Genomic DNA, 72,089 nt, shown 5'->3' with positions numbered 1-72,089 from the left:
TGATTTCCACAGTGTTTGTACTAATCTACTCTCTAACCAACAGTTGTAAAGGATTTCTTTTTTCCTACAGAACTAGGAGCATTTTTTATTGGTTGATATATTTTTTTAAAAAATTAAATGATTTTTTAATGAATAAGGGAGAGAATGAGATAAAAGGGGGCATAACAACATAACAATACAGGTTAAAGCATAACACTTTCAGCAACCTAGTGCTTCACCACCAAATAACCCAACTTAATAGTAGTTACCATAGTGTCTTTTTCTTTGAAATATTTGAATATAACTTCATATGCTATAGCATCAAATATATCAACACTGTGTAACACCATTCAAGTGGATGAAAGCATTGTAGAGTATTTAGAACCAGCTAACAGAAAAAAATGATCAATGGTTTCAATATTATCTCTTTGCCTATAACAATTTTTGTTTATACTACCACATATGATAAATTCCAGCAAGTTACAACATAATAAAATCAATGGAGACAGAAGAACCATAGTTTGGTACGGCTTTAAGACAAGATATTATTAAATCAGCACTAGCTGTTATTCTGTCTTGTTTTCTTCAAAGTGGCTGTTCATTGCATCACCGGCCATGATATCAAACAGCCCAGAATAAAGCCATTCCAAGTAATGAGTGACAATTTTATAAGGCTTCAGGGCCATATAATGGGGAATCATGGTTATCACATACTTTTATATATTTGATTCATTTCCTACACTAGGGAAACTATTCAGAGTTCACAGATGCGAGTTTGATTTAGTTCACTTATGGGTATGGTTTCAAGCTGTGCCCATTTATTGATAAATACCTCAATGAGATCCTTCTTTATAGCTGAGTAGTACTCCATTATATAGAAGTACCACAGCTTTTTTATTCATTCCTCGGTTGATGGACATTTGGGTTGTTTCCATGATCTAGCAATTACAAATTGTGCTGCTATAAACATAGGTGCACATATATCACTTTGGTATGATGCTTTCAGTTCTTCTGGGAAGATGCCTAGTAGTGGAATAGCTGGAAAAAATGGGACTTCCAATCCCAGCTTTTTGAGAAATCTCCAGACTGACCGCCACAAAGGTTGTACCAGTCTACACTCCCACCAACAGGGTAGGAGAGTTTCTTTTTCCCCCACAGTATCTCCAGCACTTGTTGTTGTTGTTCTTCTTGATCCTGGTCATCCTTTCAGGAGTGAGATGGTATCTCAGTGTGGTTTTAATTTGCATTTCCCTAATAACCAATGATGATGAACATTTTTTCATGTATTTATTTGCCATTTGTATTTCTTCCTCTGAGAAGTGTGTATTCATCTCAGATGCCCATTTTTGGATTGGGTCTTTGAATATTGGGGGTCTGATTTTTTAAAATTCTTTATATATTTTAGACAAAAGTCCTTTGTCTGAGGGGGAGTTCACTAAGATCTTTTCCCAGTTTGTGGGTTTTCTTTTCACTATGCTGGAGATTTTGTTTTGACTTACAAAACCTTTTTAATAAGAGGTAGTCCCAATTATGGATTCTGGGAAGTATTTCCCGTGCAGTTTGAGTCCTGTTCATGAATTTTCTACCTACCCCTATGTCTTCAAGGTTTCTACCTAATTTGTCTTCCAATAGATTTAGTGTTTCTGTTTTAATATTCAGATCTTTAATCCATTTAGATTTTAATTTAGTACATGGTGATAGGCTTGGGTCAAGTTTTAGTTTTTGGCAAATGTAGAGCCAGTTTTTCCAACACCATTTATTAAAAAGACTGTCATTCTTCCAGTGAACCTGCTTGGCTCCTTTATCAAAGATAAGGTGATTGAGTGTGTTTGTAGTTGTGGTTGTATCTTCTAATCTATTACATTGATCCTCTGCTCTGTTTTGATTCCAGTACCATGTTGATTTTACTACTGTTGCTTTGTAGTATAACTTCAAGTCAGGGATTATGATGCCTCCTGCCTTGCCTTTGTTGCTTAAAATTGCCTTTGATATTCTAGGTCTCTTCTGGTTCCAGATGAACTTTAGGAGTGATTTCTCTAGATCTATTTGGTATGTTGATGGTATTTTTATTGGGATTGCATTGAATCTGTATAAGAGTTTTGGGAGAATGGCCATTTTTACAATGTTTATTCTTCCTATCCATGAACATGGGGTGTCTTTCCATTTTCTGAGATCATCTTCAATTTCTTCCTTCAGTGTATTATAATTTTCCCTGTATAGGTCTTTCACTTCTTTCGTAAGAGTAATTCCTAAATATTTCATTTTTTTTGGTTGCCAGTGTGAAGAGTGTGGCTTCTCTTATTTCTCTCTCTGTGATTTTGTTGTTAGTATATAAGAATGCTATTGATTTCTGAGTATTGATTTTGTACCCAGCTACATTACTGAATTTATTTATTATATCTAAGAGTCTTTCAATGGAGTTTAGGGGGTCTTCCATGTAGAGTATCATGTCATCTGCAAATAATGACAATTTAACTTCTTCTTTTCCTATCTTTACCCCTTATTTTTCTCTCTTGTCTAATTGCTCTGGCTAGTACTTCCAGTACTATATTAAATAGGAGAGGTGATAAAGGACATCCTTGTCTTGTGCCTGATTTTAAAGTAAAGGCTTTCAGTTTTTGGCCATTTAGTATGATACTGGCTGTTGGTTTGTCATAGCTGGCCTTTATTATATTGAGGTAAAGACCATCTATTCCAATTTTCTGTAGAGTTCTTATCATGAAAGAATGTTGGACCTTATCGAAGGCTTTTTCTGCATCTATGGAAATGATCATGTGATTCTTACTTTTGGCTTTGTTGATATGATGGATTACATTTATCGATTTACATATGTTGAACCATCCCTGCATGCCTGGGGTGAATCCCACTTGGTCATGGTGTATAATCTTCTTGATGATTTGCTGCATCCTATTTGCCAATATTTTATTGAGGATTTTTGCATCTGTGTTCATTAGGGAGATTGGTCTGTAGTTCTCTTTTTCGGTTGGGTCTTTCCCGGGTTTTGGTACTAGAGTAATATTTGCTTCCAGGAATGACTTGGGAAGAATTGCTTCCCTTTAAATTTCATTGAAGAGTTTAAGGAGTGTTGGTATTAGGTCTTGTTTGTATTTCTTGTAGAATTCTGCAGTAAATCCGTCTGGGCCTGGGCTCTTCTTTGTAGGTAAGGAATTAATTACATGTTCAATTTCATTGATAGAGATTGGGTTATTCAGCAGTTTTACATCCTCTTGATCAAGCTTTGGTACTTCATATGTTTCTAAGAATCTGTCTGTTTCTTCTGTGTTATCTAACCTTTGAGACTAGAGGTTTTTGAAATAGGTGATGATCTTCTGTATTTCTATTGAGTCTGTAGTGACTTCACCTTTTTCATTTCTTATTGCATGGATTTGAGCTCTTTCTTCCCTTCTTTTAATAAGGTTGGCTAGAGGCTTATCGATTTTATTTATTCTTTCAAAGAACCAACTTTTTGATTCGTTGATTCTTTGGATTGTTTTCTTAGTCTCTATTGCATTGATTTCTGCTCTGACTTTTATAATTTCCTCTCTTCTTTTGGCTTTGGGTTTGAATTGCTCTTCTTTTTCTAGCTGTTTGAGGTGTAGCATTATGTTATTTATTTGTATTCATTCTGTTTTCCTGATGTGGGAGCTCAGTGCAATAAATTTTCCTCTAAGGACGGCTTTCTTTGCATCCCATAGATTCCAGTAAGTTGTATCTGTATTTTCATTTGTTTGTAGGTATTGCTAATTTCTTTTTTAATTTCCTCTGTGACCCACTGATTACTCAAGAGTGTGTTATTCAGTTTCCATGTGTTTGTGGGATTTTTGCAACATCTTTTATCGTTGATTACTAATTTCATCGCGCTATGGTCTGATAGCATGCAAGGGATAATTTCAACCCTTTTGCATTTATTTAAATATGTTCTGTGAATTAATATATGGTCTATTTTAGAGAATGACCCATGTACTGCTGAGAAGAATGTGTATTCTGTTGTTGTTGGGTGGAATACTCTGTATATATCTGTTGGGAGCCGCGTCTGTGATAGCTCGCCTTGCGCGGCGGACGTGCGGCCTGTGGTAAAGAGCAAAGCCTGAGGTAGGTTACCCCTCCCATCGAATATGTTAGTTTCCTGCTTACCGCGTAAACAACCCGCTCAACAATATAGTCTGCCTGGCAACTGATGATGTTAGCCAATCAGCTTGCCTTGCTTACTTTAACATGATTGGACACTGTACCCGTATATATACCGGTGCCACCCCTGGGCGGAAGTAGAAGCCAGATAGAAGCCCGGAAGTAGAAGCCCAAAAGGAGCCGCGGAGAGCGGACCGGTAGAGGCTTTGGGGCAGACTGAAGCACAAAAGGAGCCGCGGGGAGCGGACCAGAGGAGGCTTCAGCTGGGAGAACCCAGGGCAGGCTGTACGGAGAAGGAAAATAAAAAGAAAAGGTTGTCCACTACCAGACTTTGTCGTGTGTCCTTCCTGCCGGCCGGGAGCGGACATCGACATTTGGAGGCCCGCCCGGGGACTGATCACCCCCGAGACGTGGAAGTGGACAACGCTCCAGTACAGAGCTGCGAGACAGGTGAGTTGGGGATAAGCCTGGGCTCTGGGTGGCGCGCACCTACAGGGCTTTTAGACTCCCCTCAGGCTCACGCGTAAGTGGCGGATTCCTTGGGCCTCACGCGGTGAGTAACATATTAAAAGATGGGAAACATGTTAGGTAGCAACACTAAGAGCGAGGGTGGTTGTGGAGAAAGCTCTCAAGAGCTTACAAAAGTACGCAGGGTATCTGAGCAGGCCCAGTCAGGGAGCTCCCGAGAGGGGTCCGTTAAGGGGAACAAGGATGCTAAGGAGGAGGACGGGGCTCTAGCCTCGGAGTCGTCTGACTCCGAGGACGAGGGAAAGTTGAATGGCAAGGAGGCCAAAGAGACCAGCTGTCAGGAGCCTAAATCGCTCAATAAGGAGTCGCAGGGTTCTTTTCCAGCGTCACGCCGCGAATTGCGCTCTGCTCAACCTGGTCTGCGGAGGAGTAGAGAGCTCCTGAGTGCGCCCCGGCGCGAGAGGGAGGCGGTCCCTCGCCACGAGGCGGCCGCCTGGGAGCTCCCTCCCCTTTCGCCAGAACAGGAAGTGATGCACGGGCCCCCATTTTCCGCCCAATCACGGCCGCCGTCTTATGCTCCGCCGCCGGCGGGTCGGTATTTTTACAGGCGGCTTTGGCAGGGGGGACGCTTGTCTCATGAGGTACATCCACCTGGGATAGATAGTGGCCCCTACGGGATATTTCCTGTACAAGTAGCTATGGGCCAGGGACGCAATGTATGGGAGCCTTTTGAGATAAAGCAGATTAGAGAACTTAAAAATGCAGTTACAACCTTTGGGCCGACTGCGCCTTACACCATTGCCATGCTGGAGAATCTGTCTTCTGGGCCCCTCACCCCCGCGGACTGGATTCAGCTGGCAAAGGCGTGTCTGCCCTCGGGCAGTTACCTGGATTGGCGAGCCTGGTATGCAGAGTTCTCTGCCGAGCAGGCTGAGAAAAACGCCAATCGGGGAAACCGGGGGTGGAACAAAGAAATGCTTATGGGAGAAGGTCGGCACGCTGATGACCAGACCCAGTTCCCCGGCGCTGTCTATGAACAAATCAATGCCATAGGGCTCCGCGCCTGGAAACAGGTAAGTGGTGCCGGAACTGCCTCCTTGTGTCTTTCAAAAATAATTCAGGGTACCACAGAGCCATTTGTTGACTTTGTGGCCCGAATGCAAGATGCTGCCGATAAGATATTTCCTGATCCGGGAGTGGCTCAACCGCTGGTAAGACAGCTGATTTTTGAGCAATGTACAAAGGAGTGCAAGGCAGCGATAGCTCCTCATAAGAACAAGGACCTCAACGCCTGGATTAGGATATGCAGAGAGATAGGGGGGCCACTCTCCAACTCGGGAGTGGCTGCTCTCCTGGCCGCGGCTGTACAGCAGAGGGGACCTCGAGGGTTAGAAGGGGAATGTAAGGCTAAAGGGTGTTTTGCCTGCGGGGAGCCAGGACACATTAAACGTCATTGCCCAAACAATGCAGATGCTAGGCCTCGTCCTAGGAATGAAGAACCATATGTTTGTGGGCGATGCAAGAAGGGATCACACAAAGCTGAGGAGTGTAGGTCGGTCTTTGATGCTCAGGGCAACCGTATTTGTGGACAAGATGCTAGAGAGCCAAAAAACGGCCAGAGGGGGCCCCCTTCACAGGCAGGCCCCCGCCCCAGAGACAGGACAGCTCAGGGTGGCAGCCTTCAACAAGGGCCACCCCTGGGTCAGCAGGTGTGGACCTCAGTGTCGCCTCCAGACTTATACAGAAGATCACCATTAGGACGGATGGCGTTAGGACCCTAAATGACATGCAAAAGCTATTGGGAGACATTAATTGGATTAGGCCATATTTACATATACCAAATTCAGATCTCAAACCCCTGTTCGACCTTCTGAAGGGAGACCCAGATATAGCCTCCCACAGGAGGCTCACTCCTGAGGCAAGAGCTGCCTTACAGAGAGTGGAGGAAGCCTTAGGTGGGGCTACCTTACACAGAATTGAACCAGGGCGACCCTTTGATGTCTGTTTGCTACAGACTAGTCTACAGCCTACAGCGGTGATTTGGCAGAAAGGACCACTACTGTGGATACACCCTAAGGTCTCACCTGCAAAAGTCATAGAGCATTACCCGGAGGCAGTCGCTTCATTGGCCCTTGAAGCGCATGATAGAGCTGTCCAACATTTTAAACCAGATCAGCCTCAGGTGGTAGAACTGCAGATCGTTAAAATGATTCTTGAACGGTTCTCAGAAGCCATTAACATTGTCTCCGATTCTAGGTATGTGGTCAATGCTATGCAAGTGCTTGAGACTGCCAGTTTAATTAGATCCACTTCCACAGTGGCTGGACTGTTCCTGTCTATCCAGACATTGCTTCAGAACAGACACCATAAGGTCTTCACCACCCACATAAGAGCACATACATCCCTGCCAGGGCCTATGGCACAGGGGAATGCGGCTGCTGACACTGCCACTTGCCCGTTATGGATTTTTACCTTACTAACACCAATCGAGCGAGCCCGTGCCTTCCATGATAAATTTCATGTTAATGCCAGGACACTAGCAAACCATTTCCATGTTTCTAGAGCAGATGCACGAGATATCGTGCGACTATGTGACTCCTGTGCCACATACAAACCTGCCATACCGATGGGAGTAAACCCTCGAGGTTTGATCCCTGGTGATGTTTGGCAGATGGACATCACACATATACAGGAGTTTGGGACTCTTAAATATGTTCATGTTTCCACAGACACCTGTTCTCACGTCATATTCGCAACAGCAGAAACAGGTGAAAAAGTGTCTAATGTGATCAATCATTGCCTGGCAGCTTGGGCCGCATGGGGCAAACCAAAAATATTAAAAACTGATAATGGACCAGCCTATATAGGCAAAGCCTTCAATGAGTTCTGCAAAATGATGGAGGTTCAATTAAAACATGGTATCCCATACAATCCCCAAGGTCAAGGAATCATTGAGAGGGCTCATAGAAGCCTCAAAGAAATTTTACAAAAACAAAAAGGGGGAGTAGGCCAAGGCCTGGCCCCAAAGGCACGATTATCCATGGCACTATTCACACACAATTTTTTAAATTTAAATAATGATAATCGCTCCCCAGCTGTGGAGCACTGCAACCCTTCCCCCAACCATAAAGGGTGGGTGAAGTGGAAAGATGTCCTGACAGGACAATGGATGGGCCCGGATCCAGTGGTCAGCTGGAACCGAGGCGCGGTTTGTGTTTTCCCACAGGAACCGGGACGAGAACCACTGTGGATACCGGAGAGACTGACACGGGCAACAAAGCCCTCGACTGAAGATCAGACCTGCCCTACTGGAGATCCATCACAGACCAACCAACAAGATGAATAGAAATAGCGGTAGCCCGAAATGGACAAGAAGATCCTCAGGCATATGCATGGCTCGCTCGCCTAGCCTACGACCGAGTCTAGGGACGGTGAGCTTCCCACACTCCTCCTCTAAAAAATTATGATATAGCAGGGTAGATGAGTCAATGACGGGTAAGAGCGTGCCTCCCCAGCACGACTCGACCTAAGCCAGGCCCTACCCCATCCTGCACGTAAGCCGCTGGACTGTTAGATGCTGCCCAGGTCTAAATTTCTCTCCGAGGGGATTTCTTTACGGAGAGGAAATGAGTGCAAGCTTGTGTGCATCCAGGTTCCGTCCAGTTTGTGCCTGGCCCTAGAAAAAGGACGAGGGCCTCAGGGCCTTGGCAGACCATGGCATGGCCAACCAGGGTCTAAGCCAAGGACCTACGGTGGACCTACACATAGGGCATAAGCCTCTGCACCCAGTCCAGGAAGGGCTACGATGCGCACATTCATAAAAAATAAAATAGGGGGAGATGTTGGGAGCCGCGTCTGTGATAGCTCGCCTTGCGCGGCGGACGTGCGGCCTGTGGTAAAGAGCAAAGCCTGAGGTAGGTTACCCCTCCCATCGAATATGTTAGTTTCCTGCTTACCGCGTAAACAACCCGCTCAACAATATAGTCTGCCTGGCAACTGATGATGTTAGCCAATCAGCTTGCCTTGCTTACTTTAACATGATTGGACACTGTACCCGTATATATACCGGTGCCACCCCTGGGCGGAAGTAGAAGCCAGATAGAAGCCCGGAAGTAGAAGCCCAAAAGGAGCCGCGGAGAGCGGACCGGTAGAGGCTTTGGGGCAGACTGAAGCACAAAAGGAGCCGCGGGGAGCGGACCAGAGGAGGCTTCAGCTGGGAGAACCCAGGGCAGGCTGTACGGAGAAGGAAAATAAAAAGAAAAGGTTGTCCACTACCAGACTTTGTCGTGTGTCCTTCCTGCCGGCCGGGAGCGGACATCGACATATATCTATTAAGACCATTTGTTCACAGGTGCAATTCAGTTCTTTTATTTCTTTGTTGATTTTCTTTTTGGTTGATCTGTCCATTGGTGTCAGTGGTGTGTTAAGATATCCTGTCAGAATTGTATTACTACTGATTTGGTTTTTCATTTCTGTTAGTACTTGCTTTATATAACTGGGTGCTCTGGAGTTTGGTGCATATATTTTTAAGATAGTTATATCTTTCTCTTGGAGTTTTCCCCTAACCAGTATGTAGTGACCTTCTTTATCTTTTCTAATCATTATTGGCTTGAAGTTGACTTTGTCTGCAAACAGAATAGCTACCCCAGCTTTTTTTTGGGTTCTTGTTGCATGGAATGTTGTTTTCCATCCTTTGACTTTGAGTCTGTGGATATCCTTTTGAGTTAAGTGGGTTTCTTGTAAACAGCATATGGTTGGATTTTGTTTCTTGATCCATTCTGTCAGTCTGATTCTTTTAATTGGTGTATTGAGACCATTTACATTAATAGTAAGAACTGTTATAAATTTGTTTATGGTTGACATATTATCTTTCTGGCATTGCATGTTTATCTTTCTGCTCTGTTCAACTGTCTGCTTTGTTTAGTGTTTTTTCCCTAAATGTATCTAGGCTGTCTTTCAGTATTCTTTGCAGGGTTGGCTTGGTGATCATGAAGCTTTTCAGCTGATCTTTGTCATGGAAGTATTGTATTTCTCCATCAAATTTGAAGGACAGTTTTGCAGGGTACATCAGCCTAGGTTGAAAATCATTTTCTTTTAGGATCTGAAATTCATCACTCCATGCTCTTCTTGACTTTATTGTTTGTGCTGAGAAGTCTGCTGTAATTCTGATAGGTTTTCCTTTATAAATGATCTGTCTTTTCTCTCTGACAGCCTTTAATATTCTATTCTTTTGTTCAATTTCTGAGGTGGTCATTATTATATGTCTGAGTGTAGATTTATTTTGGTTGTGACTATTTGGAGATCTATATGCTTCATTGATCTTGATATCATTTCCAATCTCATGTTTGGGAAATTTTCAGCTATTACTTCTCTAAATATCCTCTTGACATCTTTATGTTATCTCCTTCTTTTTCATTTATCCCTATCAATCTTATGTTGTTTCTCTTTGCATCATCCTGTAGGAGTTGAATTGTTATTTCCTGATTTCTTGTTATTTTTGAAAGATATTTTCTTTCCTATTCACTTGTTGCAGTCTTGTCTTCAAGGTCTGAGATTCTATCTTCACATTCATTAAGGTGGTTTTTACAACTTTCAATGGAGTTTTTGATTTCCTGTATATCTCTTTGCATCTGTTTTATGTATTCTGTTTGCTTCCTATACTGTTCATCCAGGGATTCTATCCTTCCGTTTAGTTCCTCTAATTTTTAACTGCCTCTTCTTTAGCTATGTTTAGCATCTGCTTCATTTCTTTTATCAATTCTTCTTTCATCTAAGAGAATATTTCTATTTTGAATTCCTTCAGGGCTTCCCATACTTGCTTCTTTATTTCGGTTACCATTATTTCAGGTATTTTAGTCATGTGGCATGTATTTTCTTCTATGCACATGGCTCCTGGACTTTCTTGGGATGGGCTGGATGTTTGAGATTGCATTTTAGACTTTCATTTTGTCATTTTCCTGCATTTGGAAGCTTCAAGTGTTGTTCCAGGTGGGGGAGAGAGATCCACCAGCCTGGGATGGGGTACCCTGTGATGGCCCCACTCACTGGACCCAGCAGGGAACTATGGCCTGCTCCTCAGGCCAGGAAGAGTGTCTCAGGCTGGGTGGAGCTCCCAGCCGCTGCTGCCACAGTCTCTGATCTGGCCTGGTCCCGGGTCTGGTAGAGACCTGGCCTGGGTCCCCAGGTCAGGGCGAAAGTTCCCGCAGGCTGGGCAGAGCTCCCAGCCGCCCACTCTTACCCTTCCGGCCTAGTCTCTGGTCTGGTGGGGAGCCCGTCTGGTCCCCCAAGTCAGGGACAAAGTTCCTGCAGGCTGAGCGGAGCTCCCAGCTGCAGCTGCTATAGTCTCTGAACTGGGCTGGTTCCCAGGTCTGGTGGGAAACCGGCCTGGGTCCCCAGGTCAGGGCGAAAGTTCTCGCAGGCTGGGCGGAGCTCCCAGGCACAGCTGTTACTCACCCTTCTGGCTTGGTCTCTGGTCCAGTGGGGAGCCGGTCTGGTCCCCCAAGTCAGGGAGAAAGTTCCCGCAGGCTGAGCGGAGCTCCCAGCTGCAGCTGCTATAGTCTCTGAACTGGGCTGGTTTCCAGGTCTGGTGGGAAACCGGCCTGGGTCCCCAGGTCAGGGCGAAAGTTCTGGCAGGCTGGGCGGAGCTCCCAGCCACAGCTGTTACTCTTACCCTTCGGTGGGGAGCCGGTCTGGTCCCCCAAGTCAGGGAGAAAGTTCCCGCAGGTGGTGGTACAAGAGCCTCCATCACTGCTTTCACGACCGGATCTTGCTGCAGTTTTATTCTCTCCCCCACGTAACACACCGCGTCAAACTAAACCTCCGCTGCGTCACTCACCAAAGCTCTGCTTCTCCCAGCCACCCGGGCTACAGGCAGCAGCAGCCACTTATAGTGACATTCTTTATCACTTTTGATCATTCTTGGTTTGAATTTCACAATGTCTGCAAACTGAATCTCTAACTGTATTGTTTTCTGTGTCTCTGTTGCATGGAATATTGTTTTCCATCCTTTGACTTTCAGTTTATGAATTTCCTTTTCAGTTAAATCTGTGAAAATATTGCTGGATTTGTTTCTTAATCCATTCAGTCAGTCTGTTTCTTTTGATTGGTGATTGAGTCCATTTACGTTATTGGTTACAACTATATGTACTGGCTTATCTTTGTCACATTATCTTTCTGTTGTTGGTTCTCATCTTTTAGTCCTCTGTTTAATTGCTTGCCCTGCTTGTTGGTTGCTTGTTCTTTCTGTTATTGATCTTGGAATTATGGTTATTTGTTTCTCTTTCTAGAATATCTTTCAGTATCCTTTGTAGAGTTGGTTGGGTTATCATGAACTTCTTCAGTTGTCCTTTGTCATAGATGTGCCTTAGTTCATCACTGAATTTGAATGAAAGTTTTTCAGGGTACATCAGTCTTGGTTGGAAGTTGTTTTCTTCCATGACTTGAAATACCTCACTCCAAGCTCTTCTTAACTTGATGGTTTGTATTGAGAAGATTGCCATGATTCTGATAGGCTTTCCTTTATAGGAAATCTGTTTCTGTTCTCTAGTGGCTTTTAATATTCTGTTCTTATACTGAATTTCTGGAATCTTGATTACTGTATGTTGAGGTGTAGTTTTATTTTGGTTATTTCTAATTGGAGTTCTATATTTTTCACTTATCTATATGTTAGGTTCTTTTCCCATGTCTGGGAATTTTTTTCAATTATATCTGCAAATAGGTTTTTTGTGTTATTTATGTTGTTTCATGTTTGTTAACACCTATCAGTATTTTATTGTGTCTCTTTGCATCATCTTGCAGCTATTGAATTGTTGTTTCCTGATTCCTTGTGGTTTTAAAGAGGTTTTTCCTTTAGTGATCACTAGTCACAATCATATCTTTGAAGTCTGAGTGCCTATCTTCAGTTTCTTTTATGCAGTTTTGCAGCTTTCAATGGAATTTTTGATTTTTTTGTATATCTCCTTGAACCTTTGTGTATTCTAATTGTTTCCAGCATGCTTCATTCAATATTGTTCATTTTCCTATGCTCCTTTTTTAAAAAAAAATCTATGTTTTCTTTGGATATATTCATGAATTCTTTCATTATGTTCATAATTTCTGTTTTTACATGAGAAATTATCTCTGATATTATTTCCTTTATAGCCTCCTGAGATTGTTTCTTTACTTTATTGCTATGATTTCAGAGATTTCAGCTGCTTAATTTCCAAATTCATCCATGTCTATGTGCCTGGAGTTCATCTGGATGGACTGGAAGTTTGAGGTTGCACTTTGTTTTTTTTTTTTTGATATTTTCCTGTGTTCCTCAGAATCAGCTGGATGTAAAGTTCTAGGTGTGCTCATTTTGGTCAGTTGTCTGTCAGTGGGCCTCACTGAGGGTTGCTTTTGGTTCTGGGTGACTGGGCATAGACATCTGGTCCCTGAGGGCTTCACTGAGTGTTCCCAGAAGACTGCAGATTGCTAGGCACAAGGTTGAAGACCCTGTAGGCCTCAGAGATGGTTCCCAGTTGTGGATGGATCATTGAGCACAGACTCTTAGTCCTAAAAGGCCTCACTGAGGGCTCCCAGATAGCTGTAAGTGGCTGGACACATGCTGAGTTCCTGTGGGTCTCACAAATGGTTCCTGTTTGTGGAAAGTTTGCTGGGAGCAGCCTCGCCAAGGCTTCCAGGGTGGTAGTGGGTCAATGGGGGCAGTTTCCCAGTCCTTGTAGGACTCACAGAGGGTTCCTGGTTGACTGCAAGTCCCTAGGTTTAGACTCCTAGTCTCAAAAGCCTCGGAGGTGACATCTGGGTGTGGGCAGGCCACTGGGTTCAGTCTCCTAGGCCCAAGAGCATCACTAAAGTGTCCCAAATAACTGTAGGTAAATGGGTGCATATTCTTGGTCCCTATGGGCCTCAAAGATCTGATATTATCACTTTTTATAAATTAAATTTATTGGTTGTTATTTTCCAACAACTATCTGCTCTGAGAAGCTAAGACTGCTTCATGGATTTCTGTGAGTATGGAGATCTAACAAGTAGTTCAGCTTGTCAGTTCAGATAAGGGGCTTAGAAGCACACAGAATTAGGCAGGGATCTGGGCTCTAAAACAACATATCAGTAAACAATTCACCAAGGAAATGAGTATCATTGTCATGAAGAAAACACTGATATGTTTGTATAGTGCTTTGGTTCTGGGCAACTGGAGGTCACTAAAAGACACTATGCCAGGTGTTGTATTGGTGAACTTGTGCTTCTCTGAGACACAGCTATGAAACTCACAATATAAAGGAAGAAAAATGATGTTGGCTCATGGTTTCAGGACATTTAGTTCATCTCCATCTGCCTGTAAGGCATAAACATCATGGTGGAAAGGCTGGGCAATGGCAAAGGTGCACAGTTCACAGGAGTTGGGAAGCAGAGCAGGGGAACAGTGCCTGGAGGAAGGGGCCAGGGAACAGTTGCGATAGGCAAGGTCACACCTCCTTGACACGTGCACACACATTAAGATCTCTGCTCCACTAATGTTTCAGATGGATTCCAAACTAATGAAATTGACTCAGTCAAGCTTAAACATTATAGGTAAATTACTGGACATTCAAAAAATGGTAATTGCATTATTTTTTATAGTAAAACTTTTCTTAGTTGCTTGAAATAATTATGTCTAAAATAATTTCAAGCAATTCCAAGGGATAAGCAAACATTTTTTTTTTCTTTCCTAGGGAAGGTTTTCCTAGGAGGAAGAAGTCATGAGTGAATCTGTCTTAATAATCAGATTACTGAGATCTGTAATTGAGAATCAAGTGCTTATTCTCCTGCTACCTCCTTGCAAGAAACAAATGCAGTCTCTTTTCTGGAAGTTCATATTCTCTTGGGTAAGAGAGCAAATATAAATCTTGTTCTGCATTGCACAAAAAATTACCAGATCAGTTAGAAATTCTGATCCTTTCTTCCAGGCTGGGAGGAAAGTGCTTTGAGCTCAAGTCTGCTATCTCCTCTTCACTGGATCTTTGTTCTTCTCAGGAAAATTGTACAGGAGACTGTAGAGAATATCACTACAGCTCTGAATGAGGAAGGTGAGTGCCTGCCTGAACAGAGTTGTGATAAACACAGGGGTTACAAATGTTAAGAGTCAGGCTGCCAACATTCATTGCAATGAAGTTTCATGTTTGTAAATTTAGGCTAGATTCTTAATCTCTGTTGTCACATCTGTGAAAAAGGAATAATAGCATTCTATATCACTTAAAACAGAGCCTCTTACAAACAGAACCCCTTGGAGAGCTCTTAAATAAATGTTAGTTTTAAAATAATATTAAATCTGCAGCTGCTAGAGCTAAGAGATCTTGGAAAAACATAATCTGTGTATTAATTAAAATAACTTTAATTGAGGTATAAATAAAAAATGTTAAGTAAAACAGCAATAAAAATACTTTACTTTTTATTAAAGAGAAAGAAGCTATAATAAAATCACTTTTTGAATCTTACACTACTGATTCAGAGCCATGTTATTTTCTGCCTCCAATATAGGAAAGAGGCTCAGGAGGAGAAATCAGAGAGAAAGAGCACAGTATATTTCAGTATCTAAGAGACCAAGAAGCCTGTATGTGGTGTGGCATTTCTTTCTTGAGCATCATCAGCTCTTATTCTGGAGGCAGAATTTATCCTCACAGGTAACTTTGGAAGTTAGACTCCCATGGTAGCTTGATACCCACAACAAATGGGAAAAATTCTCCAACCAAACATAAACTATCTTTTGTGGATTCCATTTTCAACAATAGAGGAGAGATAAAGAAAAGTCGTTTGATATTTCTTTGTTTACAAATTGTTCTCTTTTCTTACCCCACAGATCACACATGAAAAGTGTAAATGGCAGCCAGAAACACTTCTGTGACAGAGTTCATCCTCGCAGGCTTAACCGACCAACCAGGACTCCGGCTCCCCCTGTTCTTCCTCTTTCTAGGTTTCTACCTGGCCACAGTGCTTGGCAACATGGGCTTGATCATGCTAATAGCACTGAATTCTCACCTGCACACCCCCATGTACTTCTTCCTCTTCAACCTCGCCATCATAGATTTATCTTGCTCCACTACCATCACCCCTAAAACGCTGATGAGTTTTTTCTTCAAGGAGAACATGATCGTGCATGCTGGGTGCATGACACAGCTGTTTTTCTTCTGCTTCTTTGTCATTTCTGAGTCTTTTCTTATTTCAGCAATGGCATATGATCGCTGTGTTGCCATCTGCAACCCACTTGTGTACCCAGTCACCATGTCTCCCCAGGTATGTTCACTACTCTTGTTTGGTGTCTATTTCATGGGGTTTTTCGGGGCCACTGTACACACAGGAAACATAATGAGTCTGACCTTCTGTTCTGACAACCTTATCAACCATTTCATGTGTGATTTCCTTCCCATAGTTGAGATCTCCTGTAATAGCACTGATACAAATGACTTGGTGATCTTTATTGTTGTGGCTACTGTTATTTGCATACCCACTGTTATCATCTTTATTTCTTATGCCCTCATCCTGTCTAGCATTCTTCACATTCGTTCCACAGAGGGCAGGTCCAAAGCTTTCCGCACCTGCAGCTCCCACATGGTTGTAGTTTCTCTTTTCTTTGGTTCTGGTGTTTTTGCATATCTGAAACCACCATCCATTTTGTCCCTTGATCAAGAGAAAGTGTCTTCCCTGTTCTATACCATTGTGGTACCTATGTTAAATCCTTTAATCTATGGATTGAGGAATAAGGATGTCAAAATTGCCTTGACGAGAACTTTGAACAGAAAAATATTGTCTTAGAAGAAAAATAGTTTTTGAGAAGGAAGCTACAAGTTGTTGCTTATTTGTATCTATGTTTTTGATTCAGGTGTTTTTCCGTATTTTGAGAAGGTGAGGTTTAAGACTTTCTATTTGGTTGTGTGTTTAGTTCAGATCTGATCTTCCCTGAACTTTTTTTCACCTCATCTTGACTATTCCAAGCTTTACACAAAACAATTATAATTAACTTAGTGTGACTGGGTTTTAGTGATTTCTTAATCTAGAATTCTCAGCATATTAGAGATGAAGAAATGTATGTGTTCCATATGGGCACACATCTGAATTCCAGTCTACTTTTGTTTTAACAAAGCTGTGCTTTCTCATATTGTCATGGAATGTTGCTACACTCGTAGATTTCTTTTGTAATATCTGATTTTATTTACACTAATGTAACCTCTTATAACTGATTTTTCAACACCAATTTTTTAAAAGAATAAGAGAGAAAGGCTTTTCTCTCCTAGATTATCTTGGTCAGTTAAAGAAATGTGCATTAATATTACATTTGTGTGTCAAACTTGAGTTATTATGTGCCACCCTTTAATCTCAATGTATTTCTTTATGTCTTATGTAACTTTATAGGTTACAAAATGCTGAGTAGAAAGTTATATATTATTTATTGACTCAAAGAGTCATAATTTAGAGATTTTTCAAGAATTAAATTATGCATTTGACCCATGATGGAGAGATTTGCAGGGCATCATGGAATGTTCTGGAAGTTTTAGCAAATGGAGTAAATAATTTTGAGTATCTAGTTAATTTTTAGGGCAGAATCTATTAATTCATTTTTGGAAAAGTCAATTTCAATGAATTTTAAAGACAAGCTGTAAAAATTAATGTATTGACATTTTCATTGTCAGCATTTTTTCTTAATATTTTTCAGTGATCTAGAATGCATGTATTTTTTCAGAATATCCAAAGTGCTATATAGGTCAAAATATCAATTTTAAAATTGGATCAATGAATGGACTTTTGCTTTTGTTTTGATAAGCAAAAATAATTAAATATGCTTTATGAGACCCTCTCTCCCACTATCTCTATCTTTCTTTGTCTCTCTGTTTTTCTCAATGATGCCTCCTTTGCTATCTCCTCTCATCCCTTCTTCCCTTCCTTCTTCCTGTCCTTTCTTTCCTTCCTCCTACCTTCTGAATTGCATATTGAACCCAGAGCCTTGACCCTGATCTGAGTACCTGTATCCCAAGCCCCTTTTCATGTTGAGACAGAGCACTAAGTTGCCCAGGCTGTGGTTGAATTTGTGATCATCGTGCCTCTGCCTCATAGGGTACTGGGATTATAGGTGTGCACTGTCACATCAAGCTTTTTTATGTCAAGTAGAACTGTTATAAAAGAAGTATGGGGAAAAGGTTTAAAGTGCAAAAGTGTGGGTCACTTGGTCCACTTAGCACTTTTATGATGGCTTTGCCCTGTAGTGTTAGGAATTAATGGATTTTATGTTCTGATTGTTCTGTCCCTTTGTTGAGGTGGATTTGGCTTAGGCAAATAATTTTAGATGGGTTAAAGCATGAATCAGAATAGAAAGTAGTTTTAATGAAATTTTTATTCTGTTTCTTGAAACATGTCACTAAAAAAAAGAAAAGACCATTTATTTTTTATTTTTAAATTTTATTTAAAGAAAGAAAAAAGCAATAAAAGGGTACAAGTAATACAGAATTTCACAAATATAAACAGTAATAATTCACTACTTAATAGATTACATATTGTCATCTTAGAAATAGTTTCAAATTACAAAATTAAAGCATACAAGGTGAACATTCAAATAGTGAGACTGCAAACAGTTGTATTCAATGATCCAACAAAAACTTAGTAATATGGTCATCTATCTTACATACCTAAACACACTTGCAGTTGTATCCTTTAGAGCACTTTCTTTTCCTCTCTTTTTTACAATAACAATGATACATTTTGGTTTTATTACTACCACAGTTCTTATTACAGTTTTTGGAAGAGAATAAAACTAAATGTGACAAAACAAAGCAGAGTTAGTCAAAACAAAGGATGGACATAGTAAATGATGTAAAAACAGAATACAAGGTAATCAACAATGGTTACCATACTGCCTCTTGCTACCTTAAAAAGAATTGCCTATATCATCAGGTATAATAAAATTGAACAAAACAGTACAGAGCAAAACCAATAAAACCTAAACATTGGAGACATTACAGGACTTCAAAAGAAGACAATAGTCAAACCAGAAAGGGCATCATAGGGAATCCTATTGCCTTCAAAGTAGTTGCCTATACCCTCAAATTTGATACCATCAAACAAAGCAGAATAGAGTAAAATCAGTCAAAAGAAGAGGGTGAGAAGAATACAGGTTTTCAAATCAAGTTAATAGGAAATCAAAAACCTTACTGTTAAGTTTTTTTAAAATTATTCCACTTAATTGAAAAATAATAAAAAAATAAATTTTAAAAAAGAAGGTTGAGATAAAAGAGGACATAACAGCATAACAATACAGGTCAGAACTTAAACAACATAGTGTTTCACCACAAGATAATCTGACTTAATAGTAGTTACCATAGTGTCTCTTTCCTTGAAGTATTTGAGTATAACTTTGTATACTATAGCATCAAACATATCATGACAGTGTGAAACCATTCAAGAGGATGAAAGCATTACAGGGTATTTACAACCAGCTAACAGAAAATAAATAATTGTTTCTATATTATCTCTTTGCCTATAAAAATTCTTGTTTATGCTATCACATATAATAAAATCCAATCAGATATAACACGATAAAACCAATGGAGACAGAAAAACAACAGTTTGATGGGACGTCAAAACAAGATGATATTAAATCAGCACTAGCTATTATGATGTCTTGTTTTCTTCAAAATAGATGTTCAAATCATCAAAGAAAAAAATAAAATAGACCATAATAAAACCATTCCAATTAATGAGTGAAAACTTTGTAAGGCTTCAAAGCCATATAATGGGGAATCATGGTTACCACATATTTTTATGTATTTATATCATTTCTTACACTAGGGAAACTATTCGGTGTTTATACATATGAGTTTGATTTATTTCACTTTTGAGTATGGTCTCAAGCTGCACCTATTTATTAATAAATATCTCAATGTGATCCTTCTTTATAGCTGAGCAGTCCTCCAATGTATAAAAATACCACAACTTTTTTTATTCATTCCTCAGTTGATAGACTCTTAGGTTGTTTACAAGATCTGGCTATTACAAATTGTGCTGCTATAAATATGGGTGCACATATATCACTGTGGCATGATGTTTTCAATTTTTCTGGGAACATGTCTAGAAGTGGAATAGCTAGAACAAATGGGACTTCCAATCCCAGCTTTTTGAGAAATCTCCAAACTGACCTCTACAATGGTTGCACCAGTGCAACCCACACTCCCAGGAACAGTGCAGGAGAATTCCTTTTTCCCCACAGCCTCTCCAGCATTTGTTGGTAGTTTTCTTGATTCTGGCCATTCTTTCTGGAGTGAGATGGAATCTCAGTGTGGTTTTAATTTGCATTTTTCTAATGAGTAATGATGATGATCATTTTTTTCATATATTTATTTGCCATTTGTATTTCTTCATCTTAGAATTATGTATTCATCTCAAATGCCCATTTTTGGATTGGATCTTTGAATTTTGGGGGTCTGACTTTTTAAATTCTTTATATGTTTTAGAGAGAAGTCCTTTGTCTGAGAGACAGTTCACTAAGATTTTTTCCCAGTTTGTGGGTTTTATTTTCACTATGCCTGGAGATTTCTGTGATATGCAGAAACTTTTTAATAAGAGGTGATCCCAGTCATTGTTTCTGGGAAGTATTTCCTGTGCGGTTTGATTCCTGTTTATGAATTATCTATCTACCCCTATGTATTCAAGGTTTTTAACCAATTTGTCTTCCAATAGATTTAGTATTTCTGTTTTAATATTCAGATCTTTGATCCACTTAGATTTTAATTTAGTACATGGTACTAGGCATGGGTCTAGTATTAGTTTTTGGCATATGGACAGCCACTTTTCCCAACACCATTTATTAAAGAGACTGTCGTTCTTCCAGTGAGTCTCTTTGGCCCGTTTATCAAAGATAAGGTGGTTGAGTGTGTTTGTAGTTGTGGTTGTATCTTCTAATCTATTCCATTGATCTTCAGCTCTGTTTTGATTCTAGTACCATGTTGATTTTACTATGGTTGCTTTGTAGTATTGCTTCAAGTCAGGGATTGTGATGCTTCCTGCCTTGACTTTATTGCTTAGAACTGTCTTTGCTATTCTAGGCCTGTTTGGGTTCCAGATGAATTTTAGGAGTGATTTCTCTAGATCTATTTGGTATGTTGATGAGTGTAGATTTATTTCAGTTATGGCTAATTGGAGTTCTCTATCCTCAATCTGAACACAAAGGCTTTTCACCCTGCTTGGGAAATTTTCAGCTACTCTATAAGTAGTCTCTTTATGTCATTTTTGTTGACTCTTGCTTTTTTGATGATACCTATCAACCTTAAATTATTTTTCTTTATGTTGTGTTATAGCCACCCAATTGTTATTTCCTGATTTTTCTTTTCTTTCTTTCTTTCTTTTTTTTTTATCGGTATCAGGGATGTAACTCAAGACTGCCTGCTTGTAAGGCAGGTGCTTATGTCACTGAGCTAAATCCCCAGGCCCAATTCTTCATTATTTTAAAAAGATCTTTCTTTTCACAATTGCTAGCTGCCATCATGTCTTCATGGTCTGAAAGTCCATCTTTAGTTCCTTTCAAGTGGTTTTGGCAGTTTTCAGTGGAAATTTTAATTTCTTTGATACCTCTTGTGTCTGTTTCATGCATTCCAATTCTTCACTATAATGTTCATTGAAAATTTCCTTCTTTTTCCTATTAATTTATGTCTCCTATTTAATTTATGTCTTCTTTAGATACAGTCAGTAACACTTTTATTATTATGTTTGCCATTTCTGCTTTTACTTGAGATATCATTTCTAATCTGATTTCTTTTACATCCTCATGAAGTAGTTTCTTCACTTCAGTTGTCTTCGTTCCAGAAATCTCAGGTGTATGACTTCTGCTTTCTTCCATGTCCCTGCTCCTGGACTTGTTCTCTTTGGGCTGGAGCCCGGACATCACATTTTGCTCCTTTTTCGTGACATCTTCCTGTATTCTTCCAGATGAATAGGCTGTGGGGTCCCAGAAACCTCTCACACTGACTATCTATCTACGATGTAGGGGAATGGGTGAAGAACTTGAATTTTTCCTAACCCAGGTTGCCCAGGAGGTAATGGGGTATGAAGAAAGCTTCTCCAGATACTTGAGGTTTCTCCAAAGTATGGTTGGCTGGCTCTCCTGGCTCACACTGGCTACCCAAGAGAGAATCCTCATGGTGGCTGAAATGCTTGCACTGACTGGGGTGCTTGATTTTCCCACTAAGATTTGTTTTGATTGAGATCTGAGACAACAGCTGGTCAACTAGACACAAAGCTGCCTTCACCAACAGAGAAACTGAGGCAGCAGCTGGCGAAATGACTCAGCTGAAGTCTCACCAAGATTTAAAGACAGCACTAGGACTTACATCTGACCTTCTATCTCTTAACTCTGCAGGTTTTCTGCCCAACCCCTGGCTGCCATGTGGCCCGGGTTGACTGTATCCCTGGCTACACAGGCAGTGATGATGAAGAAGTCTATCTAGGGCAATGTCAAAAGTTAGTTACCATGGCTGTTACCCAGTGTTGCTCAGTGCTCACAGATCAGGTACCTGGACTCCATCTCTCATCCTCAGCCACTTGGTGGAATACCTGGGAAACAGACCATCCCCACAGATGTGTGTCCATAGTCTGGGGGTGTGGCTACACTCACAGACCTGCTGAAGTCACCCAGAGACAGTCTGAGCAGTGGGCAGAGTCAGTGTGCAAGACTGGCTTATGAGGGGAGTGACCAGGAGCCAGAAGGGCAGGATCTGTGCTGTCTGGTGTTTGCACTCCTCATCCCCTCTGGTAGCCTACTTCCCCTTGGTCTGAGGTGAATCTCCTGGGCTCCTCCTCTTAAGGATTGAAGGTAAGGTTACTAATTTATCTTTAAAAAAATTAAAAGACTACAATGTTGATAATAGACATTTTGTTTTTGTCACATACCACCAAGCATATTTTCTTATGCGCCTGGAGGAATTCTTCTGATAAAAGGAATTCTTCACTAAAGACATAAGACATAGTTGGATGTACTGGGAAAACAACTCTGTTTACAATAACATTAAAAGAATAAAATACTTGGGAACAAACTTTGTCAAAGAGGTAAAAGATTCACACATTGAAAACCATAAGACATTCATAAAAGAGATTAAGAGGACATAAATAAATGAAAAGCCATCTTGAGTTCTGAGGTTACTAGTCTTTATATTGGTAAAATTTCCATTCTGGGGGAGGCTTGTTCACCTCATGGTGGCTAGGAGAAGAGAGCTCAATACGTTTCTGACAAAAGACCTAGACAGGCATAAAAATGTGAAAAAATTGTCAAATGAACAATGTTTATATGTATAAATATATGAAAACATATATAATAATAGTCATCAATAATCAGGGAAATTTAAATCAAATTGTTGTAATCATTCATTTTATAGTCACTGAATGGATGCATTTATTTATTTTTCTTCCATTTTTTATTTTATGGAAAAATGTAAAATAAGATTTCATAAGAAGTAATTTGATAGGCCATTCACAGACTGTCGGGCAGGAGAGCAAATAGCAAGAAGCTAAGACTTCTGTGAGTCAGCACCATGTGAAAACTAGCTAGGTCGGTGGGGGGAGACAGATGCCAGCCCCTTCTGGTGCAGGGGCAGGGAGACAAGAAGAGCCAATGTCCTCCTCCCCCCAGTAAACATGTTGGTTTTTGACGTCTCTTTTTCTGGTTCTGTTCTGTGCATCTTTGTCCCTAAGCAGAATGTTGGTTCCCCTAACTTATCACCTGATGAATCTTCGTTCAGTCTTTTCAATCGTGCTAGTCTTGCCTATGCATCATATTAGTCAGGGTTCTACTATGTGGCTGGCATTCCCATAATCACTGGTTGTGCAGTGTAGGGCAGGGGCCAGTTACCTAAATTTATTCTTCAAATTTAGTCCTGTCTTCTTCCTGTTTTGAGTAGCTTAGGGGTACTGATGTGAATCAACTGTTTGCTTGTATTTTTATTGCTACTTTAGGCTTTTTTCCAGGCCACGATTCCCAGTTGTCTTTTGTGTATACCCTGTTCAGGGTCCTATTGGGTCACAGGGATCTCTCAGGCCAGGTGTACTTCCTTGGTTGGAAGACAGGCTCACTCTTGTGGTCACATGTTTGGCAAAGTTTCCTGGATGGAGGCTTGGCTCACTTTTGCAGCTGCAAGCCCAGTGTGGTCCCAATCACAGCTTTTTGAGGAATCTCCATACTGATTTCCACAGTGGCTGCACTAGTCTGCACTCCCCGCAACAATGGAGAAGGGTTCGTTTTCCACCACAGCCCCTCCAGCATTTGTTGTTGCATGATTTCTTGAAGATAGCCTGAATGATTAAACTTAAAATATTGATAATAATAATTCAGGAGCTCCTGGATCCCTCATTTATTGCTGGTAAATGTTTAAAATGGTATAAGCATATTGTAAAAGACTTTAGTAGATTTATGTAAAATTAAAATTAAAATTACACATTTCTTGCAATGTAGAAATTCCACTTCTAGGTATTTACTAAAGCAGGATGGAAAAATATGTCCACCAAAATACTTGTGTGTTAATGGTCACAGCAACTGAATTGATGCTAGGCATATCTCAGGAGCAATTCATATTTCATCGAACTAGTGAATTTATCCCTGTCAGCAATAAGGCTCAGCAATAAAATTCTTTTCTCTACAGTCAAACAAATAAATGAAGCTCTTTACTTTATGCTGAGGGAAGGAAATTTGACACAAATGTGTAAGACTGGAGAACAATTTTATGGAATTTGAACATGGGCAGAAATAATATATATAATTGAAATCAGGTAACAGTTGTCCAGGACCAGAGTTGGTGGTTATTCATCGTACTAGCAACTTTTTAGGGTAACAAACCATATATCTGGAATGAGTTGTGGTTGTATGGGTACATGCACTTTTCAAAAATTACTGAACTGTATGTATAAATAATGTACATTTTATTATGTTTCATTTGTCTCTCAATAAGTTCTCACATACCACATGTAAATGGTCAAGGCCAAGAAACGTAAAAATGAATCCCTGAAATGCAATGCAACTTATAACCAAAGAAATGTGAAATAAATAATGTCCAGGATATGAATCCAGTTGACTGATTTGGTAGGAAATATTAGGAAAGACACAGGAAATGTTACGCTCATCTATCATTGCTATAGGAATCTAATTGAAAAGAGCCTTTTATGGAAAAAGTGGGGAAATATCTTTTAAAAACTCAGTAGACACAGAAATTTAGAACATTAGGAATTTATCTTCAGAAAACAAGTGAACAGGGAGAAATGAATAAATATGTATGACCTCACTCATGTGTGAAAGCATTAAATATTCTTATAGGACAGAATGGTAGTTAAAAGATTGTGGGAAAGGTACGGAGAATATGGGTAAAGGGAGCTTGTTTAGTTGGTACGAAGTTACAGGAAGATAGAAGAAAGAAATTCTGGTGTCTTTTTGCCTAACGCAATGATGATAATAACAACATATTGCATACTTCAAAATAGAAGAGAAAATTTTGAATAGTCTCATCATAAAGAAATGGTGAATGTTGGAGATGATAGATATATTCATTACCCTGCTTTGATCATTATGGAACATATACCTATATAGAGACATCACATTGTGCTTTATAAATTATACCATGTACGTGTATTATGTATTTTGAAAAAAGAAAATTTAAAATGGCATTAAATTTCCAAAATTTACATTTATTTCAGCAGTGTTTAACATAAGATTTGAAGTATTAAGAATTGGCAAACTGAACAGTAGCAGTTCTATTTAAGAGAGATCATGACATCATTAAGAAAAGTACTATTGAAGTTTACTCATTTGAACAGGTAGAAATCATATGAAGTGCAAAAAATACAATGTGATCCAAAATCAGATATTTTGCAACTGAATATAAATAAGAATATACCTGTGATTTTATTTTTTATGTTAACAGTATTTTATAATTTTCTAACCTACATGTAGTGCTTATAAAAAATCACTTTTTGAGAGCCTCATCGTGTAGCATAACCTGGCCTTATATTTACAATTTTCCTGCCTCAGTGATCCCTAATTGCTGGGATTAAAGGTATGCATTACTGTACCTAAAATGAAAAATTAATTTTTGAAAGAAAGAGTAAATACTTGCAAATTGTGTATTAAGTGAATTGCTTTATGGTTAATTAGCTTGTTGGTAATTTCATTTTCAGTTCACTGATATTAGTATAATTAGCCTCATTGCTTTAAAAGTCAGAATCAACTTGACTTTATTATTGATGTGTGTGATACAATAGCTGGCAAGTGGTATAACTAATTAAGAAAGAGAATATAAAAGGTGTCTTTGAAGAAAACAATCACAGCTTTTCTAATTAGTGCACACCTAGTACATAATGATTGCATTCATCGTGGGGCATTGGTACATGTACTTAATACTGTAATTCTTTTTACTTCCCCTGCCTTTCCTCTCCTTTCTTCCTCCCTCCGTCTTTTGGTTCCCTTCCCATTTGCAAAGGATCTATCTCTTTCTCTCTTTTATTATCTGTTTTTTTTATATTGGTCTTTAAGGATTTATGCTTTGGATTTTTCATATAAGAGAAATCATGCAATATTTAAGCTCATGTCTATGATTTTCAATTGTATCGTCCTGAGGTTCCTACTGAGACTTCCCTTACGTATAAATGCTACAATTTCTTTATTCATTCATCTACTAAAGCATGAGCATGCATGAATTATTATACTATGATGCCGTTATGTCTAGTGAGAAGATACCTAGAGGATAAACAGCTCGATCAATTTCTATTTCTATTGTAGGCTTTTGAGATAACTTCATAATAATTCCCACAGTCCTTGGACTAGTGACCAGTCCCAGAGCAATGTGGAACAGTTCATTTTCCCCTACAGATTCAGTTTTTGTTCTTGTTTGACTTGTTGTGAAAGCCATTTTTCTGGAGGAAGATGAATCTCAGTGTTTTAATTTGCATTTCTCTAGTAACCAGAGACACTGAACATTTTTTCATCTACCTATTGCTCCTTTTTAGTTTGAAAAGTGTTGACATTTTTATTTGCCCATTTTTTGATTGATTCTTTTATTTTTTTTGATGGGAAGTCTAAATTTTTTGTATTCTTTGTATAGGGTAGATATTAGTCCTCTGTCTGAGGAGTAGATTGTAAAATGATTTTTCTGTTCTGCAGGCTGTTCTTCACTCTGTTTGGTACTTACTTTGGTGTGCAGAAACTTTTAAACTTGATATGATTCCATTTGTTGACTTCTTATGTCATTCTTGTGCAACTGGAGCTCTGTTAAAAAAAATCCTTGCCTACACTTATGTATTTGAGTGTTTAACCTGTTTTATTTTCCAGCAGATTAAATGTTTCTATTTTAGTTTTTGGATCTTGATTCATTTTGATTTTAATTTAGTACGTGGTGAGAGATGCCACTTTGCATTCCATTCATCCAGGGAGTTTCTGGGTTTTCTTCTTCTTTTGTTTTTCCAATGCTGAGTGTGAAATCCAGCACATATGCTAGATGAGCACTCTACCATTGAGTTCCACACTTAGCCCAGTTAGATTTGAGGAGTATCTAGAAAACACCTGTGATGGATTGACAGCTGGTGGTCAGCTTGTAACATCAGCTGAACTGAATCAGTGTGCTGCTGAATGAATGGCTCACCTGAGGATTGTCCCACATAAAAGGAGAACTGTAAATGTGTGTTCATTCTGGTTCTCCTGTTGTCATTGCTTCTCATACAGGAGCTTTTTGAGCCTCTTTCCTAATATGAACTTGGCTATTCTTATCGTCTGAGGAGCTTGGGATCTTGTTGTCCCTGAGAATGGCTGTGGATCACTTTGGGGAAGCTCTGGTCCTTACTTTGATCATCACTTCCTGGCTCCTGTGAAGACAGACCCCTCAGCCTGCTACCACAGATTCTGCATCCCATGGAAATGGACTTTCTAGCTTCCACTGTGTCATGGTTCATGTCAGTGGCTCTCAAGCCTAATGCAATTATGGACTCAACCAAATCTAGAGTTTGTAATTGGTTCATTGTCTAGCACTTGGATTGGTGGTGTGAGTGTTTCACCCTCCCAGGGGTGGAGCCAGGATACCATGTAATGGCTGGAGAAAGTGTCTCTCTCTCTCTTGCCCGTTTTCGTCAATGCTGTTTGTGGCTGCCATGAACTAGTCCTGCCATGCCACCCTGCCTTGGAGCCAGCTGAGTATGGAGTGAAGCCTCCAAAATTGTAAGAAATAAACCTTTCCTTCTTTCATGTTGGGCATTGGGTATTTTGTTTCAGCAATTAGAGTGAAAAGTACCTAAGACACACTACCAACCTTTACCCTTCTAAGCATAGATCTGTGAAACAGACTTTCATGAGACACTGCTGTGTGCTGTAGGCATTCAGTTAGACTCATGAGGGACATTGTCATGGACTCTGTGTCTTCAGATGGGTCTTAGTGTCTGGACAGATTTCCTGAACTCTTTCTTTTATATTTGACTCTTTGAGTGATTATCATAAAATAATACTATAAATGATGTGTCCTGTATTGTCTTGTTTTCCTTGCAAACCCTGACTATGACAACACCTAACATCTGGTGAGTAATAAGTGTGTTATCACACAACAAAATCACAAACTTTACAGTTTTATTTTGTGAAGTTTTTAATGTATTTGAGATTTAGAGACAATAATCTTGAAATAATAAATGAATTATATGGTGATGTTAGACTAAGTGTAGTAAGAGTGACATGGAAATATTAGTGAATGGAGAGCAGTACAGTGACTTAGTTCATAGTTATTCTCAGTAATCCCTTAGAATGATTATTTATTCCTCCCTCTAAATTCTTTCTACATTTTCTTTTTTTTTTTTTTCCTTTTTCGTTTTTATTGGTACCAGGGATCGAACTCACGACTGCCTGCTTGCAAGGCAGGCGCTTATGCCGCTGAGCTAAATCCCCAGCCCTACATTTTATTTTTTTGAGACAGGGTGTTGCTATATAATTCAGGCAGGCCTTGAACTCACTATGTAGCCCAGAATTGCCTCAAACTTGCAGAGATCCTCCCACCTCAGCCTCCTGAGGGCTGGGATTATAGGCATGTGCCACCATGCACAGCTTCAGACTTCTCTGTACTTTGGCCTTTGGGATGTTTTACAATTTCAGTTGATGTATGCTAAATGAATATTCATGTAAACAAGGATTAGCATGGGATATTGTCTTCATTGGCTTAAGTGACTTATTCAAGTTTACCCTGGAATCAAAAAGTACAGGTAGGGTTAATTGTAGGCTTGTTTGCCTCAAATTCTTCCATCAGTTACTAATTTTTAAAAACAGTTCATTTGGCCAGTTTCATTTCCTTATTACTTGTTTGTTGGCTTTTGAATGACGCGGTTCTTGCCATTGATTATTCTGGTGATTGTTTTGTCTTACACACTTGTCCTTGAAGCTGTATCCTTGCTTTTGTTTGATCTCTGTTAATCAGATGATCCCCCAATTAGTATCTGATCCTTTTCACCCGAACTTTGGTATCCAGCTTTCTAATTTCTGAATTTTGTTAATTGAAGCCCTTGCTAACATTGTAATGTTTTGTTTAAAATCTAGCTCTTTGCCATTTAACCTAATTTTTCCATTGTATCAGTCTGTTTTCCTTCTTGGACACTTAATTAAATTTGAATTGTGCCTTTTTGTTCTGTTGTTCCCTCTCAATCCAAAGGGCATCCTAAACCCTGCTGTGCATTTCATCATTGCATCATAACATGTAGCATTATTCATTTTTTCCCTCTTTGTATAGAGCTTTGAATGAATATCTTTATTTCCTTTTTTTCTCTTTTTTCTACCCATTATAACACAAGAATATAGTTATTTTAAATGTACCAATAAAGAAAAATGAATTGTGTTTATTTATTTAATTTATTTTTGAAGAGAATAAAATCAAGCAAAATAAAACAGAATAGAGTCAATCAGAACAAAACAATGAATGTGACACAGGACTTCAAAACAAGATAAAAGGAAATCAATGATGGCTACCATAATTCCTATTGTTATCTTCAAAATAACTGCCAATATCATCAGACATAATAAAATGAAACAAAACAGAATAGAACAAAAACAATCAAAATAAAATGATTTCTTATTATTTTGTTTTGAATTATATTTATTGAATAAAATTTAAAAAGAATATAAATAAAATAATGTTTTTAGTTGGATATAATAAGATATACATCAATGTATTGATTTTATTCATACATACCATTTCCCCTTATATTTATATATTCTTGATGTGTGCTTATGTTTTTCTGTATAATTTTATCAACTAAGTAGGTTCATAAATTGAAAGCACTAGTATCATTTTCATTTTTCACTTCAAATTCATTATTTTTCATGTTATTCTCTGATGTGACTTATTAAATTCCAATAAATCATTATAAACTCACATATTTGAACATTTTGTATGAGTTTCAGTGAATTACACTGTTGTATGGCCACTGGAACTTCTCCCATTTGTCTTTGCATAATTTCTCTTAATTCAAAGAAAAAAGAAAAAAAAGGAAAAAGCAGGAAAAAAGGTAGAAATAATATAGAATTTCAAAAAACATTAACACTAAGAAATCACTAGTTGATAAATTATGTATTGCTCTCTTAGAAATTGTTACAAAATCAAAGCATTAAAAGTTGGCAATCAAACAATGACAGTGCAAACCATTCTGTTTAGTGATCCAATGAAAACTTAGTAATGTGGTCATCTATCTTTACACTTAAACAAGCATACAGTTATATCTTTTAGAGCACTTTCCTTCCCTTTCATTTTTACAATATGTATTATACATTTTGGATCTTATTACTTTATTTTTTTATTATTTTTTACAATAAAGAGACAATGTGATATTTACAAATGTGAGTTTTATTTATTTTACTTATGAGGATAGTCTCAAGTTGCCTCCATTTGCCTGTAAAGGCCTCAAAATCATCTTTTTATACCTGAGTAATATTCCACTGTATAAAAATACCGCATCTTTTCATTCACTCTGCATTTTGGTTGTTTCCAAGATTTAGCTATTACAAATTGTGCTGCTATAAACATGGGTGCACATATATCACTGTGACATGATCTTTTTAATTTTAATACAAAGGGAGAGAATAGCTGAATTGAATGGAACTTCTGATGCTACTTTGTAGAGGAATCTCCATATTGATTTCCATAGTAGCTGCACCAGTTTACACTCCCACCAACAGTGGATCAGTGTTCCTTTTCCCCCGCAGCCTCACCAACATTTGTTTTCAGTTGATTTCTTGATGGCAGCCATTTTTTTCCAAAGTGAGATGAAATCTCAATGCTGCTTTAATTTGCATTTCTCAAATGACCAGTGGTGTGAGCATTTCTTCACATATTTATTTGCCATTTGTATATCTTCATCTGAGAAATGTATGTTCATCTCACATGCCATTTTTGGAGAGGGTCTTTGAATTCTGGGGGCTTGATGTTTTTCAATTCTTTATATGTTCTGGATATAAGTCCTTTGTCTGAGGGGTTGCTGGTTAAAATTCTTTCCCATTCTGTGGGTTCTCTCTTCACTTGGCTAGTGATTTCTTTTGCAGCGCAAAAAGTTTTTAGTAATATGAGATTCCAGTTGTTGATTCTTTGAAGAACTTCCTAAGTGGTTTGCGTTTTGTTCATGAATTCTCTGCCTACACCTATGTCTCCAAGATTTCTGCTTACCTTATCTTCCAGGAAATTTAGTGTTTCTTTTTTAAAGTTTAGATCTTTGTTCCATTTTGACTTTAGCTTAGAGCATGGTGATAGGCATGGGTCTAGTTTCAGTCTTCAGCATGTGGAAAGCCAGTTTTTCCAACACCATTTATTAAAGAAGCTATCTTTTTTCCAGTGGACATATTCAGTCCTTTTGTCAAATATAAAGTGGCTGAGTGTTGTCGTAGTTTTGTTTGCATCTTGGAATCTGTTCCATTGATCCTCAGATCTATTTCTTTGCCAGTACCATGCTGATTTTATCACTGGCTTTGTAGTATAATTTGAAGTCAGGAATTGAGATGCCTCCTGCCTTGCCTTTGTTGCCAAGAATTGCCTTCGCTATTCTAGCTTTCTTCAGTTGTCAAATGAATTTTAGGAGTGTTTTCTGAGGTTTCTATGAGGCATGTTAATTATATTTTGATTGGGATTGCATTAAATCTGTATAACAGCTTTGGGAACATGGCCATTTTCACAATATTGGTTCTTCCTAACCAAGAGCAATGAATATCCTTCCATTGTCTAATATCCTCTTCAATCTTTTTTTAGAGATTTTCAGCATTTGGGTCTTTTACATTCTTGGTTAGGCTGATTCCTAGTTATTTTATTGTTTCAGATGGCCTTGTAAAAGGCAGTATTTCTATAATTTCTTCCCCTTGGAATTTTTTGTGTACATTAATGCTATTGATTTTTGAATGTTGAATTTGTATCCACCTATGCTGCTGAATTTATTACCTCTAGTAGTCTTTTAATGGAGCTTTCTGGGTCTTCTATATAAAGTATCATGTCATCTGCAGGTAATAATTTAACTTCTTCCTTTCCTATCTTTATTCCTTTTATTTCTCTCTCTTTTCTGATTGCTCAGGCTAATATTTCTAGAACTATATTGAATAGGAATGATGATAGTGGACATCCATGTCTTGTTCCTGGTTTTAGAGTGAAGGCTTTCAGTTTTTGTCCGTTTAGTATAATGTTGGCTGTTGCTTTGTCATGGATGGCCTTTATGAGATTGAGGTAGATAATCTATTGCAAGTTTCTGTAGGGTTTTTATCATGAACAAGTGTTGTAATTTATTGAAAGTTTTTTCTGTGTCTATTGAGATGATCATGTGATTTTTATTTTTGGCTCTGTTGATGTGGTGTATTACATTTAATGATATGCATATGTGAAACCATGCCTGCATTCTTGGAATGAATCCCACTTGGTCAGGTTGTATAATCTTGATGGTTTGCTGCATTCTATTTGCCAGTATTTTATTGAGAATATTTGCATCAATGTTCATTGGTAATATTGTTCATTAGTAATTTTGGCCTATAGTTCTGCTTTTTGGTTGGGTCTTTCTCTGATTTTGTTATCTGAGTGATATTTGCCTCTAGGAATGAGTTAGGGAGGATTGCTTCTCTTTTAATTTCATTCAAGAGTTTAAAAACTATTTGCATCAAATCTTCTCTTAATTTCTTGTAGAATTCATCCATGAATCCATCAGGACCTGGGTTTTTCTTCGTTGGTAAGTTTTTAATCATGTTTTCCCATTTCAGTAGCTGATATTGGGTTGTTCAAGATTATTGTATCTTCTTGATTGAGCTTGAGTAGTTCATATGTTTCTAGAAATCTGTCCATTTCCTCTGTGTTTTCTACTCTATGTGAGTAGAGATTTTCAAAGTAAGTATTTGTGATCTTTTGAATTTCCATGAGATCTGTAATAATTTCTCTCTTTTCAGTCTTTATTGTGTGAATTTGAGCTTTTTCTTTCTTTTTTTTGATATGGTTGGCTAGAGTTTTATCAATTTTGTTTATTCTCTCAGAAAACTGGCTCTTTGATTTGTTAATTCTTTTTATTTTCAATTACATTAATTTCTGTTCTGATCTTTACAGTTTCCTCTCTTATATGAACTTTGCATTTGACTTGCTCTTCCTTTTCTAGAAGCTTGAGAAGTAGCATTAGGTTGTTTATTTGTGCTCAATTTGTTTTCTTGATGTGACGATTTATTGCTATATAGTTCCCTCATAGGACCACTTTCATTGCGTCTCACAGGTTATGGTATGTCACTTTTTTTTTTTTTTTTGTCTTTTTCGTTTTTTATCGGTACCAGGGATCGAACTCATGACTGCCTGCTTTCAATGCAGGTGCTTATGCCGCTGAACTAAATCCCCAGCCCCTACAGGTTATGGTATGTTGTATCTACATTTTCATTGAATTGTGGGTATTGCTTTATTTCTACTTTAATTTCACCTGTAACCCACTAGTTGTTCAGAAGGTTTTTATTTGATTTCCATGTATTTATGCAGGTTTTGCAATTTCTTTTGCTATTAATTTCCAATTTCAGTGTGCTATGGCCAGATAATATGCATGGGATAATTTCAATCCCTTTGTATTTACTTAAGAACATTTTATGGGTTAATATATAGTCTGTTTAGAAGAATGTCTCATGCACCTCTGAGAAGAATGTATATTCTCATGTGGTTGGGTGGAACACTGTAAACTTCTTCTACTAAATCCATTTGCTCACAGGTATGATTCAGTTCTATTGTTTCTTTGTTGAATTTTTGTCCAGTTCTTCTATCTCTTTGGAACAGTGGTGCATTAAAGTCCCCTATTACAATTTATTCTTGTGTATTTGGTTTTTTATGTCTATTAGTTTTTGTCTTATATAGTTGTGTGCTGCTGTATTTGGTGCATATATATTTATAATTGTTAGTTCCTCTTCTTGAATTTTTCCACTAACAAGTATGCAGTGGCCTTTTAAAATCTCTTTTAATCATTTTAGGTTTGAAGTTCACATTGTCTGCAAACAGAATAGCTACACCTACTTTTTTCTAGGTTCTTGTTGCATGGAATACTGTTTTCCATCCTTTGACTTTCAATCTATGAGTTTTCTTTTAAGTCAGACGTGTTTCTTGTATACAGCATATTGTGGGGTCTTGTTTCTTGTTTCATTCTGTCAACCTATTTCTTTTTATTAGGGAAATTGAGGCCATTTACATTGATGGATATAACTGACATGTACTGGCTCAACTTAGCCATTTCATGTTCCAGTTGTTTGTTTTCTGCTTTTCCCCCTGTTTAACTGCTTGTCCTGCTTGATGCTGTCTTTCTATTGTTGTTCTGGAGACTGTGGTCATTTTTATCTCTATCTAGCGTGTCTTTCAGTGCTCTTTCTAGGGTTGGTTTGGTGTATATAAAGTTCTTCAGTTATTCTTTGTCATGGAAGTATCTTGCTTCTCCATTAAATTTGAAAGACAGTTTTGCTGGTATGAGAGTTGTTTTCTTTTAGGGCTTGAAATACTTCACTCCAAGCTTGTTTTAACTTGATAGTTTGTGCTGAAAGTCTGCCATGATTCTAATAGGCTTTCCTTGGTAGGTGATTTGTGTCCTTTCTTTAACAGGTTTTAGTATTCTTTTATTATGCTGTATGCCTGGGATCTTAATTATTATATATCTGGATGTAGATTTATGTGGGTTGTGATTGTTTGGCATTCTATATGCCTCACTTATCTGCATATTGGATTTTTCCCCATGTTTGGGAAATTTTCTGCTATTACCTCTGTGAATAGTTTGCCTATATCATTTGCATCAACTGCTGCATCTTCACTAATGCCTAATAGTCTTATTTTTTTTCTCTTGGCATCATCCTGAAGCTGCTGTATTTGCCATTTAATGCTGCTTTTTTTGTTTTTTAAACTTCTACCTCTTCATGATGGCTAACTGTGATATTGTCCTCAAGATCCAAAATTCTGTCTCAGCTTCATTTAAATATGTTGGAGACAACTACGAAGTGGCTCAGATCAGAATTCAAAATTAGCTAATTGGCTTCTATGTTTATCTGTCAGTCTGTGCTAGCCCTAGGCCCCTTGCATGGTGATGGGAGCTGATTCATAGGAAGTGAACCTCAGTGACCTACAGGTCCTGTCTGAGGCCTGTAGATAAGGCAACAGCTGTGGACACTTGGCTAAAACATCAATTAAGTAGATAGAGACTGCAGCTCCAGGAGTTATTCCTACTGTCTCACTTCTACCATGTCTTCATGATAAGACAGTTCTACTGAATTGACATAATTCATTACCTGGAGACATCCTTGAAGTGACTCCCAAGGTCCTGCTCATTGCCTGCACTTTTCTCAGTTTCCCTGCCCTTTGTTGTTGGACCTAATAAAGTGGGTGGTCCAGAGAAGTCTTTATCTTAGCCCTCAGAGTCTTGAACTAAGCTAAAGGTTTTGACCCTCCTGGAGCCCTAAAATCATACCACTTGTCTCATTTTATTTAAGCTTTCACCATACACTCATTTGGGATATTAAGGATCTAGGTCAGGACCTGATATAAATTGTTTTCCCCATTTTTAGTAGAATTTTTTGTTCCTTGGATGTCTCTTTGAATTTGTTTCATGGATTCTGCTTGTTTTGTGTATTGTTAATTCAAGGTTTGAATAAATTTCGCATGTTCCTGTATTTTCTTTCATCTATTTCTTCTCTGGCTATGTTGAGCAACTCCTTTACTAAGGTTGTTATTTCTGTCTTTATGTTGGCATCTGTTTCTAATTTAATTTTCTCTATTGCCTCCTGGATTTGTTTCTTTATTTCATTTGCTATCTTTTCAAAGGTTTCTGGTTTATGGCTTTTAAATTACTCTATTTCAATGTTACCTGTACTTGCTCCTGATAGACTCGATGTTTGAGATTGGATTTTGCTTTTTTGTTTTGTCATTTTCACCTTTTGAGCTAATATTTGGTCTTTCAATCCCAATAGTCTCAACTGTCAGCAACGTGTATCTTAGGGTCCTACTTTGTGGTTGATGTTTGTCTGATTGTTGAGTATACAGTGTAGAGGAGGCCAGTCACCTGTCTTTTTTATGCAGGGCCTATTGGGTGAATCCTATATTCTTCTTAGGCTTACTTGCCATGAGTACTGCTGTAAGTCAATTCTTAATTCCCTTTTTTACTATGTCTTCAGTTTGTTCCAGGTCACCAGATTTCCCTTTTTTGTAGTGTTTGTGTTGGCTGAGGCCCTACTGTGTCAGTGGGTGTCTTATAAGCCCTTTTGATTTTCTCCAAGTTGGGGGAGGCCTAATTGGTACACTCCTCAACCTGTATGACATTCCCTGTGTGGAAGAGGGAATCACCCACACTCTTGCCCAGCTTGCCAACGTCTTATAGTTGGAAAGAGCTTCACTACTAGGAGTAATTTGCTCCCATTTGGGCAAAAGATATAAATGGCATAGAGAATGAGCCGCAGTGGAGAAATCCATGCCAAAACACACAAGTAATGAAAAACATATTTCAAGGAATTCTTTCTAGTGTTTGGAAAAGTCCACCACTGCAAACCTCTATTTTAGGGGCAAACTCATACATTGACTGGAGCCTGCTAAGGTCTTCTGTTTGGGTGAGGGGTTACTGAGTCTCCCATCAACCAAGCATGGTTAATCCATTGCAGTCCAAGGTCCTGGGAGAAGACATGGGTGCCAACAATCAACAGCAGTACTAGTTCCAGGAAGGGGGTGATCCCCAAGGGCAGCGGGCCGGTGGCAAGGGTGACGGCCTGTGTGTTGGGTGCACGGAGAGCATGCAGGTGTAGGTGCGCCAGGCTAAATGGTGTGAAAGTTAAAGATTAATTGAATATCACATAATTATCCTCCTAATCAATTCTTATTAAATGAAATTACATTTGCTTACTTTTTCAGGAAGGAAGCCTAGTTTAGAGGAAGACCAGTGAGCACCCATGTTAACTGTCAAGCCAGGCTCCTGCTTCTTGCTGGAGTTAATGCTTGTATTTCTCAAACGTGTAGTAAAGGACAAGTCCTTAAGGGCCATACCAGATCCATTTGATGACTTACCAAAATTCTGAGACATATGTAAAAATATCACATATATGTTTGGGGGTCAGAAGATATTTATATTTAATGTGTATAAATATGTACAAGCATAACTTATGAGTTTACAATGTATGTTAATAACATACACACAAAAATGTATGAACATGTACTATATATTAGATATGTTCTAGCCATTAATTAAAGCAGACAGTTCATTCATTAAGCAAAGATTAGGATTTAGACAGTGATTATCAAAATAAACATTGCCATATTTCTTTCAGCACGGTTTCTTGTTTTTACTGCAGCTTGTTATCAGTGATGCCAACTTTGCAGATGCCATAGTTAAAATGCATTTGATGACAACCCTCAAATCATTTGATAGGCTCTGTTAGACATCAAGTTAGAGGAAGTTTTCCCACTGTTGCATCAGTTGTACCAAAAACCCTCAAAGGCTTTTAGAGAAAGGAAAACATTTAATGAATCCCTGAGGTCTTTATCTTGGATGCCTAAGGGAGAAATGTAATTGTTAATTGCCTTTTTCTATTTCTGATTCACTGATAATGGGATTAAGTCAGGAACTGGAATTCGTTATAGTTGCTTTAAGACACAGTATAGCATAGCAAATGATACAGAATTGTGGCACAGTGGTTTTACTGATAGGTAAACAGAGACTCCTTGTTCATTTACATAAAAGGCAATGATTGGCACAGCAGTTTGCTTATATATTTCATAGTTTTCCTTTGTTCACTTAGGTCACCCTTAAAGACAGGTTTTCATATCTTTCTGCTTTTTAGACTGCTTTACGCAAAGAAAACAGACTATACTGACAGTGGGAAACTCATGTATGATAGTTTGGTTATCAGAATGTCAGTGTTCATATTGATTAGGGGGTGACACAGACAGGGAAGTTTAAATTATATGGTTGACATTTTGGCTGATATATTGTAGAGGCTCACTCCTTTTTGAGTGTGTTGAGAGATTGTATATTTTTTTCTTATTGAATGGGCTACAATTTCTCATATGCAATTAAATAGAATTTACTGAAGGGAATATACTTGCCCTGTTATTTGGCCTTACAATGAAAATATTCAGTACTTTGCTATTGAGTATGATATTAACTATTGGTTGTCAATAGACATTTTCTGTTGGTTTTAGAATGTTTTTCTCCAGTTTTTCACTGTTGAGTGTTTTTATCATGGGGAAGTATTGAGTTTTGTCAAGAGCTTTTTGTGTATCTAATGAGATGTTTAAAGTTTGGTATTAATGTTCTGTTAATGCAGTGAATAACGTTGATCTATTTATATAGTTTTAATATGTTAACAGTTTTATTTTTCAGTTTTAACCTTTCTATTAGTTCATGTTTGCGGTACATGTTTACATCTCTTGTGTAAAGTTTAAATAAGCACGTAACACGGCTTAATTTCTTTTCATCCTTTTCCATTTTCTCCTTCCCCCTCACTTCACCTTTTGATTCCTTCCACTTTGAAGATCTACCTTCCTACTTTCTAATACTAATATTTTATTTTGTTCTTTATTTATAATTTGCATTTCTCATATAAGAGAAATCCTGATATATTTTAGCTTGTGTGCCTAATTTATTTCCCTTAATACTATAGTTTCAAGATGCATCCATCTTCCTGCAAGTGACTCAGGTTTACGTTTCTTTATGGCAGAGCAGTGCTCCACTGTGGAGAAATATTACATTTTCTCTATCAAATCAACTGAACAGGCTATTTTCAATATTTGACCATTATGACTTGTGTTGCTGTAAACATGTATGCATGTATCACTGTAATGGTTGGGTCAAATAGAATTTATTTTTAAAATATTAATTCTTGTTTTTTCTCTGAAATAATTGAGTCTCTCTTCTGAGTCTCTACAGTTTGGGTCATCTGTTGGGTTTTTAAGAATATTTGTATTAGATAATAATTTTATACTAAGAGGTACAGTATGATATTTCAATACATGCATAGAATTCATAAAGATCATCTGAGGAAATTGGCATATGTATTCCTTCAGATATTTATTATTTTTTTGTGTTTAGAACATTCAAAATTCTCTTTACTTGTTATTTTGAAATTTGTCAGTTTTTGTGGATTATAGCACCACAGATGATAAGCCATTTTTAAATCAAACTTCTACTGAAAATTTTACTGTTCCTCATTTTTTATTTGTATTATTACATTATATTTTTGCTATTATCATTTTTAGTTTACTTCTTTATATATTATGAAACCAGGATGAATACTTTTCCTATTGATTTAATCAAAGAGCTAACATATACTAGTAAAAATAGAAATTAAAAAATTATGAAAAATCGTATACCACATGCATACCTTTTACACTGCTATGAACTTCTTTCTGCAAATCTGAGCCTTCATCTAAAATTATTTCCTTTTCTTCTCATCTTTTGATGTGATCTTTGGTTGCTTTTAAGGTTGTTTCTCCTTTTCTGTGATTTTCAGTAGTTGATTAAAAAGTGCCTTTTTTTTGGTCATTTGCTTATAGCTTCCAGAACATTTTGATTCTGTGGTTCATAAAATTTAATCAATGAGTTATTTTGATCTATTATTTTAAAATGTTCCTTCATTATTGCCATTCAGTTGAGTATTTGAAACTCTGATTATACATATATTGGACTACTTAGCACTATCAAAAAGCTGTGATGACTATGTTCTTTCTTTCAAATTGTCTTATTTAAATTTAGTACGGGTAACTTCTGTTGTTGTGTTTTGCCTTCACTGATCCTTTGGTTTTGGTTACTCTGCTATTAAGTCAACATAATGAATTCTTCTTTCTGACTGAAAATTCAACTTGGCTACTAAACCATTATTTTGTTGGAATTTTAAAAAGCCACAGTATTTTAAAGGTTTGTCTGGTGATCCCAACACATAGGTCTTACATGAATCTGCTTCTACTAAAAGTACTTTTCTTTAGTACCTATATGTCAAATTTTTACTTTGTATTTCTGAGTATGTTTGATTTTATGAAGTATTCTTTTACTATTGAAGTGGTAGTAGCACAATTAATTTCTGGAATCAATTTAAATATGAATAAATTATTTAATATTCAATTCTAAATCATATTAACCCTTTGTACTATCTTTATTGACTCATCATTTATTCCTTTTCTCTTTTTTAAAGCTGAATTTATTGGATATTATTTATTATTCTATAAGTGACTATCAGGTCTGAGAAGACAAAGATCTTACCTTATGGATTTTTAGTGAGTCTGAAGCCTTTGGAGGTAGATTGATGTAGAGTTAAGACAAAGGATTTGAGTAGGATAGACCTATGCACAATGCAGGACTCTGAAAAATATCTTCTATATGAGGAAGTGACCTATTCTATGGGTTTAATTGTCCTGAGAAATGATCTAGGACACACACACACACACACACACATGCACATGCACACAGTGTTTTGGATCTTGCCAGGAAGGAGTCACTCTAAGGGCACTCTATTAGCTACTGTACTGTGAGCTTCACCTTCACTGACACACAATGCCTAACAAACACACCTTAAGTAAAGAGAGGATTATTTTGCTCATGGTTTCAAGAGATACAGTTCATGGACAGTTGCTTTCATGTCACAAACATGGCAGAAGAGCACGGGGAGTGAAGCTGCATGGAAGCAGAGTGGGGGAACAATGCTAGGAGAGAGAGGCCAGGGATCAAACAGACACAAGTTTACACATCCATGACCTGCTCAGAATCAAGAAATGTGTTTCATCAATGTCCCAGGTGGCTCCCATGCCAGTCAGATTGACACCATCAAGGTCACTGAGAGCTTGTAATTGGGAATCATGTGTTTATTCTTCTGTTACCTTATGGGTATGGAAAGGAACAAATGCAGTCTCCTTTCTGGAAGTCAGAAGTGCCCTAGAGTAAACTAACAAATGTAAATCACGTTTTTTTAGGGCAGAAAGGGTTACCCGTAATAATTAGAGATTCTGGTTCTTTCATTCAGTTTGGGAGGGGAGGGCTCTGAGCAAAAAAACTGTTATTTTTTATTAGCCAGGTCTTTGTTCTTCCCAGGAAAATTTGGATGAGTCAGGAGGGAATATCATCACAGTTCTAAATAAGTTGAGTGCTTGCCTGTCCTTGGTCTGTGATGTAACATGGTGATCACAAAAGCAAAACTGTAAAAGCCAGACTGTCAAAGATCCTTGGGGTGAAGTCTAGTGTTTTTGTAGCTTTGGCCTTGATCCCTCATCTTGGATTTTTTTTTTTTGGTCTGTAAAATATCCCAAAGCTCTTAGAACAGAGCCTCCAACAGAAATGCTTGAATATATATCAGTCTAAAAATTATTCTTAAATCTTCAGCTACTTGAGCTAAGAGATCTTGGGCAAACACTACCTCTGTGTTAGTTAAAAATATTTTAATTGAAATATACTTTTAAAAATCTTGTAGTAAACAACAAGAAGAACAAAAACACAGCCTGACATTTTAATTCAAAACATGACTGACACCCATGGTAATGTTTGCTTGTCGGGATAGCTAACAGGCCCAGGTGTGGCAACTGAAGCAGAGTCCAGAGGGGAAAGCACAGATTTACTGTGTGCTGTCACAGACCACCCTCAAAAGAGATCCCAGCTGGTGTGTGGTGATCCTTTTAGAGCAGCACTAGCTCTTTCTCTGGAAGCAATGACTTGTTCTAGTGCTGTGTGCAACTCTAGAAGTTAATGTCAATTGCTAGTTTGCTAGCTGGTTTGCTAGTACTGCCACTAGCAAATAGGAAAAGTCTTCTTTATTTTGTGAATGCCTTTTTCAAGAATAGGGGATGCATACAGAAAGGTTGTTACAAAATTTCTTTGTCTTAAAGTGATCTTCTTTTCTTGATCCCACAGATAACACTCTGAAGAGGAGATGACAGCCAGGAATTCTTCCGTAACAGAGTTCACCCTTGCAGGTTTAACAGATGAGCCAGGACTTCGAATTCCCCTCTTCTTCCTGTTTATAGATTTCTACTTGATTACTGTACTTGGGAATCTGGGCCTGATCATCCTGATAGCACTGAACTCTCACCTACACACCCCCATGTACTTTTTCCTTTTCAACCTCTCCCTCATAGATTTATCTTATTCCACTACCATCGTCCCTAAAATGCTGATGAATTTTATTTCAAAGAAGAACACAATCTTGTATACAGGGTGCATGACTCAACTCTTTTTCTTCTGCTTCTTTGTCATTTCTGAGTCCTTCGTCCTTTCAGCAATGGCCTATGATCGCTATGTGGCCATCTGCAAACCTTTGGTTTACATGGTCACCATGTCTCCCCAGGTGTGTTTACATCTCTTGGTAGGTGTCTATGTGATGGGCTTCACTGGGGCCATGGCTCACACAGGGAGCATAATGAGTCTGACCTTCTGCTCTCACAGCCTCATCAATCATTTTATGTGTGACATCCTTCCCCTCCTTGAGCTCTCCTGTAACAGTACTTATGCAAATGAGTTGGTGGTCTTCTGTGTTGTGGCCATTGACATTGGAATACCTATTGTCACCATCTTCATTTCTTATGCCCTCATCCTGTCTAGCATTCTTCACATTCGTTCCACGGAGGGAACATCCAAGGCCTTCAGCACCTGCAGCACTCATATGAGTGTGGTTCTTCTTTTCTTTGGCTCTGGGGCTTTCATGTATCTCAAATCACCAACCCTTTTGTCCCTTGATCAAGGGAAAGTATCTTCCCTGTTTTATACCATTGTGGTACCTATGTTAAATCCATTAATCTATAGTTTGAGGAATAAGGATGTCAAAGTTTCCTTTAAGAAAATCTTTCAGAGAAAAATGTTTTGTTAACAAAGAAGTAGAATTTGAATGAGGACATAAAAGGTTTTGTTCATTAGTATATATATTTATTTTAGTATGTAATATATAATGTGTATATTTGTTATAAGATGATGGTACATGTACATCTTAATTTGTTTTTCATCTCCTTTTCCATTCTTCCCCATCTATCTCAGTATTCCCCTTATTTTATTTGTACATGTTTGCAATACATCATGTTTACATGCCTGTGTGAAGTCTGTGCATGTAAATATCACGTCCCAATTTCTTTTATTCATCTCTAATCCTTTTTGTCCCTCCTGTCTCCCTTCATTTCTTGATCTCCTTTCCCTTTGAGGACAATCTTTTGTCATACTTCCTATTATGTATCTTTTATTTTGCTTTTAACTTTTACTTTGGGTTTACAATATAAGAGAAACGATGTGATCTTTAGGATTCTGTATGATTTATTTTAGTTAACGTTATGGTCTCAAGGTGCATCCATTTTCCTACAAATGACTCAAGCTTATGTTTCTTTATGGCAGTGCTCCATTGTTTATAAATATCATATTATATTTATCCATTCATGTGTTGAAAGACATATGGGCTGGTTCCAAGGTTTAGCACTCACGAGTTCCACAGTTATAGGGATACGTAGGGGAAAGGAAAAAGTCAGATTATCACTATTTTCATATGATGTGATCCTGTACATAGAAGACCCTAAAAATACACCAAACACTTTTAGAATCAATATAAAAATTTAGTAATAGTAATATAAAAAATTAATACACAAACATCAAGAACATTACTGCATACTAATAATGAACTCACTGAGAGCAGTATCCTACAAATGGCTCAAGCTTATGTTTCTCTATGGCAGAGTAGTCCTCCATTGTTTATAAATATCATATTTGATAGCACCAAAAATTAAACATTTATGAATTAATGTAAGTAAAAGGCATCTATAATGAAAAGTACAGTATTCTGAAAAAATAAATTGAAGAGGACATCAGAAAATGAAAAAAATACCCTCTATTTCTGGATAAGCATAGCTAATATAGTAAAATAGCTATCCTTCTAAAATTGACATACAGCTTCAGTGGAATTCCAATCAAAATTCCAACAGCCACCCTGCCTCCGCTTACAGGGAGGGGAGATGCTGGCTTGGCTTCTAGGAGTCCTAAGCTCCAGCATGGCGTGGATCTCAGGAGACACTGCTAGTTCTCCCCCTCAAAGGGCTGCAGTGGGCTAAACTACCGCCACTTACCAGGGAGGGGAAGTGCTGGCTTGGATTCCCAGAGTCCTAAGTTCCAGCATGGCGTGGATCTCAGGAGACACTGCTAGTTCTCCCCCTGGAAGGGCTGCAGTGGGCTAAACTAAGAAGGTGTTCCTCTTTGCTGTTTGTAGCCATCATGAAAGGGGGGCCAGCCATGCCCACCTGCCTGGGAGCCAACTGAGTGTGGACTGAAACCTCCAAAAACTGTAAGAAATAAACCTTTCCTCCCCCCCCCAAAAAAAAAAATTCCAACAGCATTCTTCACAGAATTGGAAAAAGTAATTCTACAGTTCATATGGAACTAGAACAGACTCTGAATAGCAAAATCTATCCTTGGCAAAAGAGTATCATGCTCTGGATTTTAAATCATATTACAAAGCTATTGAGATAAAAGCAGTATGTTACTGGCACAAAAAAATAGACATAGAGATCACTGCAACAGGAAATATGATGCAGAAATAACTATCTGATCTTTGGCAAAGGTATCAAAAACATACACTAGAGGAAAAATAGTCTGTTTAATAAATGGTGGTGTTCATATAGAAGTCAGGATCCAGACTCTCCTCTCTGTGTATAAACTAAAGTTAAATAGACCTAAGAAATTTAAGCATATGATGCATACCTGTAATCCCAGGAGGCTGAACCAGGAGTGCAAGATCACTGTGAGTCTGAGGCCAAGCTGGGCTATATAAGCGAGTTCAAGGCTAGCCTGCATGACATAGTGAGATCCTGTCTCAACAAAGCAAAACAGAACAAAAGAAAACAATGCAAAGCAAACAAACTGTATCAGAGCACTCAATTTCAATTCAGAATAAATTACAATGCTAGAAGTCAAGATAGGTAAAACTCTTCAAGTCATAGGCACAGGCAATGACTTTCTGAACAGAACCCCATATGTGCAGGAAATAGTTCTGAGAAACAACCAATGGGATCAGATTTTTTTTCCAATGGGATCATATTAAAAGGGTTCTGCACAACAAAAGAAATAACCAACAGAGAGAAAAAGACAATCTACAGAAAAGGAAAACTTTTTCCCCAGAGATTCCTCCGACAGAATCATACCTAGAATATATGAAGATAAAAATCTACCCCCCCCCCCAACAAAAGACCCAGTCGACAAATGGACATGTGAAATAAGTGGATACTTCACTGGAGAAGTACAAATGGCCAATAACTATGTGAAGAAATGCTCCACATTGCTGGCCCTTTGAGAAATACTAATTAAAATAGTAATTGAGATTCAGTCTCATGCTGAAACAATGGCCATCATCAAGAAATCAAAACAACAACAACAAAAGTAGAAAAAAATCAAATAACAACCAATTCTGGTGAGTGAGGCTGTGAGGAAAAAGAAACCCTTCCACACTGCCGCAGGAAATGTAAACTAGTAGAACCACAAGGAAAATCAGTGTGGAGATTCTTCAAAAAGCTAAAACTGGAAATTTCAGTTGGCCCAGTTATTCTCTTTCTGATGTCTATATTTTTAATGAGGTAGCAAGTTCTGTCTTATTTTCTATCATGTACAGAAAGAGCATTTGAAAACTTTCTATTCATTTGAATGTTTAGTGCAGATCTGTTCTCTCTGGCCCTGTTCTGTCTCACCTCAACTATGCCAAGATCTATATATTTTATGAACATTTTCTACAGTTATAGATAACTTGGTGTAATTTGCCTTCAGAAACATTTAAACATTTAATTTAGCCTCGTAATGTAGCAGATAGAAAAGATTCAGAAATATATCTGCTTTTTATGGACATACACCTGTCTTGTACCAAAAGTCTCCTAGTCTAGGTATTTCAACTCAATATATTTTAAATAAAGGTACAATTTCTTCTTATATTGTCATACTTTTAGATTTCCTTTTAAAAGTCTGATAGTACATTAAAATCTGATTCTTTTCAGGACAATGTGATGTAGCGTATTAGTAAACCTTTTTTGCATACTACCTCTTCTAAACACCTGATATTCTATTTTTACATCATGTACTATGCCCATCCCTTTGTTCTAACTGACTCTGTTTTGTTTAGCCACATTAGGTTTTATTCTCTCTAAAAAATTAATAAGAATTGTGGGAGTAAAAAAAACACAAAAAGTATAATTTTTATTAAAAAGAGAGGAAAGGAAGGTGGTCTAAGGGATATAATTGCATGTATGTTTGAATGTGTAGGATGGAAATCCATATCACTGAACTTTTGTTAGATCATTGATCGGCACTGTCTGCAATCTCATTGTATGAATGTTCACTATACATGCTTTAATTTTATAAACTGGACTACTATTTTAAAGATGACAATATGTAACCTATTAACTAGTGATATCATACTGTATTTTTTCCTTGAAATTCTGTATTATTTGTACCCTTTTACTGCTTTGTTTTTTTAAATTTTATTACCTTTCTTTTTTTTCCTCTTTAAATAAAAAAAAGAAGATAGGAGATGAAAAATTTTCATAGTGTAGTCTTTGCCAAATGACAGGGAAAAGTGTTAGGATGGTGTGGTTTAAAGACACAGATCATGGGTGGAGACATCTAACCTCAGATTAGTGAAACGGGACCTGCTGAAAGGAAAGTCATTCATTACTTCATGACTTAAGAGAGACATTATGTAGAGACCTTTCAAGAGTTTGTGATTTGAGCCATGATGGAGAAATTTGCTGCTAAAGAAAACAAAGCATCCAAAGGTGTTACAGAAGCTACACATGATAGGGAAGAGCTAGTTAATTATCATGGCTTCATCTAGCAGTTACTTACTAGAAAAGACGATTTACTTCATTTTGATTTTCAAGAGCAGGTAAAACAGTTACTATCAATTTTCAATTTCAGTATTTTTATTCTTTGTTTTTAAACATTCTAGTAGGAAGACATTTTTCCCCTTTGGGTCCCAACTGCACCCAAGCCAACTGCTTAGAGCCGGTGGTGTGGGAACAGAGGCTGGGATAGGAGAATGGCTTTGTGGGTGTTCTGAGGTAGAATCCAAAGTATTAAAGGGCTAGGAAGATCAAGTTTAAATCAATCATTGTATGGACTTTTGTCTTCAATTAGGAGAGGTAATTTCTTAGGGCTCATGCTTTCTTCTTGCAGAAATGGTAGACAAACTGAAGGCCTTTATCAAATCTTCAAACAGTTTTCATTATGAGATTTGGCCTTACTTAGTCCAAGGAGCCAAGGTTGAGCCTGAGCTGCCTGTTGTCTGCTGAAGCCTTTCAGAGTGCCGGGACTGCAGAATGCACTACCATACTTGCCTGGCTATTTCTTTGTTGAGTGACTCTATCAGAAAAGAAGTATGGCAAAAAACATTAAAAAGTAATCTCAGAAATCAAAATGTCCAGCTGGAAAGTCTTTAACAAAGTAGGGTCATTTGGGGGCTGGGGATATAGCTCAGCGGCACCAGCACCTGCTGGCAAGTGTGAGGTTGTGAGTTCGATTCACGGTACCAAAAGACCCCCCCCCCCCAACAAAACAAAACAAACAACAACAGTAACAAAAGCCAAAGAAGGGTCATTTGATTCAATCATACCTAATGTGATGCTTATACTAGCATAAAGAAATAGTAATTTTGCAAACTAATAATGTCAGGTGCCTGTAGCCATCTCGTTTTTCTTAGTGAGGTGCCCTGTGTTTGCTGGAAAGTGTGAAGTCAGAGAGGTGCCATGTGTCTATGCCAGATTCATCTGACTTCAGTGACTAAGGATTTCCTATAAGAGCTGACCATGCAAGCTGACTGCTTAGAGCAGGTGTTTGGAAACAGAGGCTAGGATAAGAGAATGGCTTTGTGGATGCTCTGAGGTAGAACAGAACAGGAGAAGCTCAGGGGGCCATTATTTATCATTTTGCCAGCGGCCTCTCCTTTACCTGCTCACTGGAGTGCAGCAGTAGGGCGTCTGTGATCATGTTCTCTGTGACAAAAACAAAGAAAATAAAAAAAAAAAACCCTGGCCAGATCAAAGACCATATAGTGCGTGACTCCTCTTACAAAGCTACAGAAGATGCAAAGTTAATTTAAAGCAAAGAACAGCGTGACTGATACTGTCTTGGAGGGAAACATTATTGGGACAGAAAAAGTGGAAACATTGTAGAAGGATGGAACCTATGTACTTTTACATACTTGTCACAATTGTACAGCCAAGAAGAGTATCTTTAAATGTATACAAGTTTTCTTCAAAAGAGCTTTATAATCACCCTCCTCTTCCCCCTCCTCCCCCTCCTCCTCTTCCTCCCCATTCTCCTCCCCCCCTCCTCCTCAGAGTGAAAAGATAGTAAGGAGCGGATGATACAAGATTGAAAAATACAGTCATTTTACCTGTCTGGGGTACATATGTACATATGGGTTTATTACACTCTTCTGTTTTTCATACTTAGAAAAGAAAGGTAAACAAAATGAACTCAAAGTGGATCTTAGACTGAATCACTAAAATTAACATAATTTCTAGAAGACAAAGAGGAAAAATTCTTAATAACCATAGGTTAGGTAAATCATTTTATGCAGAACAAAAAGTAGCACTAGTCCTGGTGTGGTGGCACACACCTCTAAATCCAGCACCCTGGGAGCCTGCTGCTCTGAAGATTCAGACCATTCTGAGTGGCTTGGCTACTTAGTGGGATCCTGTTTCAAAATAAGAGAATATGAACGGGCCTTTTGCTCAGCGTGAGGGCCATGAGTTCAATCTCTGCACCACAAAAGAGCGCTTATTATGATATAAGTTAGATTTAATAAAAATATGAAACTCTGTTCCTTGGAATAGTCTACTGAAAATGAAAACTAGTATATTTACCAGGGGAAAATATTTTTTAATACACATTTGTCAAAAGGCGTATATCCAGATGAAAAAACATAAAATGTAATAACTGAATAAAGATTGTCTAATTAGTAAATACAAGAATTTAGTTGCACCTTAGCTGCTATCAACCCCACCTGACCTCCGAACCAGGGGGTTGCTAACAGGCAGAGGTTGATTCTCAGCCCGTGCACTGGTAGGCTCACAGGCTGCGCTGACTTTTCTCTTCCTGAAAGCTGCAGAGTTTGCATGGATTACCAGAAGTGCTGGCTGGTTGGCTTCTTACTGGATCTTCCCAGGAGTGAAGTCAGTTTTTATCAAAGTGAAGTGACAGCACATTTCCATCTACATCTTGTGGATGTGTATTCATAGCATCTATATTTCTAGTAGTCTTAAATATGAAACCATCCTGGTTTCCCCAACTTGGGTCTGAGTGTATTCACATGACAGAACCCTATTCAGTAATAAAAATGATTTAACTACTGATACACACATGAATGAATCTCAACATGAATACATCTCATCTTTGTGCTGAATGAAAAGAATTTGGTGCGAAAGTGTAAACTGGATAACATTTTTACAAAAATAAAAAGCAGGACCGTTCCACACCATACCGGGAGCGTACGCAGCGTGGATTCCTGACTGTTCCACGCCGTACCAGGAGCACACGCTGCGTGGATTCCTGACTGTTCTGCGCGGTGCTGGGAGTGCACGCAGCGCGGATTCCTGACCATTCCGCGCTGTGCCGGGAGCACAGGAAAGGTGGGCAGTGTGGACCCTGGTGAGTACTGGGGACCCTGCGGCTGCTGGGGTTGGCCAGAGAACGTCTTGGAACTGGGCAGTGCCCGCCGCCACTACGGGGACATCAATATCACAGAGTCTGGTGGCAGCCATCTTACAGTTGGGCAGAACCTACAGCTCGGTGGCATCACTGAGTCCCCCTGTAGGGAGGGCTGGTGGAAGGCATCTTGAAATTGGGCAGAGCCTGAGTACGTGTTGGCTTCAGCGTCATACAGAGAACTAGTGGGAGACATCTTGAATTTGGGCAGTTCTGCTGTTCTGGTGCTCCTGTCACAGAGAGGTCTGTAAGAGAACAGCTGGGATTTAGGCAGGACCCTGTGCCATAATGACATTAGTCAGCTGCTTCTGGTTCAAAGAGAACTGGCAGGAGCTATTGGGGCTAAACCAAGCCTCTGCTTTGGGCCCAACAAGCAGATACAAAATAGTCACAACTCAGTGAAATCCAGAAAGTACAGCCTAATTTACGGATTGACTGGTGCAGAGGCTGGAGACTAGCCTGTACTGCCCCTGCATCCCAGTCTACCCCAGATAACAGCAAATTGGGGAGGACAGCAAAAACTCAAGTCAGCACGCTTCTGAAAGGCCCTAAGCAATTCGGAGAGGGCCAGAGAACCCCAGGACAGTCTGAAAGAAACCAGAAACATGACAAGAGATAAAAATAAAATAAATCTCCAGCTGCCCAACATGAGAAAATAAGCTCAGGAGAAGTAAACACCGAGGAGAACAAGCACAGTAACCATCCAGATGCTCGACATAGCATCAGCCGAAATTAAAAAGTACCTTCATGATCTCATAGAAGAATTTAAAGCTGTACTCCTGATTCAAGTGAGACAAGATATAGAGAGATTAATTAAAGAAATGACAAGCCCTGCCCAAGAGAACACAGATGGAAGAACTGAGGAAATCAGAAAAGAAAGAGAAACTTCTGAAGAAGAATTTAAACATAACTTAGAATGCATGAAACAGATCCAAAGAGAATACCAAGAAACTAAAAACTCCATTGAACACTGGCAAAATGCCTTGACAGAAACTAAAGACAGCCTTCTGAAACTTGAAGAGAGATTTATGGCATATGATCATGAAAAAAAAAAGCCTCTTAAAAATAACAAGGAACCAGAAAGGAGCAATTCAAAAACTAGAAGATGACAAAAAGATACATAACTTAAGAATAAAGAATGTGAGTGAGGAAGCAGGAGCAACCAATAATGAAATACAAAGAATATTCACAGATATATTAAAGCAAAATTTCCCATATTTAGCAAAAAGAAATGATATCCAGATAAAAGAGGCATACAGAACACCAGCTACCTACAACCAAAACAGATCTATGCCTAGACATATAATAATAAAGATTCCAGAAATCCACCAAAAGAACAGAATATTAAAAGCAGCCAAAGAAAAGATGCAGATTACCTACAACAGGAAAACTATCAAAATAACAGCAGACTTATCAACACAAACTCTTAAGTCAAGAAGGGAGTGGGGAGAAATATTCCAAGTTCTGAAAGAAAATGATATGCAACCGAAGCTCATATACCCATCAAAACTCTCTCTCAAAATTAATGGAGAATGGGGCTGGAGATTTAGCTCAGCGGCATAAGCACCTGCCTTGCAAGCAGGCAGTCGTGAGTTCGATCCCTGGTACCAATAAAAAGGAAAAAGACAAAAAAAAATTAATGGAGAAATAAGATATTTTCAAGACAAGGAGGAACTGTGGGAGTTCATGGCCACCAATCCAACTGTACAGAGAGTGCTGAAGGACATTACAGAGAAAGAGAGGAAGAGATACCAAAATTCCAGCAACAGTGGCAGAGAGGCCTCAGTGAACGGGGCAGACAGTGGAATGAGGGAATAAGGTGGACAAATTATAGCAGAAAAGTGGAGTAGCAGACATGAGGCAGAGACGGTAAGCTATAGTCTTTAGTATAGACAGTTCTGAAACTCTATAAAAAAAGAAAAAGGCAGAGGTCATTGTTAATGATGTATAAGGATTTAAAAGACGTAGTAGTCTTATTGACATATTTAGTTTGAATTTAATATATATTGGTCTGTCCACTCATGTCAGATTTGAGGGCACAGACATCTTGACCCAAAAATAGCAGGTTATACCATGGTAACTATCCTTACTTTCCTATTAACTTAAACTGAAATCCTACAATACTTACATTGTCTTACTGTGACTGATCTTAATTGAATCTGAATCATAAGACTATGGGTTGGCCATGGCTGATTTTATTTGAAATTGGTATGCTTGTTAGTATCAACCCTAAAAGTAGAGGCAACTACTCTGAGGATGACAAGATGTAAAGGATATCCATACTGGTATTAATTAGTAACAGCTCTCAAATCCTACAATGCTGTCAAAGTTAAGTTTTTATAAAAATAGGTGATACTATATTTAACTATAATAAGCCAGTGTGGTGGTCAAATCTATTGAAAATAACGAGAGAAAACATAGTAACTACGGAAGATCATCTATATTGTGGTCTTATATGTCTTATCCATTGCATGTTTTGCTAGGAAATTGTTTTGCTGTCTTGCTATGACTTGGTATTCTCTATAATACAGAGAGGATAGATATATATGTAGAAATTCACACATGGGTTTTTTTTTCTTCTTTTTAATTATTTATGGGAACAGATTATATAATGCAAGATGTAATGAACAGATACTCTGAGCAAGAGATGCTAAGAAACCTGAGGCTAATTTTGTAGCATTATGATAGAAATTCTAGCAATACTATTGTTCACTGATTAGAATGACATTGGACTGGTTTCTTGAGTTCAATTTCAGCATATGTAGAGATGGGGACAGCTATCACAAAGAGAATGAGAGATACGATGGTAGTTACTATTGTCTTCCCTAATTTGGAACTTGAGGACCTAAAAAGCCTCCAATGATTTGATTAGTTCTATAATATACAATAAGTATATAAGGTGGGTGAAGATGGGGACAACTATTTGTAAGAAACTAGAGACAATTAGATAGACAATGAAGATCTCCAGTGGGCTTGCTGCGAAATCTGTATTTCTTTAAATTGTTTTTTTAGCTGCTTTGTTCTGTTTTGATATGTTTAATCTTACCCTCTTTGAGATGTAAAACAAATGTGTAGGACTGATAACCACATTACTGAGCTCTTGTTTGATCATAGAGCAGAAGGGTTTGTAGTGTCACTTTATGAATGTCATTCTAAATACTTTAATTTTCTATAATATGAACAGCTATTTCTAAGATGACAATATGTAACTTATCAACCAGCAATTTCTTACTGTTTGTTTTTCTGTAAGTTTGTATTATTTCTACCCTTTTTTATCTCCATGTATTCTTTTGTTTCCTTTTCTTTAAATAAAAAAATTAAAAAATAAAAAAATAAATAAAAAGCAGGCAAAAATAAGGCAGAATAATTGAAATTATGCAGTAGATGTTGAAGTGTTGATCATTCACTGTATTGGGGAACCTTTTATAGTAATGTAAGTGCCACATGTCTAGATTGAGTGGTGGCTATGTGAAGTGAAAGATTTGTTCAAAATTACTGAATTTCACTCATAGAATTCATTTTATTTCAGTTGTACCTCAATGCAGATTCACATATCTATATGAAACATATGAATGGCCAAGATGAAAAACGTGAAAATGCATTCTTGAAGTCCAATGTAATGTGTAATGAAAGAAATATGAATTAATATAGTGATCACATTTTAATACATTAAATCGCCTCAGTTTGTTAGAAGTTGTTTGAAAAGACATGGGAAAAATGTATGTTCATATATTGCCGGTAGGAGTGTAATTGGAAAGAATCTCTTACGAGACTGTTTCAGTAATATTTTTTAAAAGACCGTATTATTGAACCTGGAAGTTCAATCACAAGGGTATTAGTCTCCAAAACTTAGGGAAGCTGTCAGTTACAGAGAAATGAACACTGCATGAGGTCACTCATATTTGAAACCCAAATAAGTCAACTTCATAGAAAGAGAGAACAGTGAATACCAGAGTGTAGGGAAGATGTGGAGAAAGGATACTATAGACTGTTTAATAAAAGGGTGCAAAGTTACAGGAAAACAGAGAAATAATTTCTGGTCATCTATTTTGTCACACAATGAGTATTGTTAAGTTATACTGCATAATTCGAAATTACTAAAGAGTAATTTTGATTTTTTATCACACAGAAATGATGAATGATGGGAGTGATAGATAAGTGGATTCTCTGAGTTTACCATTACACTATGTAAATGCACACTGAAACATCACATTGTACCCTATAAATCATAAATGGTACAATTATTGTGAATCAGTGAAAAGGAAATAAATTTTAAAAGGTTAAGTTTTCAAAAGTGCATCTTCATCTCAACAGTTATTAACATACTAAAAAATTGACACAATGAAATGTTGTAAAGATTCCCTTAATAAAATGATAACACTCTCACTTAAAGCGTATCATGATGTCATCAGACACGATGTCATTAAAGTTATTTATTGGTAGGAATGATGCATAGTTTAAAAAATACAATATAATCTAATTTCAAAGTTTAAGGAACCAAATATAAACAGTGGTTATGAATGGGTGGTATAAATATGAATACCTTTAATTTTCTGCTTTATGTTAATAGTATTTTGAAATATTTCTAACATAGAAGAGTAGATGTAAAAGTGTTTTGAGACATGTTCTCCTTATGAGGCTCATACTGGCCTCAAAGTCATAGTTCTCTTGCCTCAGAAATTTCCTGTTGCTGGAAATTCAGGAATGTACCACTGTACCTGGCATAAAAATAAATCAGTAAAAGAACAGTGAGGTTTTTCTATTTGCTTATTCAGTGAATTGCTTTTTAAAAAATTAACCTGTTAGTTAGTTTTCAATGAATTTATTTTCAAGGAATTGTTGCAATGCTTAAAGCTTTAGAATCAACTTGGCTTAATTATTGATGTGGATAATTCAATAGCAGGGGAAATGGTGTCATTAATTGCTACAAAGCATAAGGAAGGAGAGAGTCTTTGAGGAAAGATAATGATATCAGTTTTTAATGTGTTGAGTTTTAGGTGCCTGTTGAGTGTTCAGATATAGTATAAATACATTCAGATGTTACCAGCAGCAGGCATTTGAGGCATGGTAGCGGACACAATATTTCACAGATCAGAAACAGAATGACAAAAGAATGTTACCTTTACCTCATGAAGAAGCTGAGAAGTGGCCAGATTGTTGGAAGAAAACCAAGTAAATGATGTACTTCAAAAGGAAATGGACAATTTCTAGTTGAATTTGTCTATGTCAAATAAAATGGAACTGAAAAGTGTTCGCTGGGCTTATCAACCTCTGATTTGACTTATTCAAGCTTATTGTGCTATGCATGAGGTAGGTTTTATTTTTTTCCCTTGTAAGAGTTTTCATGCAGAGACAACTCAGAGACTTGTTCAGATTCTATGACCAGAGCTCCAGATCTATCTAGGGTACCATATTGCCTGTGGAGGTAAGTTATCACCAAAGTAGAGTTACCAAGAGAAGCTATATTAAATATCAGAACACATCAATTACAAAACGTGGTTTCCTTTGAGTTTTCAGTGAATGAATGCGTTATTAATTGTAGTTATTCTACTGTGCATTCAACACTGGAACTTGTTTACTTTTTCAGAATTTTGTATTCTTTGACAAATCACCTTCTTCCTCTATACCTTTAGAAATGTAGTCACCACTGCTCTCCAGTGTTCTCCATTATTCTAGCCAATGAAAGAATTTTGTTCCATTGCTTTCTTTACATTGTTTTCTTTAGGCATATCAAAAATTTTACTATTTACAAGATTCCTCCATTACACTTACAGTGATCACCCTGATTCTACTCATCAAACCATGAATCACCTTCCTAACAAATTACATTTGAAAAAAAATTAAGTTTAAAATTAACATCATTGATATTACATTTCCTAGTGATATCTTTTGCACCTTTTGGACTTCTCATAAAGGACAGACTCTGTGTGTATGTATATATATATATACCCAACCCTACTTATTTATTTATTTACATTTGTTTATATATTTGAGAAAGGATGTGGTTAGTGGCTACTTTGACCAAATAGGGCCTCAAACTTTTAAAATATTTTGTTAGAATTCTTCGTAGCTAATTAGCAAATTTCCTGAATTTCAGTCCCTTAGGAATAAAGGTCTTAAGTTTTGAAGAGTCTTGAGTTACCTAACAACTTTATGACCTTTGCAGAAATTTCTGTCATTACTTTCTTGTCCCAGAACATATAAAAAAGAGACATTTTCTTAGACAAACACTTTGACCTCTACATCCAGAAATCTTGTGGTAGAGTTGTCTTCAATATCAATATCAACATGGTAAAGGTTTCTAAATTAGTTTTAGCAAGCCTAGTTATGTGTGCCCAGTGTTATTATATTTTTGGTGCAAATAAGATATCTGCTTATCACCATCTCAGATGAAGAGATGACTGAAATTATAAAGATTTTGATTACTTTATATCTATACAGAAGTCCATTAAATTCATCAAAGTTTTTTTTTTTTTCACCTCCTAGTGGCGAAAGTAGGATCCAGGGCCTTCACATGGTAGGAAAGCACTCTACCATGCAGTTACATTTTGTGGAATATCTGGAATGTTTCCATCCTGTGATGACTAGTGAATGTGTCAGGGTACAACAAAATTACAGGTTTTTAATCTACTTGAGGTTTAGGAACACTAATCTTGAAATAATAGATGAATAACATAAGGCTGTATTAGACCAAGTACAATGAGAGAAAATAAATGAACAGGCAGGTAAGAGAATGACTTAGTTCTTAGTTATTTTCAGTGATCCTTAATCCCTTAATAACATTCTTTTACTGTATGCATTTCTCCACTTGAATCTCTGAGATTTTACAAATTCAGTTAATATATACTAAATGAATACTCATTGAAGTATTATTAATCCACACAAGCACTTGGGTAGGGACACTGTTTCTATTGGGTTAAGTGATTTATTCAGGTTTACTCAGGAAACAAAAATATAGTAGGGGTTTAATTCCAGATTCATTTTCCTCAAATTCTTGCCTTCAGCTGCTAAATATAGTTTTTTGACAATTTTATTTGTCTATTTTTTTTTATTTTCTTGGAAATTTTGAAAGATTCAATCTTACCATTGATTATTCAAGTGACTAGTCTACCATAAACACTGCTTCATGAAGAAATTTCCTCACATTTCTGTGATAATTTTTGTTCAGATGATCTCTCAATTAGTATCTGAATCTTCTTGCCCAAGTTTCTTTTATAAAGAGAAAAAAAAAACAAATAAAAGTGATATAAGGCTTCAAAACAAGATAATAGGAAATCAACATTGGCTACCATGATGCCTCTTGTTATCTTCAAAATAGCCACCCACACCTTCAGACATAATCAAATAAAATAAAGTAGAACAGAATAAAACCAAACCAAACAAAACAATGAAAATGATACAGGAGTTAAAATGTGACAGTAGGGAATTATCATGCCAGCTGGCTCACAGGAAGGGGTTAGCTTACTCTTAGTTCTCCTCTTGGGACATATGTTTGCCTCTGGCTCCCTCACTCTAGTTCTGATACGCAGTTTTCTAATTTCTGATCTTTGTTAGTTGGAGCCCTTGCTAGTATTTCAAGGTTTGGTCTAAATTTTTTACCTTTTTAAATTTTCCACTGTCTCATCCCTTTTCTGTTTGTCTAGCAATTAAATTGAGTTGTGCATTTTTTCTGTTCCCTCTCAATCTTAAAACATTTTTAAATCCTGCTTTGTCTTTCATATTGCTTCATACCATGTAATTATTTTTTTCTACTACTTATGAAAAACCATGGGCAGATTTTTTTGCCTTGCACCATATTTTGATCAGGCCTATTCTGAAACTACTTTTATCAAAGGATACTATTATTGTTATTACTCTAATAAACAACAAATTCATGTCATTTATTGAAAAAAGTAGTATATTTAAAATATATTTGTTACTTCTATAACAATGACGTACAGGAATCAACCTATGGATTTTATTCAAGTATTCTGTGTTCATTTTTATACTCATTTGTGTCTGTATATTTTTATGTATAATTTCACCACCTGAACAGATTTATGTGTTGAAAAACATCATTTTTATTTTATAATTTTGAAAACAATGATTTGTTTTTTGATATTCTTTGATGTGATCATTATTTTACTTTGTATCATTATAAACACCAATTTAAACACTTTATGAGTTTTTATGCAATCCAATATTATATTTTTCTATCATGGCCCTGGTCATCTGATTATATCACTGGTGATATTATGGTCGTCTGATTGTCTCTGAATACTTTTTGACCCAGAGCAATTGTCGCTAATTCTTTCCTTGCTATTTGATATAAAAGTTGTTCTGAAATTGTCTCTTCAGACCTGGAATTGACAATTTGACCTGGAATCGACAATTTTTCCAAGAAAGTTGGTTTCTTTAGCTAGGGAAATAATTCTTCAGGGACATAAACTAAGAATTAGAGTCTTACTGGTTCTCGATCCATCATTATTTTAGGTCTTTTCAAACAATGTTAAAATATAGGACATAATTCTCAAAGTTCTCTCTCTCTCTCTCTCTCTCTCTCTCTCTCTGCACACAGTACAGTACAGTACAGTACAGTACAGTAATTTTGATATGCTATTTCTCTGTTTCTGTGAATCATTCAGAGATACAACACTCTGATCTTATGTTTCTGTTCCCTTTCCACTTTTATGTGTACCTTTTATTCTTTTGTCTCTGGCTGCAGTTCTGTTGAGAATGGATTTTGTTCCTACGAGTTGATTCTTGAAGAGAACTTCGGTGAACTTGACAGTTTACAGAGCCCAAATGACTGGAGTGTCTTTTGATCTTTCTGCGGTCCCAAGCATACTCGCCCATTATTGGAGAATGAAAAATCACTTCCAATGATAGGCTCTTTTAGATTCTTGGGGAATGGTATTAGTCAGTTTGGTTTTTCTAGGCTTAGCAGATGTCTTTTTGCTTTTTTCTGTTTCTTCCTCCACAGATGCTGAATCTATGCATTTTTTTTTTTTTTAGCTCCTGGTGTCTATCCCATCTGCTTGTGTTTGTGGCTAAAGAGAACACTATGTCACCTTTTTTTATAGATCCTATTTTATAGATCATATCCTACAGGAAATTGGGCTGTGCTATCTAATTATGTTTACTTAAGAAAAATATTTTAGAAATTTGTTGTTGAACTATCATCTAATACAGAGAAGACATAAGGAGGTCAGTCTTCTCTTTATCCTGATTTTTATAAGTGGTCTAAGTAGCATGGCCTGAAGAAGAGGCATTCGGAGTACAGTCTTCTTTCTTGAGATGGGGTAGATTACTTTTCTGAGGCTGAACTATCACAACACATGGAAAAGTATTTGAAGCAAGTGAGAACAAGAGCTTCACATATCTGTACAGAAGATTCCTTGTGTCTTTGTCTGAAAACTAAGCAGTGTACATATGAACCACAAAATTTCATGAAGATAGGCAAAGAAAAAGTATGTAGGCATGTTAAACTGCATAATTGATTTTCAGAGCACAAACTGTGAAATGCTTGTGTTACTACCAGCCAGTAGGGACAGCTCCTAGAGTATCTGGGCCCACAGTTAATAGAGGACCCAAAGTTTCATGTCTTTAATAGTAGAGTTAATCTAGTTCTAGAATAAAGGTATAGCTGGTAGTCTCTGACAAAGATTAAAGTGAGCCTTGAAATCACCATGATAGCCAGGGATTTAGCTCAGCGACATAAACGCCTGCCTTACAAGTGCTAGGTCGTGAATTTGATTCCCAGTACAAAGAAAAGAAAAGCAAAGAAAAGAAAAGGAAAAGAAAGAAAAGGAAAGGAAAGAAAAGAAAAGGAAAGGAAAGAAAAGACCATGATAATCCTCACAAAGGCTACGCACTGTGTCCACCAATTTTCATTCTTAAAGAAAAATAGAAAAACAAATAAGCAAAGCAGAAATGTGCAGGCTGAAAATACAGCCTCAAACAAGAGGGGAAATCCGAAATAATAGATCTGACTAAATTGAGATAAGAGAGTAAACATAAGCATCACGAAAAGAAAACTGAAAAATAAAAACATGAATGAAATAACTCTTCTATGAATTAAAAATGTACTGAATTGCCTTAATAGCATATCATGGAGAGACCAGTAAGGACTCTTAATGTTAAAAACACAGAAAAAAATGAACAGACTCAATAATTTGTGGAACAGTATCCAATTAACAAATGCATATTTAGAGTTTCAGAAAGAAGATTGAAAGTAGGGAATTATTTGAGAAATAATAGCTATTTTATACACGATTTGGAAAAATACATATAAGAAAAATTTTGATAGATTCTAGAGGTGGGTACTTGGTCACAGAAGTTTACTGTACTAGTCTCTGTACTTGAGTATGCTTGAAAATTTCCCTACTACAAAGTGAAATAATTATCTTTTTTTTTTGTCTTTTTCCTTTTTATCGGTACCAGGGATCGAACTCACGACTGCCTGCTTACAAGGCAGGCACTTATGCCGCTGAGCTAAATCCCCAGCCCCAGTGAAATAATTCTTAAAATTGATATTTCATTTGAAAATTTTTGAATAGAAAAGTGGAAAATTTTCATGACTGTATAGCAGAGATTTCTGATTAGTGAACAAAATGCTAACCATAGAGGGAAGATAGGTAGTTGGATTTAACAGCAGCAGCAGCAAAAATAACAACCACAGCAACCAAAAAAACAAGACTGCCTCTGGACTTACGAGTTTGTGATATAGGTTGCTTTGAAATATACTCTTATAAAAGTCCATTACCTTCAATAAGATATAAAAGAGCACTTATAGTGTGTCCAGCTCTGTCTCGGGTATTGGATGTGTTAAAATACATGAAAGTTAATGGGATATGGATATTTGCTGGTTAGTACATTTTATTTAAATTGTGTCTTATAGAAAAGTCTTGAAATAATCAATTATTGGTATAAGGCTCTTTTGAATTGAGAACATAGAGCTGTGTAAGTGTAAGTGAACAAGAGTGTAAAAGAATAACATAACTCAAGACCATCTTTAGTTCTTCTTTTTGGCCACTCAGGAATATAGCCAACCCTCAGTTGGGAAATGTCCTTTATGTCCATTATTTAATAAGTTGAACGCTTAACTGTGGCCACATCTAACTCTGACAAATAGCTTCACGTTTGATGTTGTTATCCTTGGCTTTCATATTTGGGACATTCAGTTGAATAGTATTAAGCAAACTGCCCTAGTTCACAGAACTAGTGCCTATAGGCTGAGGTGCTAAATCCAGCTCTAAAGCCTGCTCTTGAATGCTACAAAAGCCTCCCCACTTTGCTTTTTGTCTTTATTTCCCATCTTTAGATATTTTCAGGAAAACTTGCAGTTCTTAAATTATTCTCTCTTCAAAGATGTTTTGGAGCAATTTCCCAATAACCTGCTTTTCATGATCACATTGCTTTTCTTAAAAGAACTTATTAGTTCATATTTTGCAGTACTTAGTGATCACATTCATCATAGGGAATTTGTACGTGTACTTCACATATCGTAATTCTTTTTATTTCTCTCTCATTTCTCCATGCTCACTCCATTTCTATATATTTTCCCCATTTGCAAAAGATCCATCTCTCTAATTCCTATTAACCATCCTTTACTTTCCTCTTTATTTATACTTTGGGTTTCTCAAATAACAGAAATTGGGTGATATTTAGGCATGTGATTTATTTCACTTAATATTTTGGCTCCTAGGCTCATGCATTTTTCCAACAAATTACTCATTTATCCTTCCTTATCCTTCTATAGTAGAACTTCATTGTGTAGAAATACCAAATATTCTGAATTCAGTCATCCAATGATATATAAAGGTTACTTTTGAATCTTTTATTTCTTTGTATCTTTCTGGCACAGATTATTTATATATATCTAGTAATCTATCCATTTATACTAGATACTACACTTTGTTAGGGTACAGGTTTTCAAAATGGTCACTAGTAATCCTCAGGATTTCAGCAGTGTCTGTTATCTGTCACTTTTAACTTTATTTCTAATTGCACTGATATGAGTCTTTTTTTCTTACTTTTAATAAGGTTGGTTAAGAGATCGTCTATTTTATTTATTCTTTCAAAGAACCAGATTTTTTATTCATTGATTCTTTGTATTTTTTCCAGTTTCAGCTTCATTAATTTCAACTGTTTACAATTTCTTTTTTTGTACTAGTTTTGGATTTGAATGGTTCCTGTTTTTCTTAAGATCTTGAGGTGCAACATTAGGCTATTAATTTATGCACACTGTTTTTATGAAGTAGGTATGTAAATCATTACACTGTCCTCTTAGGATTGCTTCCATTGTGTCCTGTACTTTGTAGTATAGTGTACCGACATTATGGTTTGATTCTAAGAACTCTCTAATTTCTTCCTTGAATTCTTCTGATCCATTGATTATTTTCTTTAATCTACAGATATTTGCAAAATTTCTCTGATTCCTACTGCCACTAAATGATGACCTGGTAGTATACATGGGAAAATTTCAATTCTTTTGTATTTGTTTAAGCAAGTTTTATGGGTTAGCATTATAGTCTACTGTTGAGAAAGTCCGATGTGTTGTTTAGAAGAATGTACATTCTGTTATTGCTGGGTGGAACACACTGTAAACATTTATCAAGTCCATTTAATCAAAGGCATAATTCAACTGTGATATTTCTTTGTTGAATATTTTTCATTGTAAAAACAAAAAAGAATCAAAGTGATGGTACAGAATTTCAAAACAAAATAATGGGAGATTTACACTGGTTAATATATTGCGTATTGTTATATCTTCAAAGTAGTTGTTCAGATTACAAGATATAGGCATGAAAAAATGATCAAACAGTCCAACAATGAAAGCACAAAGTTTTCTTTTTGATGCATTAATGGAAATTAGTAATATAGTTATCTATCTTGTATATATATATATATATATATATATATATACACACACATTATATATATAATATATACATATAATGTTTTCCTTTCTTTCTTTTCTCCTTTCCTCTATTCCAGGTAGAAATTTCTTTGTTGGCTAAAAGCATCATAAATACACCTATGAAAGGATTCAAAATACAAGAATACCCACAATGATTAAGTTTTTCTGTATTCAACGGAGTCTTCCAGATCCCTTTCTGAGAGCTGATATAAGAATTGAATTTATGGCAGCTGGTGCTGGGTATTTAAAGATGACAAAGGCTTGTAGGCAGTGATCTTCGCTGTTTGGCTTGCAATTTTGTAAAAAACTCAAAAAGAGCTTTAGACTCTTTTATCGTGGCATTCAGTATTCCCTTCACTAGAGACAGGGTAGATCTGCTGTCTAAGTCAGGCGATGTTAATGTATTGTGATTCATTAAAGCAACATGGATCTTTGCTCAAACATCAGCTTCACAAAGAAACATAATCCATCGCCTGATTTAAATATCCATCTCCCAATATCTTCCCTTTCTCTTTTCCTTTCTCCTTTCTTAAAGTATTTGTTCTCTCCACCAGTATATTACATAATGGTAGGAGACTTGGTTTTGCCTAATGCTTTATCTGCAGTGTTTAGAATGGTGAATGACACATAATTTCTCAAGCTTTTTTGAATGAATTAATGAATGTTATTGGATCCTAACCTAGATCCCCAACCACCAAATGAGTGTATGGTGAGGTTTAAATAAAATGATACAAGTGGTATGAGTTTAGGGCTCCAGGAAAGTCAAAGACCTTTAGCTGAGCGCGAGACTCTGAGGGCTAAGACAAAGACTTCTCTGGACTGCCCATTTTTACGTCCAACAACAAAGGGCAGGGAAACTGAGGAAAGCATGGCAATGAGCAGGACCTTGGGAGTCACTTCAAGGATGTCTCTAAGTAATGAATCAAGTCAATTCAGTAGAACTGTCTTATCATGTACACATGGTAGGAGTGAGACAGTGGGAGTAATTCCTGCAGCTGCAGTATCTATCTACTTAATTGATGTTTTAGCCAAGTGTCCACAGCTGTGGCGTTATCTTGCCCTTTGAGGTATCTCTGGCCTCACAGGCCACTACAGACCTCAGCCAGGACCAGTGATTCACAGAGGTTCACTTACTATGAATTAGCTCCTGTCACCAGGCAAGGGGCCCAGGCCTAGGACAGACTGACAGATAAACATAGAAACCCAATTAGTTAATTTTAAACCCTGTTCAGAGCCACTTCATAGTGGTCTCCAACAGAATGTCACTCTCTTTTTCAAAGACTCTCAGAAGTCATCTGTTAGCTAATAAATTAGGCCCATGTTTAGCATTCAAGGTTCTCCCCAGTTTGTCCTTGGTGTTCTTTTCAAGGCTAATCTATTTCTTTTCAATATTCACCCATGTTGCTCCTTTAATGAATAGTCCATTCTGTTTTATTGTCAATTTGTAGTCCATGGAATGACTATACCATTGGCTTACTTATCTATTCTTCTGTATTGACCATTTGGATCATTTCCCCCTTTTGGTCATTTTGAATAAAACTGTTACATGTATTTGTTACATTTTATGAGCTTACAGTGCATAGATTTGGGTATATGTGACTATGATTGGAACTGCTGGGTTGCAGGGCAGGTGTATATTTTATTAAGTACTGCCTGATTTACATGTAATCACATTAACTTATTTTTTTCTTTAAATAGAAAAAAAGAAAGGACATAAAAAACAAAGCAGTAAAAGGGTACAAGTAATACAGAATTTCAAGAAAAAATATACAGTAAGAAATCACCAGTTAATAGGTTACATTTTATCTTCCCAGAGACAGTTGTCCAAATTAGAAAATTAAAGCATGTAAAGTAGACAGTCATACAGTGAAATTGGAGACAGTTCTGTTCAGTGATCCAACAAAAGCTCAGTAATATGGTTTTCCATCCTACACACTCAAACATACATGCGGTTATATCCCTTAATCCACCTTCCTTTCCTCTCCTCTTTACAATAACAATTAAACTTTTTGGTTTTATTACTCCCACAGTTCTTATTACTTTTTTTGAAGAGAATAAAACCAAATGTGACTAAGCAAAACAGAGTCAGAACAGAAGGGTGGGCATAGTACATAATGCAAAAATAGAATACCAGGTGATCAAAAGTGGTTACCATTGTGCCTCATGCTATTTTTAAATTGCATTGCCTGTGTCATCAGATATAATAGGATTGATCAAAACAGTACAGAACAAGACCAATAAAACCTACACTAGAGACCTTCCAGGACTTCAAAAAAAGGAGAATAGTCAACCATAATGGGCATCATAGTATATCTTATTTCCTTCAAAGTGGTTTCCTATACCCTCAAACTTGATACTATCAAACAAAATAGAATATAGGATAATCAGACAGAACAAGATGGGGAGAGCAATACTGGGGTTCAAATCAGGTTAATAGAAAAACCAAGAAAGTTACTATAATGTGTCCCGCTATTTTTTAATTTAGTTTTCCCTTAATTAAAAAATGAGAGAAAACAGATTAATTTAAAAAAAGAGGGCAGATTGAGATAAGAGAGGACATTGTAACAGAACAATGCAGGTCAGAACCGAACAATTCAAACGTCATTGAGTCACATTAACTTCTATTTATAAAAGTACAAAATAAGTGTTCTATTTGTTTTACATGTTTGATACCATTGTCTAATATCAGTTATTTAACATTTAGGTATTGCAGTGGATACATAATAATAACTGAATACAGTTTTAATTTTCATGTTTGCATTCTGTGGACAGCTTTCTGTGTGCTTACTGGTCACTTGTACATCTTCTGAAATGTCTGTTTAAACCTTTGTGCTATAAAAATATGTTTAGTCTTTTCAAGATTTATGTGTAGGAGTATTTCATGTATTGTGGATGAGTCTTTAACAGACACACATTTAAATATTTTATTCCTGTCTATAGCTTGTATTTATACTTGGTTTATGTGGTAGGAGAGCAAAGATTTTAAATTTCTAACAAAATAAATTGGAGTTTTCTTATGGCTCTCTTGTTTTATGCTAAGAAATACTCTCTGAGGTCTTGACTATCCTTTCCTATTTTTGCTAACTCCTTTATAAGCTTCTATTTTATACCTTTTATTGTAAAGAGAAAAAGTACAGAAAAATAAAAAACAAATAAACAAAGAGAAAAAGAACAACAAGAACTAAATAACAACATAATCATCAACAACAACAATGACAACAAAAATAATGATGTCTCATTGGTGTAAGAAATTGAAAATAAATAAGATCCAACAGTCTCAACAGATAGAGTGAAACGGAAAGACGTTGCTTAAAGAGAAATTATATTGTTTGATCAACTTTACATCACTGTATCTGGTAACCAGAGCAACTATTTCTTAAAAGATAACACTATGAAGTATGATAGTGATTGTTAAATTCTTGTATTTTATACTTAATTCTCACATCCATGGTGAATTGCGTGTTGTTTGAGATGGGGACAAGAATTTCCAGATGTAGATACAATATTCCACATATTGTCTACATCATAAATACATAATATATTATATATGTATATGTTTGCATATAATCACTAGATATAATTTTTCCTCCTTCATTAAATTACTTAAACAATTTGGGAAAATATCAATTGACCTTCTATGTGCATCAAATTCTGGACACTATTGTCCTTCATTAATATATTTTTTATTCTTACTTCACTATTCTTTTAATTTCTGAATCTTTATATGGCCCTTGGAGCCAAGTGACCAGTGAGACTGTCAACTGTTTTTTCAATGTTTTGTTGGCTTTTCTATCACCTTTGCATTCCCATGTCAAGTTTTAGAACTATCTTGTCAATTTTTGTCAATACAGCTACTAGTATTTTTTTTTTACCAATATTTACTTGAATTCGTAGATTAATTTAGGGAGAATTAATGATTCAACAAAGCTGTCATACATCACAGAACAATGGGCTCCTTTTGTGAGAAAGTATTGTAATAAGATTTCATCACTGTGTGAACATCGAGTGTACTTCATAACCTGAGATTATTACATTAGAAGCATTGTTATCTCATAGGACCATTTTTATGTCTGTGGTTCAGTTTCGACTGCAATATTTTGTGTTAAAAGATTATAGTTAGTTTTTCAATATGAAAAAAATATATTTGTTTCTTAAATATTGTTTGGAAACCCTGAATAGGAATAAATGGATGTTCTGTTATGAATCAAAATAACCCTCCTTGTTCCACTTGCCTCCTTTTGTCACTTCTTTATAATTAAATTTATTGGATATTTATTTGTTATTTTCCAAAAGACTGTCAGCTCTGAGAAGACTAAGACCTTGCTTTGAGGATTTCAGTGCATTTGAAGTTCTCAGTTAGTTGAATCTTCCGGTTCAGATAAGCAGCTTAGAAGCACGTAGAATTAGTCATAGCTCCGGGCTCTGAAGCATCATCTCTGTGAGTAATTCACCTTGAACATGAGTACTATTGTCATGAAATATAAATAAGATATTATTTGTATAGTGCTTTGGATCTTGGCAACCAGGGGCTACTGTGTTTTTTTTTTATTTTAAAGAGAATAAAACAAAACAGAACAAAGCAGATCAGAACAAAACAGTGCAAGCAACACAGGATTTCAGAACAGAGCACTGTGTTTTAATTCTATTAGTGAGTTTTCCCTTCCCTGAGACACAATGCTTACACCCACAACACAAAGGAAGAGAAGTGAATTTGACTCCTGGCTTTAGGAGTAGTCCCTGGCCATCTGCCTCTAAGGTGTGAACATTATGGTAGAAGGGCATGATAAGAGCAAAACTTTGCAGTTCAAAGGGGCCAGAAAGCAGAGCAGGGGAACAATTCCTAGGAGTTGGGGAGCAGATGCAGCACACAGGGTTACACCTCCTTTACCCACCCACCCCTGCACATATCAAGAAGTTTGCTCCACCAATGTTCCAGGTAGATTCCAAATCAATAAAATTATCACGATCAAGGTTAAACATTATAGGTAGATTATTGAGTGCTCAAGAAATGGTAACGAAAATTATTTTTATAATAAAATTTATATTAGTAGTACTAAGTATTTGTTGAATGAAATAATTATCTCTAAAATTGTTTTAAGCAATCTCAAGGGACAGACAAACACTTCTTAGGGAGGGTAGTCTCTGAGGAGATGGTCTTAATGGAGTCACTGCCGCAATAATCAAGTCACTGAAATCTGTAATTAGGAATCCAAGTGCTTACTCTCCTGGTACCTACAGTTAAGGAGCGAGTACAGTTACTATCCTGGAAGTTCAGGTACCCTTGAGTAAATTAACAAAATAAATCATGGTCTTCATGCAGCAAGAGTTACAAGGTAAATTAGAGCTTCTGATTCTTTCATCCAGGCTGGGAGGAAAGGGCTGTGAGCTCAAGGATCCTGACTCCTCTTTACTAGATGTTTGTTCTTTCCAAGAAAATTAGATAGGAGACCAAGGTGCATAATGCTTTAATTCACCAAATAAGGAAGGTGAGTGCCTGCCTGCTCATGGCCTGGGATGTAACAGGGGGTCACAAGTGCGGACTGTAAGAGTCACATTGCCAGTGTTCTCCAACAGGAAGTTCTATACTTTTGTGATTTGGCCTCAGTTTTTAATCTCAGTAGTTTCATCTGTAAAATGAGATAACAATATTGTCCCTTAACTCTTAGAACAGAGCCTATTACAAAGCATAGCCACTCACAGAGCTTTGGAAGTAAATTTTAGTTTAAACATTATTAAATATACAGCCATTTGTGCTAAGAGATTTTGAAAAATATGACCTCTGTATTTGGTAAAAAAAAAGTCAGTTGAAGTATAAAATAAAAATGCTGAATTAAAAAAGTAACAACAAAAACAGAACCTCAGTTTTTTACAACACTGATCCAGAGCTGCGGTAGTTTCTGTCTCTTAGTACAAGGAAGTGGCTCAGAGGTCAGGGAGGAAAGGACACCATCTATTTAAAAATATAAACACCGCAGAGCATGTTTGTGAAATACATAAATATATATATAGATAGATAGATATAAATAATTTTTTCTTTAAAAACATTTTTTTTGCAGTGTGGGGGATCAAACTCACAACCTTGTGTTTGCCAGGCAGGCAATTATGACTCTGAGCAAAATCCTAGCCCTTGAAATCCTTTTCTTGAGCATCACCAACTCTCATTCTGGAGGCAGGAATTTATCCTCACATAATACTCTGAAAGTTAAAGTCAATTGGTAGTTTGCTACTGCCCATGGTAAATCTGAAGTCTTCCTAGCAATATCAAATCTCTCTTTATGGATTCTTGTTTCAAGAATGAGGGAGACAGAAAAAGGACATTGTGGTATTTCTTTGTTTTGCAAACTATCCTCTTTCCTTCACCCCACAGAAAATACTCAAGAGCAAATGGCAGCCAAGAACTCTTCGGCGACAGAGTTCATCCTCGCAGGCTTAACGGACCAGCCAGGACTCCAGATCCCCCTCTTCTTCCTCTTTCTAGGTTTCTACCTGGTCACAGTGCTTGGCAACCTGGGCTTGATCATGCTAATAGCACTGAACTCTCACCTGCACACCCCCATGTACTTCTTCCTCTTCAATCTAGCCATCATAGATTTATCTTACTCCACTACCATCACCCCCAAAATGCTGATGAGTTTTATCTCCAAGAAGAACAAGATCATGCATGCTGGGTGCATGACTCAGCTCTTTTTCTTCTGCTTCTTTGTCATTTCTGAATCCTTCATCCTTTCAGCAATGGCGTGTGATCGCTATGTTGCCATCTGTACTCCACTGATGTACACAGTCTCCATGTCTCCCCAGGTGTGTTCACTCCTCTTGTTTGGTGTCTATTTCATGGGGTTTGCTGGGGCCACTGTCCACACAGGAAACATAATGAGTCTGACCTTTTGTTCTGATAACCTTATCAATCATTTCATGTGTGATATCTTTCCCATCCTTGAACTCTCCTGTAATAGCACTGATACAAATGAGTTGGTGGTGTTTATTGTTGTGGCCATTGATATTGGAATACCTATTGTCACCATCTTTATTTCTTATGCCCTCATCCTGTCTAGTGTTCTTCACATTCGTTCCTCAGAGGGCAGGTCCAAAGCTTTCCGCACCTGCAGCTCCCATATGATTGTAGTGTCTCTTTTCTTTGGTTCTGGGGCTTTTGTGTATCTGAAACCACCATCTGTTTTTCCCCTTGGCAAAGGAAAAGTGTCCTCTTTATTCTATACCATTGTGGAACCTATGTTAAATCCATTAATCTATAGCTTGAGGAACAAGGATGTTAAAATTGCCTTGAGGAAAACCTGGGGCAGAAAAATATTTTCTTAAGAAAGAAACAGTACTGTCTCCCTAGTGTGAGAGGCTGGAAAAGTAAGTAGGTTCCCAAATGCATGATAGATGTTGTAAAATGGGAAGAAACTTCAAAAGGAAAGAGAACTGGGAGAGGAGAAAGGAGAAAAGAAGGAAGGAAAGGAAAAGAATATATATATATAAACACACAAAATGGAAGATAGCTTTACCTCTAATTTCTCTTAGTTCATTGAAAATAAGGTTTGTTCTCATGTGGCTTGGTCAATTTTTCATGCCTATATCTTGCATTCTGAGCAACTATTTTACAGATAACCATGCGCAATGTATTAAGCATTGTTACTCTTCTATTATGTTGTTCTGTTGAAAGAAATAATATTTGAAAAAGTAGATAGATTTCTTTATTAATATCTGTACTTTTAAAATAGCCAAATTCCACAGTTTTTCCCTGGCTTATACACATGTGGGATTTTAAGTGTTTCTATTTTGTTGAATATATAACGCAGGATGTTCTTTCTAGTCCTTTTTCTACTTGACTAGAACTATCACAAGATTTACTTGTCATTTTCAAAATCACTATAAATAATTTGATCTGACTGGACTTTATTAATGAGTTAATCTAGCCTTCTCATTTAAGATACTAGAGGTTCCAGAATTATATGTGTCCCATGTGGATATACAGCTTGATTCCAGTCTACTATTGCTTTTGTGAAGCCATGATTGTTATATATATGGTCCACTTAGATATTTCCTTTAAATGTCTGATGAAACATTAAAATCTGTTTTTATTTGCGGTAATGTAGTATCTTACTATAACGTTTTTAATATTATGTTTTTTAAAGGGTGTTGGAGTTGAAAAAATTGTCTTAACATGATCTTGTCTAAAATGCAGAAAAGTGCATTAAAATGATTTTTTTTGGTGTCTCTGAGAGTGATTTCTTACATGGAACATTTTAATCTGCATGTAATTAGGTCTTGTGTAGGTTGACATGCTACAAACAGTTGAGTGTAAAGTCACATATTCTTTCATGAGTAAGAGAATCATAATTTAAAGCATTTTTAGTGTTAAACTATACATTTGGCCACGATACAGAAATTTGCAGCTCAACATAGTCACAGAAGTGGCAGATAATTTTGAAGATCTGGTTAATTATCAAGACACCATTCAGCAGATCCTTTTTAGAAAAGGCAGTTTACTTTCATTGAACTTTGAAGACCAGTGAAACCAGTTGGTGTATTAATACTTTTATTTTCAGCATTTTAAATTCAATGTTTTTAAGTGTTCTACAAATAAGTTTTTTCCTGAATATTTAAAGTGTCAAATAGCCAGAAATAATAATTTTAGAGATGAATCAATAAATGGACTTTTGTACAACTTACAAAATCAAAGCATAAAAAGTGGACAGATAATCAATGACAGTGCAAACCATTCTGTTTGATAAACTAACAAAAACTTATATATGGTCATCAACTTTGCACACTTAAACATACAGTTACATGCTTTAGAGCCCTTCTTTCCCTTTCATTTGACTTTGTAACTTGAACAACTATTTCTAAGGTAATAATACGTAATTTATCAACTAGTGATTTCTTACCCTTTTTAAAGAAAAATTCTGTATTATTTCTATTTTTTTCTGTTTTGATTTTTTCTCTAAATAAAAAAAATGGACTTTAGTTTCTCATTTTAATCAACAGAAATAATTTTCCCTCCTTCTTTCTTCCCCCATTCTCTCGTTCCCTCTCTTCCCTTCCCTTCCTCACTCCCTCCATTCCTCCCTCTTTTCTTTCACACTTTCATACTAAACTAGTGATTAAAACTGTGGCCTTCACCTAAGCTGTGTGCCCAGATCCCAGCCCTTTTTCATTTTAAGATGGGGTCTCTCTAAGTTACTGACTTGCTCAGGCTCTGATCATCCTGCCTCAGCCTTCCAGAATGCTGGGATACAGGTGTGCACCACCACACCTGCTTGGCTACTTCTCTATGGGGAGTGAAATTCATAAAAGATGAAGTAAGGGAAAAGTATTAAAAGACATAATCTTAGATAAAGTATGGGTCATTTGCTTCCAGTCATCCCTTTTATGGTGGCTTTACCCAGCATAAAAATAGAAATGCTATTAAAGTAACAGGTATCAGGTATGCATTGCTGTCTCCATCTGCTCACTGAAGTAGCTG

General features: G+C 37.1%; 3 protein-coding genes across 3 annotated transcripts; all 3 read left to right on the top strand.

Moving 5' to 3' along the window:
- Window positions 1–15,414: 15,414 nt before the first annotated feature.
- LOC100723466 (olfactory receptor 8B12-like) lies at window positions 15,415–16,411 on the top strand. The gene has a single exon (XM_023566236.2). The coding sequence runs from the start codon at window positions 15,415–15,417 to the stop codon at window positions 16,345–16,347; it is 933 nt and encodes a 310-aa protein (XP_023422004.2). The 3' UTR covers window positions 16,348–16,411.
- A 25,362-nt stretch (window positions 16,412–41,773) lies between these two features.
- LOC100723742 (olfactory receptor 8B12-like) lies at window positions 41,774–42,865 on the top strand. The gene has a single exon (XM_003472573.4). It carries the CDS (start codon window positions 41,933–41,935, stop codon window positions 42,863–42,865), a length of 933 nt encoding a protein of 310 aa, XP_003472621.3. The 5' UTR covers window positions 41,774–41,932.
- Window positions 42,866–68,998: 26,133 nt separating this feature from the next.
- On the top strand, window positions 68,999–69,969 carry LOC100724027 (olfactory receptor 8B12-like). The gene has a single exon (XM_003472574.5). It carries the CDS (start codon window positions 69,005–69,007, stop codon window positions 69,935–69,937), a length of 933 nt encoding a protein of 310 aa, XP_003472622.2. The 5' UTR covers window positions 68,999–69,004; the 3' UTR covers window positions 69,938–69,969.
- The last annotated feature ends 2,120 nt before the right edge of the window (window positions 69,970–72,089 follow it).

Source organism: Cavia porcellus, unplaced genomic scaffold (assembly GCF_034190915.1).
Source record: "Cavia porcellus strain 051 isolate PalLab524CR breed Dunkin Hartley unplaced genomic scaffold, mCavPor4.1 scaffold_9, whole genome shotgun sequence".
Lineage (NCBI taxonomy): Eukaryota > Metazoa > Chordata > Mammalia > Rodentia > Caviidae > Cavia > Cavia porcellus.
Note: the sequence above shows the minus strand (reverse complement) of the source record. Positions and strands in the feature narration are given on the sequence as shown.

Coding starts and splice junctions, on each gene's coding strand:
- LOC100723466 (XM_023566236.2), top strand. CDS start 15,415: ATGGCAGCCAGAAACACTTCTGTGACAGAGTTCATCCTCGCAGGCTTA.
- LOC100723742 (XM_003472573.4), top strand. CDS start 41,933: ATGACAGCCAGGAATTCTTCCGTAACAGAGTTCACCCTTGCAGGTTTA.
- LOC100724027 (XM_003472574.5), top strand. CDS start 69,005: ATGGCAGCCAAGAACTCTTCGGCGACAGAGTTCATCCTCGCAGGCTTA.